Source organism: Pleurodeles waltl, chromosome 11, assembly GCF_031143425.1.
Source record: "Pleurodeles waltl isolate 20211129_DDA chromosome 11, aPleWal1.hap1.20221129, whole genome shotgun sequence".
In the NCBI taxonomy this organism is placed as follows: Eukaryota; Metazoa; Chordata; class Amphibia; order Caudata; family Salamandridae; genus Pleurodeles; species Pleurodeles waltl.
The window spans coordinates 709,938,307-710,010,395 of NC_090450.1; the positions used below are offsets into that span (position 1 = coordinate 709,938,307).

Below are 72,089 nucleotides of genomic sequence, written 5' to 3' on the forward strand. Positions count from 1 at the left end.
CAAAGGATTCTGGGTAACAAAACCTGATGAGAGCCCCACAAGTCACCCCATCCTGGAATTCCCTAGGTGTCTAGTTTTAAAATATGCACAGGTGTGGTAGGTTTCTCTAGGTGCCGGCTGAGCTACAGGGCAAAATCCACAGCTAGGCACTTTCCCAGAAACACATCAGATTTCAATGTAAAAATGTGATGTGTCCATGTTGCGTTTCCTGTCGCGAGCATTAGGCCTACTCACACAAGTGAGGTTCCATTTTTATCGGGAGACTTGGGAGAATACAGAATAGAAGAACATGTGTTATTGTCCTTTATCTTTCTCTAAATTTTTTCCTTCCAAATGTAAGACAGTGTGTAAAAAAGACGTCTATTTGAGAAATGCTCTGTAATTCCCATGCTATTATGGGGACCCGGGAATTCAGAGATGTGCAAATAACTCCTGCTTCTCAACACCTAATCTTGTGCCCATTTTGGAAATACAAATGTTTCCTTGATACCTATTTTTCACTCTTTATATTTCACCAAATGAATTGCTGTATACCCATTATACAATGAAAACCCATTGCAAGATGCAGCTCCTTTATTGGCTCTGGGTACCTAGGGTTCATGATGGACCTACAAACCCTATATATCCCCGCAACCAGAAGAGCCCAGCAGATGTAACGGTATATTGCTTTTGAAAAGTCTGTCATAGCTGGAAAAAGTTCTAGAAGAAAACGAGGACAGGAATGGTTCTTTTTTCTCCTCAATTTCAATATTTGTTTTTATTATAGCTGTTACTTTGCATAGGAAAACCTTGAAGGATCTACACAACTGACCCCTTGCTGAATTAAAAATGTATACTTTTCAGAAATGTTTAGCTGTCCGGGATCCAGCCTCGGTTTCATACCCATTTCTGACACTAACTGGAAGGATATTGAAAGCACAAATAAATATTAAAAATGGGGTATGTCCCTGTAAAATGCCAATATTGTGTTGTGAAATGTGGTTTTCTGATTCAAGTCTGCCTGTTCCTGAAAGCTGGGAAGATGGTGATTTTACCACCACAAACCCTTTGATGATGCCATTTTCAGGGAAAACACAAAAGCTTTCTTCTGCGGCCCTTTTTTCCCATTAAAAAAAATAAATGTTTTTTTACTTTTCTGGTTAATTTCGTGGTCTTCTCCAGGGGAACCCACAAACTCTGGGTACCTCTAGAATCCCTAGGGTATTGGAAAAAATGACACAAATTTGGCATGGGTAGCTTATGTGGACAAAACGTTATGAGGGCTTAAGCGCAAACTACCCCAAATAGCCCAAAAAAGACTGCACCTGAGGGGAAAACGCCTGGCAGCGAAGGGGTTAATATTATTTAATTTACTAAGCAGTCACGGACTCCCTGAGGAGGCTTTGCGGTCCCCAGGGGTCCCTGGATCACAGGTTGTGAACCACTGATTTAGGGAGCTCTCAAAATAGTACTTCTTTGTCCCATTAACTCATGTGATGATGTACACCACTAGTACCCTCCTTCTGCAGATTGCATCCAATAACAGGAACCACAATACAAGTAGACAAGAAGAAACTTTATTCCTCTCCATTGTAGAAGCATCAGCAGAGCTGCAGGTGCCAAAATGTTACGCCACTTGCAAAGCTTGAGCACAGTTATTCACGAAGATCATGGGAGGCCGGTTAACCTCAGTCATTGACCATTAGCAGCTGAGTGGAATATGTATCTTCTAGGCTTTTATGTTGTGAGGCAGCACCTTTTGAATCAGGGAAAAAAGATCTCCATCAGTAAGGATCAGATTTTACTATTACCATATCAAGGCCAATAATATCACATAACGTCAGAAGGCTTGCAATCTTCCTCATCAAGTTTCCCATGTCTATCTCACTGTAATCTAGAATTTCGGTTCAGTTGAGGTTATGTAGGACTACAATTTCTAAATACATACCCAGGCAACCTAATACTGCCTAATCTCCTCTAGCTCATCTATTAACCCCACCAAACATCTGCATGAACTTCACATATCCACCTTTCCCCAATAATGATCACACATAACTCCTTTTACTTTAACCTACCACAAAGAAACTGGAGTGAATGCATAGAGTGGTTTGCTTGAGAAGACTAATCCCAATATTCAAGAACCACTGGATTAAACACTAAACCTAGAGTTCTAACGCAGTGTGCTGTCAGCCCGACATTAAGTACTTCAACGCCTCTTCAGGAGTAGCGAGTGCAATGTAAATGCAGATACAATAGAGTAAAATAAGAATCCCACATTTTGCTTAATCATTTGTATACCGTGGTGTCCCAGAAAGAGGGCTGTTTGCCAGCTTCGGATAAGCAACATTTGGAAGGTTGTATGCACTAGCGTAAGGCACGTGTTACTCACGTTTCACACCAGACTGTGACATCGAGATTTCTGCCTCACACGCGCCAATCTCCTGTAAAAGCAAGATTCACGTCATTATTCTTGCAAGTGCACTCCTTCATTAGAAGTCAATGAGGGCAATAGAGCCTTGGGGGTGGAGAAGGGTCAGAAGAGAAGGTGCTTCAATGTCATTGAGACTTTATCCACAGCCTTTCAGATAGGAAATGGATGACTAGTAGGAAGACATACTGTGGTGCTCTACAGAAAAAACACCCCTAGCTGCCCTCCACCAAAGACTATAACCTATTTACCCCAACAATATATTTACATTAAGGGTGGTTTGTCCATATAGAATGTTCACTACTATCATATGTAAGGTAGCTTCTGCCCATTTGACATTAAGTTGCTTTTAACATAGTCATTGCAGTCACTAATTTGCAACTATATAGCACTATATTTAAAGGGTTGTGTTATGGTATGATGTAATAACTTGTAAAGCATTTCATGCCCTCCTGAAGCTGCCTCAAAGTCCAAGGAAATTTGGGGCTGGCACCTGAATGGCTGCAACAGTGAGAGTGCAGAAGAGGTGGGCTGGAAAGGAAGGTCCCAGACAAGGGTTAGGATTAGGAGAGCAGACGTGAGAGCTGAGCCATTTAAACAGAATGATCTTCAACAAAGTGCTCACACCTCACAAGACATTTGCCAACCCCGCACCAATTTAGGTGGTAGGCCACCAACACAGGCACAGTGAAAACCTTAAAACAAGCCCCTCACAGCCATGAGGGCTGTCTAACATATGGAGTAAATCCTAGAAGCCAATCAACTGCTGTTACACTTCTGGTCAGCCGGTGATTGGTGCGTTTGCCATTGTCTGGTGCTTTAGGCTTCATGGCACAGCAGTGGAAATATGTGTATATCACTATGAGGAGAACAAATCGCAGGCACAGGCGAAATCGTCTGCAAGACTCTTATCTGTAAAACACATCAGGAAGCACAGGTGTTCACTGGCACTAATGGTAATTTGTAAACGTTTCACCTGGCAGTGATGTGCGAAAAATGTAAAAAATAATGACAAAAGGAAGCATTTAAAAAAATACTGTAAGCCTTTAAAGTACATGCTATATGAGAAAATCTCCCAATAAGTGTGAAATAGTTGTACCTTTCAGTTGTTAGTGGAATAATAAATAATGCCACAGTTTGTGTATCTGTGATTTTTCAGAGACTGAAAAAAGTGTTACTTTCTTATCTGGGTATCTAAGCTTGTAGCTACAGCCTTGATTGTAATGTGCTGTATGTGCTATTATAAAAAAGTAGTGCAAGGAACTTTACGCACACAACGCCTTGACAGGGGTAGTAAGCACAATAGTTCTGCAATTCAGTTTCACTACATTGAAATACATGTGTTAAAAAGGACATAGGCCCTCATTATGACCCTGGCAGTCTGAATACCGCCAGAGCAGTGGTGGCAGTCTCACCACCGACGGGCGGGCAGTGAAGACCGCCACATTATAAGTGTGGCGGTTTGTCCTGTGTCAAACCGCTGCATCCCCGCTGGTACTGCCAGAGCGGTTGGACAGCCAGGCAGAGATCAAAATCTACAACCCGGCAGTCCACCCAATACTGCCAGTGGTATCACGAGTCCCCTTTCTGTCAGGGATTTTGTGGCAGCAGCACCGCCATGAAATTCCTGGCAGAAATGCTACCGTTGATAGTAATTTGCATTCCTGTCGCTGGTAGACGACTAACCCACCCCTCACCTACTCAAAAGCCCTCCCACCACCCTTCCCTTAAAATATTTGCACCTCCACAAACCACCAGCAACCCCCCACCCCTCTGCTCCCAGTAGTGGCCACCCTCCCCCTGCATACATGCACGCACCAACAGACACGCACACCTTGACACGCACTCACACTCACTACACCCTTATACTTACGGGCGTACACTCACAACACCCTTACGCTCACACACACACGCATCCCCCAAATCCATATACGCACAACACCCCCACTCACACACGCACTCACTACATTTACCCCATTGACACACATACGCACCCCATTCCCCACCCCCTCCTTTCCTCAACATACAGACACAACCCCCACCCCTGTCTATACCCATGCACACACACACCCTGACCCAGCATTCACATTCACCCACACACACCTCGCCATCACCATATTTACACACAGTCACACATGCATGCAAAAACACTCCCACTCCCTCCCCCCATTTATGACACGCATACACACACTCACACACATCCATTCACACTCCCCACCCCCTCCCTTTGCGGAGGACACTTACCTCTGCCGAGGTGCTCCTCCCTGAGGTGATGGAACACAGCGATTCCACCACCGGCAGCGGCCCGCCGTTACGACACCACCAGGCCGTATTACAGGTCGTAATATGGCTGGCGGAGTCCTTTTGGCAGGGCCGGCGGGGGAACCACCTCTGCGCCTCCGACTGCCAGCACGACTACTGGAGTATTTCCGCCCAAATTGTGGTGGAAATCCTTCAGTAATCGTAATATAGTGGTCTTCTGGCGTCCGTGGCTTCGGCAATCTTAGGAAAAAACTGTCAAAGTCATATTGAGGGCTATAGTCCTGAATATAACAAATACGGATAGTTCAGTGGACAAAGTGGACACAACGGACAGAATGCTGTAAAAATGACACACGTCGTGTACAGGTAGTAAGGATACATTAGTGTCACATATTACTAAGATAGTATATGGTTTTAAAAACACACAGTAGTTACTGGCCGTAATCTTTTGAATTATACTAAATTGAACTAAAGTGCTGGATGGTTGGGTGTAGACGATGTAAAACACATAATAGAAAAAAGATGAGTGATAACTAAGAGGAGGATTTTTATAACCAAACGTGAAGCCCACGATCTATAAGGTACAGAGTAACACTGGTAGTGGGCGGTTTGTGCAACAATAAACAGAAGAGAGACAGGATGAGTGAGAGTGAACGGAATCAATAGAGCACAAAGGGAAGCAAGAAAAGAAGACAGCCAACAGTGGGTCCGGTGTAAGGCAGGGGCTATCGATTTTCCCGAGGCTGTATTTTAAAATCGCTGAGCTTTCACACTTTTGCAGGTTAGACAAATAAACAAGGGACCATGCTCCTTGCCATGTGAGTGACACCGGTGGATGAAGTGGCATGTTAATGCATTTGTTTCCTGCTAACAGTGTGCTGCAATATAAAGCGGGAAAAAATCACATGGTGACTCTAACTAGGGTACCCCTGTAGTTGGCATTTCAAGGAAGCAGCATCGTTGAGTACAGTTACAGCCCACACATACTGCTGGCAGCCTTCTGGTTGAATACAGATCCGTGCCTTTGAAAGTTAAAATTAAAAAAAGGGCACCAGCCAAGAAGGTTTTCCTGAAATGCATGCCACCAGTAGTCAAATTACCCTCAAAAATTCCCATTTTATTTTCATTTTAGATCTGTATTAGTATGTAGGCCTGGGCAGAGATCTATGCAGAACACCTCGAAGTGACCAAAAAACTCCTTTACGCTACGTGGAGTTCCGCGAAGTGGCAGATTTTGTTAAATTGCGCCGTTTGCACTGATTTTTAGTACCGGGTGTTTGTCCCGTGCTGTAAAATCAGCGTAAATGGCATCATGCGCAGCTCAAGAGGGCGCTGCTTCTTTTCTGCCGCTTGACTAGATTTTCTACTTGAGCTGTAGCTTCCTCAACATGAATGGAAGGTTTCCCCGTGTGAGCGGTAGGGACCATCCGAGACAGCCCGCATTGAGAAATCTCGCTGGGAGATTGTCTGGAGTAAGATTTTCCTTGCTCGTGCCCGCAAACTTAACGTTGCAGAGTTTTTCAGAACACCACACTTTAAGCAGAGACCAGAGTGGGAAGAAATCCACAAACTCTGCGAGCAGAGTGTAGGTCACCACCCACTCCTAGTAGTATGTAAAACAGTGTATTACAGTGTATTATACGGGTACCAGGTTACATATTCCTAAATGGGGTTTTGAATAGGGCTTGAAGATTTCCAGATCAAGGTTTGTGAATTTCATTTTGGAGTACTGCAAAATGGCTTCTCTGAGCAGGTCTCCATTTGTGTTTTATTGAATGCCCCTCATACTTTGCTTGACTTATTGTAATGGAATGAAGCCAGAAGAGGAGTTTCAGCCAAAGAGATGACACTGGTAATGTTGCCTTTTCACAATTACTTATTGTTGTTTACATTTGTTGAACGCAGTGTGTGGTAAGTGAACAAAATAGTGCTCACAATGAGAATCGAAAGTCTTGGCATCAAATCTCACCACTTTTAGAACTGAAAATGCACCTACTCTGTTAGGAAGCTGATAGCTCCATTGTGTTTCCTTGTACAATATCTTACTGTCATGATGTCTTGGGGAGCAGGTTTTGATGCTTTATAAATGTCCACACACCCACTTGATATCAGGTATTGCTGGTCATCTTTAAATCACTGGCATTGGAACTTCTTATTTATTACTTTGTTTACTTTATTTAGGCATTAAAAAAGTTCCATTTATCATAGTGCAGTAACTTTAGAACGCTAGCAGGAGCGGCTCACAGGGTGGCACAGGGTCGCAGGTGGTGTGGGGGGCTTGGGAAAAAATCACTTACCTGCCCCACTCCCATGCTGCAGTGCTCCTCTCCTGTCGCTGCAGGCAGGCACAGGCTCCCAGCCTCCCCTGTGCCCAATCCTGACGCTGCTCAGAGCAGACTGGGAGCCTGTGCATGCTCTTGCCAGCCCGGCAACTGTTTTGCTGGGTTGGAGAGAGCCTACTGGGCATGTATGCTTGGCCGGCCTGAGACGGCCGACTAAACGCACATGCGCAGTGAGGGGAGCACACAGTGCACTCCCCTCATCTCATCATCCCCAATGCCGTGCCCCTTTAACAATTGAAAAGATAATAAACATGGTTTATTATCTTTTTGCTTGTTAAAGGCGATTTGCTACTGCCACTGCTGGCGGGGGGGGCGGGAGGGAATGTGACGAGCCCTAACGGAGGAGCCATGCCTGAGTGCTAGCACAGACCGGAAAAACAGAACAAGAAGATATAAAGAGTAAAAGGTTATTAACCAGACCACTAGATTCCACTCTGGTGGGCTGATCTTGCCTTCCAGAATTCTTAAGTTGTTACCCCTGTGAAAGCCCTAGGTATTCACCTTCATAAAATGTTTGGGATTTAGCAGATTTCTGAGTCCGAGATATAGCAGTGGGTGGCATAACACACCCATGCCCCTCCCAACCGCAGAATGTGGTGAGAGGCATTTGAGACTCTCGGATCTCTCATAAATTCATGGGCCGAAGACTAGGTGGAAAAGGGGGATCAGGGACCTGTGTTGGGCTCCTGATCGGTAGTTAGATTTGCGCTCTCAGGGATATCCCCTGATGGTTGAAGAAACATGTTGGGAACCAGACGTGACATTGCTGACCATTAGTTTCTGGTGAGGGTGCAGTACTGAGCCAGATTTTGTAAACATGATGGGCATTTATTCCAGCAGGCCGTGTGTATGGTGCACATACCTATCTTTTAAATTTCTATATTTGCATTTTGAATGTTGTCTGTGATTATATATAGCTGTGCAGATAGATTCTTAGTTATATAACATATGCCTGTTTCTGATAAATAATTTGTCTCTCATCTCTCAAAGTATATAAAAATGTGTTGTCTTATTCTTCACTCAAGCACTAACACTCAGTTGATTTTTGCTGGTTCTTCCATTGTTTTCCCTGCACCCTTAGGTAATTTGTCTCAACCCTGTTCCCTTCTACTTTCAATAAGGTTTTGGGTGGTCATAGTTACTGAGGCACGCTGACCTGTAGCCCCAGTAGGGGATCAACCCACCCACTTCAAGGGGGTCTTAGTATCATCCTTTTCAGTAAGACTCAGGAGAACCCCCTTCCATTCTATTATTCAAAGCTGTCCACCCTCCTGCCTATTATTCTTGATCTATACCTTTCCTTTGACCTCCACTCACTTAGAGTGTTCTGTTTGCCAGTTGCAGTTGGATGTTCGAGGTTTGCTTTCACTTTTCCATGATACTGTTAGCTGCCTCTTGGTCAATAGAAGGGTGAGCCTGGAAATCTACATGCCAGAATACATCTAATGGGCCTCCCTAATAAACCTCGCATACCTCTTTTGGAATTTCGTTCCACCCTGGTGTCTGCAATCCTTTCTTTCCTATATGAATTTATAGTTGGACTTCACTTCACTAAAATGTATGTTGCAGGTCATCTTCTATAACTTGGCATCTTGGGCATGCGCTTGATGTTGAGGAAAATATCTTGTAGAAACAGATGGGTGTCAAATAAGTGCGTTGTAAGATGCTGTATGACTTTTAATCTAGCTTTCCTGGACACTGCTTTTGGGTAGTCCAGTACTTTTTACCTCTCCACATCTGTCAAGTCCTGTCCCACGTGCTTGGATCATCTCACCTGTAGAGTAACCAACTCTGCCTTGATCATGTCCAGCAACACCTAGTATAATTGTGTTACTGCTCTTCTTCCATTCCCTAATCGCAGCACGACAGAAGCTTTGACAGCTCAAGTTCAGTATTCTGCATCTCTTCGAATAAGGCTACCGATGCAGTGAAAGCATGGAACGGCCCCGCCAGGATGACCATTTCAATCTGAGGATTTATAACATTTGCAGTCTTTTATCATTCACCAGATCTCCTAATGTCTGTGTGTCACCACCTGTCCTAACATCTATGTCTATTCTCCTGCCCATCTTCACGAAGTCTACCAGAGTACAGAGTGGTAAGTGAGGGGGGTTATGCCACCTTTGTATTTGTGTGCCTAGGGGCTCTTATCCTAGAGTGCCTGGCTACTTCCAGTAATGCAAGTCATTTTTCATGTTTATGTGTAGGTGCAAATAGTTGTGTGACCAACAAGGCATAAGGTGATATCCCAGTAATTTTGTTAGGTTCAAGCAAATCATGTCATGATAGCCCTGTGGCTATCCATTGGCACAGTGCCACCAAATAGTTCTGATCCTTGTCTGGCTACTAAGACCTCCCTCTGAGATAGGGAGTCGTAAATTAATCAAAGATGTTTGTGTCTACGCTTGTGCCTACGTAAAGTCGCTGGCATACCGTTAAGCTTCCCAAAAAGACCTGTGGAGAATGTAGATACAAGTAGAGAGTTTATTTAGCTGGTTTGATAAGGTTGTGTTTATGAAAATAGAGGCGTATCTTCACAGATTCATTTTAGTGGTGGGTATAACTGGCATAATTCTCTCTAATGTAATTATTTGTAATTACAGCAAAATTAATTGTAATGATGCATAGTTAAGTGAGAAGCATGATGCAGCATTTAGGGCTATTTTCTTAGCACACAATGCGCCCTTGCCTCCACAATGGGTCTGAAGATGTATTTTGCACTAAGAGAATAGCACTAAGTGCTACAAGACATAAACAGCAGTAGCCAGCAGCCACTCTCTCTCTTAGTTCCTTTGCTTATGCAGTTGGATCTTTGCTCCAAATAACTCAAATTACTCAGCTGGTGCAATTGCATAATTTTACATCACAAGAGTAATGCATAATTACTCCAAGTACTCTAGCATAATTAAAATTTCTCCCAGGACTCCTTAATTTTAGAATCTCTAAAGTCAAATTCTTTGGCAGACCTGTGTAAATTACGTTGCAATAGTTATGGCAATAATTGTCACTCATATTATCTGTAAAATAGCACATAATAATACTTTGTTATACAGTGAAAGTGTATATTTACTGCCTTTGTAAGTGGGGCAGGGGTCCACATTTTCACCTGAAGATAAGAGATTCTCTGATGTTTTTGTCTGATTCCTAACACACTTCCCCACGTAAGCAAAAATCGATAGGATGGTTGTTACCACAGTAGTTTTGGGAAATACGAGAATAACTTTATTGTTATCCAATCGGAAAAGTGTAAGTTGGAGCAACCATAATATATAGAAGACATCAGTTCTCAGTCCTGCATGGACTGAGGAATGGTCTTTATTCCATGAGAACAAAGTGCGATCTCTGCTGGTAGATCTATTTCGTAGGGTGCGGTCTCAGATTAGTTAATTAACAGATTCTAGGGTGGTAAAGTTATGCCATGAGCACCCATTCATCTCAAGCTCTAGATACAGTTCATTCCAGCCCAATGGTCCTCACAGTCACAAAAGTTTGATTTCCTGATCCAAGCATCTTGGGAAATGTAAACAGCTCTGAAATGGCAGATAGACCCTTAATGACAGCTGGCAGATAGACCCTTAATAACAGCTTAAAGATACCTTGCTTGGGAGGTGAGATTACCCTGGAAGCTTCAATACCAGGCCATGGTTCTGAGGCTAGGTTCATCAATTATGAGAAGCTCACCGCCCATTTACTCATGTTGTCTATCTCTGGACTTCTAGAGGTCTCAAGCATACTTCTGTGCCCTGCTGGTCCTTTCCACAGCCCTATCACTTACCCAGCAGGTGATGACTTGGTCCCAGGGCTTTAGCAGGACCTGCTTTACCACTGTTCCATAAGTTGAAAGGAAGCCGTTGCACTATGGGGGAAACATAAAGAGGTATAATGAAACTTTAGTAGAGAGACGAATGGAGGAGCCTTTAAACATGAGAAGCACAACAGGAATGTAAAAATGTAGAGCAAAACAGGGAGAGATTCAATGAATAAGTCTAACTAAAATGGACATCAGTTGGACCTCACTTCACGAGTTTCCTGGCCGAGTATGTTCATTGTAGTACGCATGCATTCCGAGTCCCTCAGTCTGACCACAAATCACTGTCTGAGTCACATATTCTCTCTCTCTCTCTCTCTCTCTCTCTCTCTCACTCTCTCTCTCTCTCTCTCTCTCTCTCTCTCTCTCTCTCTCTCTCATCTCAGAGCCCCTTTACCTGACCACACATCCTAATATCAGAACCCTTTATTCCATCCTAGAGATACCCACCTCAGAGCCTCCCACTTTGGCTACACAACATGTATCAGAGACCTTTATACTGACACCCACACACCTTTGCCAATGTCCAATACCCTGAGCATACACCCCAGGCTCAGATCTCCCTATCCTGACTACAGACTCTCTATCCTCAGAAGTTCCTTAACCAGGCCCACTCTGCTCATTTTTGGGTTCCTTCTTCTGAGCGAGCCCCTTTTTCAAACTGCACTCCCTGAGTTCAATGTGCCTCACCCTGACCAAGTCTCCAGATCATTAGTACTAGTCTCCAAAACATTTATCTGTGTTCAGACATTTTATTTCCCACTTTTAGGTTCTTGTAGGCACAAAAGTACTGTGGTATCCAAAGACTATGGCGGACATTGACTATGGGCACATTTTCTTAGTGTACCAAAATATCTGACTTTGTCAATTTTCACTATCTGTTCCACATAAAAATCAATTAATTTTCCTCATATTTCTGATGAAGACTTTGCTAATGCTAATACAAGAGCCAAAACCCACTGACATTGTTATGCACAGACTTCTCTTATGTAAATATTTTTATTAGCATTTGCAACACAAAACATACAATACATGTGGGCCAGTCAACAAGCCCCAACCCCCCACTCTCTCCACCTCCCAACATAAACTTTGTCCAGGCAGGCAGCGTAAAATTGCAAATGATAATATCTGGCATGGACATGGAGCTCCAGGCAACCGCATGGCTCTTCATTCCTCTAGAAATTCCAGACTCTCTCAAATTTGCGGGAGAAGCCTCAGGCTTTGTATACCAGCTCCTCCGCCCTCATGCACTAGTCAAAGTTTGATTCCCACTCCCGCACTTCGGGCATGGAGGGGCTACCCTATTGTTTGATTAAGTCCTGTCGGGCAACTACCAGGAATATGTTGCAGAAGAGCAGTGTGTATCGTTCCATTGTTTGCTAGCCTCACATACCAAATGTGACCAACTGGGGCATGAGGTGTAACTGTGTCACCTGCCATTTTACCTAAATTCCTATCCACCTGTGTCTGAGTGAGTCTATGGGGAGGAAACTTTGAGCTAGGAGTGAGTTAGGAGTTGTGTAGACTAGTGAAATGGCATGGTTGTGCAAAGGAGAGACCAGTAACCTATACTCAGGGGGGGATTCCTCCAGCTGGTCCTCCAGTGGGGGTTACGCTTCTTAAAGATGTGCAGCATCTGCAGGTATCTCAGGAACTGACTACTCAACAGATCATATTCGGCCTGCAGCTCTATGACGTGATTAAACTGTCCTTCCTTCCAGACATCCCTCAACTCTGAGATACCCAGCATGTTCCATTTTTGTAGCCCTCAATCTCTTAAAGGTCCTTTAGGGCCTCTGACTCCCACAACGGATGTCATCATCATTATCTTCCCTTGCCAGCCTGTGACTCGCACCTTCTCCTCCAGATATCCACCACAATACCACGATTACTGCTTGTAATGAGATCCCTTATGTCTTCCCTACCCAGTACAGGTGACAGAGATAGCCCACCAGGTCTAAGGTCCTTCTATCTGCCAGAAGGGATGGCTTGTGCCGTTAAAAAAAAAAACAATCATTCCCCACCACCAGCTGTGCCACCTAGTAGTACAGCCACAGGGTCGGGAGCGCTATGCCCCCGCCCATGTCTTCATTATCATCTTCGCTGGGGCAATCCGTGGGACCCTCGCACCCATATCAGTGTTCAAGTGACCTCATCCACGTGCCGGAAAAACCTATACGGAACAACATAAGATGTATTTTAGAGGACATAGAGGAATTTGGTCAGGTACATCATTTTGTATAATGTTGCTTTGCTTAGCCGTGGCAATGGAAGACTCTGCCATTGGCCTATGTCTTGCCTATATGCCTCCAGGATTCTTCCCAAGTTCTCCTGGAAAACCTTTTCCTGATCAGTCATTACATAAATACCTGGTTACTTGAAACCAGCTGACTCTCAGTGGACCAGAATGTGTCCGTGATGTGGAGGCACCTATCTGTCAGGGGATAAGCCACCAATTTTCTCCAGTTGATCCGAAGCCTCATGAATGCTCCAAAGACTAGCAGTGTCTCTCTCTAATCTGGGAGGAACTGGCCCAGATCAGCCAGATAAAGAGGGATGCCATCTGGGTACAGAGAGATTACATCCTCCCAATCTGGGTCTCAGCACAGGCTCCGAATTTGGCCATCGCTACACATCCATATCTAAGTGGCTCAAGGGCCACTGCAAATAGTAGTGGGACATCCCTGCCACATGCCCCTTTCTATCCATATTTTCTCCAAAAGTGTCCAATTCACTAGCACCATTGCCCTGGGGTCCCAGTAGAGCAGTGTGGCCTACTCTAGAAAATTCCTTCCAAAGCCGATTTTCTCTAGCACCGCCATTAGGTAGGATAATTTCACTGAATCAAGTGCTTTTTCTGCTCTAGTGAGAAAATCACCACTGGTTCCCCAATTCTCTCTCTCTGCAGGCCAAGCAACAGAATAGGCACCTGAGGTTGTGTCACGTCACTGTATGTGGCATGAAGCTCAACTGGTCCACTGTCACCATAGATTCTATTACCTGAAGCATGTGGCTCGAAAGAACCCAAGGCAACACCATCACTTCCATATTTAGGAGCGAGGTGGACTGATAGGATGTGCAGTCCTACTGGATTTCCCTGCATTCTATATGGGTCTCCTTCCTGCCTGGCACTCCTGAGCAATTCCCAAGTTGGGGTACAATCTGAGCATGGAGGCACCTAAAAAATTCAGGCAAATAGCTGTTAAGACCCAGTCCTTCCCACTCTTTAAGTGGGTCAGGGCCTCTGCTATCGCATTGTCTGATATCTCAGCCTCCAGTGTTTTTCAAGCCGCTAATAAACTACATTTATTATTGTTTTGTAGTAAAAGGGCGGGCCATGGGCTATGATGGGAATCAGTGTGCATGTATGTTTGGCCGGCCCGAGACACAATTGCTCGGCTGGGGAGAGCAGGCACAGGCTTCCAGTCTGCCTGGGAGCACCATAGCTGGGCCCTCCCAGCCAGTCCAAATGCTGCTGTCAGCAGTGTTCGGATTGGCTGCAGTACAGGCTCAGAGCCTGTGCCTGTAGTGCAGGAGAGTAGTGGCGCAGCGGCGGTGAAGCAGGTAAGTAATTTTTTTAATTATTTTTTAAATTAATTCCCCCCCGCCTGAATACCCCTGCCCCATTCGCCACCCCTCCCCAGCAAAGCCCCGCGAGCCGCTCCTGGTAGCTCCTGCGAGCCGCATGAGGCATGCATGCGGTATACATCCAGCAAATGTGCTGTTTTCTTCCAGGCTGTGCTTCTCGCCATACCACCATCCCTCCATCTCAGCCTGCGTATCTATTTCTGTCCTGCCCTTGTTTTGCCGATAGCGAGCCCTAGCTTCCTGCCATATCAGGTGTCTGTAGTCCTCTTAGTTCTTCTCTATCTTATTTGTCAATTCCGGTGTTGGCAAAGTTATGTACTCTGCCTCCATTTGCACTGTTTCATATCTAAATCCCAACACTCCTGCTCTCTCCACTTTTCTTCCCCCAAAGTGTGGGAGATCAGTTGCCCTCAGATTAACCTCTTATATGCTTTCTTATATATGGCTATATATGCTATAGTGTGACTACCAGATTAAATGGAAGGGTATTGTCTATGAAGTAACAACATTGTTCCATAGAGCAGTCAGGAACGCTATCAGAGCACTAAAGATAAATCTGTAACTTAGGTTTCATATTTCCTTCCAGCACCTATACTGGCTTACAGCGATGTTCAGACTTCTTTAGTTAATTACAGATTTTGTAGGTGTTTTCTTGAGTTTTATATTTATATTACATACATCTGTGAATTTATATTTAAATTTAAATTTATGTAGACCATATCAGTTCTACTCCTGAAAAGGTAAAGAAGCAAATGAAGCAGATTTAATTCATAAATAGCTTGGCTTTTCAAGATATTCAGAGGTAATATGTTTTGAGTGTGTGGAATGTTTTCACACTACATATTTCTTCCGTGAAAAGGTGTTGGATGGCTAATGAAATTACAACATTCTCAATAGGAACATTTAACATTGATGTGATCTATCTGGCCTGAGGTTTATAGTATTATCATTTACTCTTGGAAAACTCTCCTCAAAAGGTGACATTTCAAGTCAAAAAGGCATGGGGCATATGGACATCATGACTGGCACTTTGCATGTATGAGGAATAATTCCCTCATTGATTCGTCAACTCTTCACTCGCCATCAACAAGTACATTTTCTCTTGCAATACTAAAAGGGAACATAATTGCAGCAGCCCTTACCGTAGTCGAATTACCAAAGTGTTCCATGCAGAAACCTGCCAGCACTTGCCCAGTGGCTTTATTTTGCACTTTCTCAGTAAGCAGAGGTTTCACAAAGCTGATGAATGCTTGGCAAAAGATACAGGTCGGACCAACCCTTGGCGCCGGGAGATGAGGACCTGGGACAGGAGACACAAGGACCATTCCAAGTGATAATCTTGTTAACAAAGCTGCCTACAAGGTGGGTATCCTCATTGTGAGTTACCTCATGAGTATCACATTAAATACTCTCTTTTCGATACCTATCCATATCTGTCTATCCATGCTTGTATCTAGATAACTAAAGATGGGGTGTGTGTGTGTGTGTGTGTATATATATATGTGTGTGTGTGTGTGTGTGTGTGTGTGTGTATGTGCGTGTGTCTGTCTGTTTATGCCTGTCTTACTATGGCTAGCTACCTAGCAATATATAGAAAGGTATCTATATAATTATGTACCTAAACACTCTAAGTAACTATCAACTGACAGAAAGATGGATATCTTCGTAGCTAAGGATAGATAGGTAGATAGATAGATAGATAGATAGATAGATAGATAGATAGATAGATAGATAGATAGATAGATAGATAGATAGATAGATAGATAGAAGTCACCCAGTGTTGTTGGCTAATGCATCCAATTCTATCTGAAGGAGAACATCTCAAGGAGAAAGTTAGCAGTTATGTAGACCCTACAAAAATAAATCTGTAGTCTCGAAAATGTGTTCTTTCTGGCACCACTGTGTTAATCTCCACACATTCTGACTGTCCCATTAACAATAACACTCCAATATATGAGTAGTATAGTTACGTTGACTACTTGAATGTCAATCCAGTTGGAACTCTTTCCTCTAATGGCTCTTTCATCTTTAAAAAGTACATTAACCAAAATCCTTTGATATCTTCAAAGCTTTGAATTTTGGCATATCATTGGCAAACTATTATTTTGGACAATAGTCAGAAATCTCCACATCTTCAAAATTAGTGCTATTTTTTTATTTGAGAAATAGTTAGGAGTACGTTAAATATAAAAGCTTCATGAAACATTGTGAGTAAACATTGGTGAAGAGAGGCACTGAATGGTATAGCTTTTTAGAGAGAACTGAAGGCACTCGATGAAAGAGCCTTAGATTTGATCATTTTAGAAAAGAAACCATCTGAGAGGGCAAGGGAAGGTTCTCAGTGTTTTAAGGGTAGGAAGGATCCTGTTAAGGCATATAGTGCTGTGGAGTTTGAGGTGGCAGAGTAGACCAGGTAAAAGGAAGACAATGAAGAGGGCAGATTCAGTGTTTCTGATAGTCGTGATCTTATTATGGATTGTTGTTTGAGGATAAGGTGGTCTGTGGAGGAAGATGGGTGGTTGGGATGGGGGTGCGAGGAGTGAGTTCACTGTGTGGGACAAATACTTTGTGAGGATCTAAAGAGATATAATAAGGTCTTGATAGCACCTTGGCCTCATAAAGGGCAGCATTGATGGTGTCAAGTGCAGATTTGTACAATTCAGGATTATCACTAGTGAATGATTTTCTCCATAGCAGTTGCACATCATGGTACTGAGGAGCAAAATATTGGGAGACATCAATTGTGATGAGGTGGATCAGGTGAAAATGAGAAGTGGCTGTGGACATTGAGGGTGTAATGTAGTGTGATTTCTGAATTTTGTTTAGTGTTTTGAACCACATAGAAACAAAGCGTTGTCAGCCATAGACTCCTTTTTCAGAAGAACATATGAGTCGAGGTTACTAGTTCTATAGCCATTCACAGGTTCCAACTTGCTGAGGAGTCACTGGACACCAGAAAATAATGAGATCAGCAGATGTTAACTAGAGAATCAGTCTTGCAAGAACGAGGACCATCTCCAGAAGAAGCAACTAGTTCTTGATATCATGAAAACATCTTCTTTCCAGAGCAGGCATTGAACTCCAGCACCTATAGTGTTCAACCAGAGGCTCAATAGGATAACCGTCCTCTAGGGGCAGAGTTTACAAAGATTATAGGTGTGCCAAGGTGATAATCCGAGATCCCTATCAGATTGTCAACTCCCAGAAGAAGGGATCCGAGATCACTCTACCAATCAAAGATCCCTATTAAATAACACCCACACAGAATCAGAGATCAGACATCATCTGGGTTGCCCCAGATTCATAAGAAAACACTCTTCAACTTCCAAGAGAAGGAAATGGAGGCTATGGAGACATTAGTGATGTTAGTGCAAGTACCTACAACATAAACAGCAAGGGGGAAAGCCAGTTCTACTAGATCTAAGGGAACTCTGCCCTCCAGAACAGGCTTAATATTACAGGCTGACAGTGATAGACTCATAAGAACGCCCAATCCCAGGGACAGGAAGCAGATGCTAGTGTGGTAGCAAAAGGTCCATGAGAAAATGTTCTCCCTGTAGTAAATGGACAATCTCAGGATTCCAGTCTTCATAGGTGACGTGCAAGATGATGTGATAATATCAGAGCCCAAGGGTTCTGACATATCACCTCAAGGTCTAGGTTATCATAGCACCTTAGAAGTGCAGGAGGCACCCCATCCCATCGCCTTACCGTCACTTTCCTCCAACTCTTGGCCCTCACACAACTGAATCTGTGTGCAGACGTCTTTTGGGCTACCCCCATTCTTCACAGCTGCTACTAGGTCATCCTTGTTTTTCTCCTTTATGGTTGTGCAGATTTTCATGATACTGTCATCCACCTTATCACACATGGAATCAACAGCTCCTTTGATGGTGTCCTATAAAAATATAGGATGTGTTAAACACACAAATGAAATGTAATGTGGAGAGTCTAAAATACTTTCTACAAGGTAAAGAGTGAAAGAGAGAAACATACAATGAGTGATCAGAACCCGTCAATACCAAATAACATGCCATTCCATCAGTGATTCCCACCACCATTGGCTTTTTATTACGAATCTCATTATATGACTTCTTATTGTGACCTTAAAAATAATTTGTTTAGACCCTCCTTATAATTATGCAAAGTTTGGTACATATATTAGGCTGCATTACTTTGGACATTTTGTAAGTGCTTTGCTTTTTCAACAGAGAAGAGAAAAAGCACAGGCGTAGGTAATAGGTATTTGTTTGTGTTTATATCAGACAGCTCATCATAAACTCAGTTTGGACTATGAGAGCATATTTAACTTTTCGAATTGTTGTGATTGGTGGCCAAAGGTAACATGTAATTTCTAGAGATCCAGGGCATTAGCCTGGAAGGATAAAATGAATATTCGTTTGTTCTAGCAATTACTTTCCAGGGATCAGCTAATAATCCACTTAACCATGAAATTATGAAAAACAAACTTCAAATTTAAACATGGCTCATAGACCATCTTTGAGTTCTGGAATAACTTTCCCCTTTCATTCTGCTTGCCCCTCCACCTTACTCACCAAAGGTTCTGTGTAGTTACTCGGCCTCGAGTAGAATGGAGTAGAAAGGGGGTGCCCCTGGTCACTCGCTACAGAGATAAGGGTATTAGGGATGGATTGGTGTATCTGGTGAGCAACACCAAGGAGAGACTGGTAAAAGTGGAAAGTTACGATTTAGTCTAGATCTCAAGCCCAGATATTTCTGATGCCAAGGTTAGATCACTCACGTCATCAAGTTTTCCCCCAACATAATTCTTCAGGTTTGTCACAATCTGGGTGCAGCCTGAGCATTTCACAGCAGTTTTCTCTTTTCTCTTGTTTTTCTTGCCCTTCTTTCCTTTCTTGTCTTGCTTCCCTTTCTTGTTCTTCTTGTTCTTTTTCCTCTTCCCCTCCTCGGTTGCATCTTCAGGACCGCCATGTGAAGAGGCCTCGAGCTGTAGAAGTGACAGAAAGAAGACTACAAATCACTGAGACATGGATCTCGATTTAGTAGGGGTTTCTCAGGTACTTGTGCTGTGCCGCACAATTTTCTGCGGTGTAGCAGGCATTCTAAATTGTAAGTTGATCTAATAGTTTGCATCACATTTCATCACTTTCTGCCACTTTGCTCCACACACAACACATTAGTAGATAACTCCATTAGAGAAGTCAAAGGATGGGCTAAAAATAAGGAACTAGTGTGAAGGGCGTACATGCAATACAGAAGACGTTCAACCACTCCCAATGACCTGCCATGCATTTTTTATTAACTTGTACAATGTGTACTTGATGAACTGGCTGTGTCACACACATACACAATTTCCAACCTTGCCAGCCCGGAAGAACTTGCAGTAGGGCCCTTTTACCAGGACCCTGCCCCTTGCAGTCTGACCTGGTTGTAACGAATGATGCAGGCATATTTTTTTTTTTGCCAGGGATGGTCTAATTCAATCCACCCTAAGAAATCTTCAGCACTTATTGGCCTTCTCTCTGATCCCCTTTATGTATAGAGAGTGGTGAAGAGCATGTACCTCTCTAAAGAGATTCACCCAGATCAATTGTACACAATGGGCCTGATTTACAAAGCAGTTTTGGTCATAAACATATGTAGCTGAAAATTGCTGAATTTGGGCCTGCTAGATAACAGAAAGGACGTGTAAATCCATGTATTCTTCTGTAATTAACCATAACCAATAACACTAGTTTAACCACTAACCTTGAGTCTGGTGCACTATACTGCCCAGTGTAAAGCACTTCAATGCCTCATCAGGAGAGTGAGCACTATCTAACTGCAATTACAAGCACAACTGTACATTATAATTATATGCAATTACATTTCTCTGTGAGGGGTGGAAAGTGGTTGCTACAAGGCACAGTTCAACTTTTTGGATGCCCAATACTCAAAGTTTGAAAGCATTCTAAAAAAAAAAAAAGGTCAGAGATTGCCTACGTCCCATTTCAGGGTAGGAAGGGGCAGAGCACCCTCAAGTTTCATAGTGATGTAGGGAGGTTTTCTACACTGGGAAAAATAGTTTGCATCTAAGATAAAACAAAGCACGAAAATCAACACTTGCACATAGATGCTGGAACCTGTGGGAATCAGCGGCGGTCGCCGCAAATCTCAAGGGGAGGGGTGAGGGTACGGAGATGGAGGGGGGAAAATAAAAAATTAAATTAAATAAACGTACCTTACTGCTGTCTCTGTCTCCTGACGCCTCACACTCCTCTTCCCTCCATGTGGTGTCCCAGCATTTGCTGGGACACCAGCACAGGCTCCCCAGCAATCCTGGTGCTGCTTTCATGCCAACCATAGCATGAATGCAGTGCCAGGATTGGTCTCAGACAGTGCCTTGGGGTCTGTGCAGTTTCTGCAGCTCTTCCGTTAAGCACAGCCGAGCTGGAGAAACCTAAGTGCGCATTTGTGCTTGGCCGGCCTAGGACGGCTAAGTGCGCATTTGTGTTTGGCCAGCCTGAGACGGCTGGCCAAACACACATGCACACTTAGGTGCACACTCTCTCCTCCTCCTCCCTCCCACCTCCTGAGGCCCTGCCCCGTCCCTCCCTGTACTTCTGTTACAAGAAATTGACAACAGAAACCCAAAGTTTGCCCCATATTCCTATAATACCGAGTATTGTATAGGTGCTCATACATTCAAAACATGCCTGTTGTCAAGCATGTGTGTCGGCACAAGCGAGCTTGTGCCAGCAAATTAACTTTATGAGAAGATGAGAATGGAGCACACATAAAAAGTAATAACACTCTATTAACAATTATAGAATGGTCATAAGTCAATAAGTTGTGTAAGAGAACTGTGATATAAATTCCTACAAAAAGTGGTATCAGTACAAACATTGATAGTTAAAAAGTTAAAGAGGAAATTTTAATTGATAAATCAAAGTCATTTCATTTAATATGTACTAAGAAAAAATTGTTGTTTACAAAATTTGACAATACAAATGTAATTCAATATCAAATACCCTATCCATACATGAAAACAATTATTTATACCAGAATAGGACAAAAATATATTCAAATCAACAGAAGAGTAATTAGTCCCTTAGCAAATTCATACAAAGTCCAGCAAGTTGATCATAGGGACAGAAAATGTCCACTCTGGTGATATAGAAGCAGAAAGAATTGGCTTCATCCAATAGAGAAAAAAGTTATCCGGTTCATCCAGATTCAGCCGACACGTGTTTCGTCCCAAATGGGACTTTATCAAGGCTGACAAGACAAATATTAGAATATTTGTTTATACCTATTGTACTGCCAATGTCCCCAATATTAATAAAGAGTTTTTTTTTTTAATATTTTTTTTTTATATATAAAATATCTCACAATATATCGACATGATAATGAAGATATAAGTATCATAAAAATAGAGTGCACCAGGATACCACGGAGATATATCACCGATTATTAGATGTGATAAAAAACAAACAGTGACCATGCTTCTAGATATCTTCATTTAAAAACAATTTTTTTTACATAAGCCAAAGAAAAAGAAGAAAAGGAATGAAAAAGAAAAGATGAAGAAAGTGCTAGCCCAAGCTTGTGTGAGAAGAACAACAATGAACAATATAATCTCAAGAACCAGAATTTATGAAAAGTATCACAGAAAGTCGGATATTATGAATAGTTGAAATCTTCAAAGGTATACAATCCAATATATCTCTTCAGTTGTCAAAATTTACACTTGGGATTGCAGTCACAAACTAATATTATTAACTATTCATAATATCTGACTTTCTGTGATACTTTTCATAAATTCTGGTTCTTTGGAATGGAATACAACAATTATGCATGACATTATATTGTTCATTGTTGTTCTTCTCACACAAGCTTGGGCTAGCACTTTCTTCATCTTTTCTTTTTCCTTCCTTTTCTTCTTTTTCTTTGGCTTATGTAAAAAAAATTGTTTTTAAATGAAGATATCTAGAAGCATGGTCTCTGTTTGTTTTTTATCACATCTAATAATTGGTGATATATCTCCGTGGTATCCTGGTGCACTCTATTTTTATGATACTTATATCTTCATTATCATGTCGTTATATTGTGAGATATTTTATATATAAAAACAAAAAAACAAAAAAACTCTTTATTAATATTTGGGACATTGGCAGTACAATAGGTATAAACAAATATTCTAATATTTGTCTTGTCAGCCTTGATAAAGTCCCATTTGGGACGAAACACGTGTCGGCTGAATCTGGATGAACCGGATAACTTTTTTCTCTATTGGATGAAGACAATTCTTTCTGCTTCCATATCACCAGAGTGGACATTTTCTGTCCCTATGATCAATTTGCTGGACTTTGTATGAATTTGCTAAGGGACTAATTACTCTTCTGTTGATTTGAATATATTTTTGTCCTATTCTGGTATAAATAATTGTTTTCATGTATGGATAGGGTATTTGATATTGAATTACATTTGTATTGTCAAATTTTGTAAACAACAATTTTTTCTTAGTAAATATTAAATGAAATGACTTTGATTTATCAATTAAAATTTCCTCCCTGTACTTCTGGCTGAGCCAGCAGATGTAAAATAAAACGATAGTGCAACTATCGTTTTTTTTAACATCCTGGCTCTTGGCCAGGGCGGCAACACTCCTTCGCGAAGGAACCACCCCTGAGGGGAATACAAAATGTAAAAATGCCTTATAACTGTCAAAGACCTACACTTGTAAAGCTTTAACTGGTACAGCTTTTTGGAGAAGTACATCTGGGAAGTTGTGTAAATTCCCGAAAGTTATATATTAAGCCCCGTGAGTAGAAGTACATTTATGGGTGCAGATTTACAACTTTTGCATACGAATCGTGCCCGAAGTGTTCAGGAGTGAGTGGAGCGGTTCGAGTATGAGATATGAGCAGGTGTGCCTGTGTCTGCATCTTGTATGCATGTAGACAAAGTGATATATTCCGTAGCTATCTATGGCTGTCCTTTGTCTTGCTTGGAATGTGCCTTTGTAGTCTCTACATTTCCCTACAGGACATGATGTAACAGCATCCTTTGACATTAGATCCCCCTCGGGGTGAGATCATAGGTGAGCAATGGATGCCAGCATCACTAACCATATATTTTGCACCGCCCACTCTCTTACAAGGCGGGAAATCCTAAACCAGCAAATCAAAGATTTCTTTCTCTAGACTTAACGATGGCTAATGTGTCCCTGAGATGAGAGTCAATATTTCTAAATGCAATCCCCACGTACCTTGCTGCCTAGGGAGATAAAATGTATCTTATCACGGAGAATAATCTATCTAGGAGTGTTACATGTTACCTTAGTTGGTGGCTGACTTCAAAGTTTAATATTATTCAGTTTGGAGACTTGGTACTCTCTTGACCTCAGAGCAATGCACTGGGATTTTAGGCAGGAACTGCATGCAGTACAGGATCAGGAATGTTATTCCTCATTTTGGGCCCAGCAATTTGTGAAGGTCGTTAGCTGGAGTGGAGTTGTCGGCTGGAATTGATAATTCTCCTAGTTTAGTTACAGACAATCTCAGAAGGAGGCCCCATTTGCTCTCCTAAATCTGTTTACAAAATGCCTTTTCTATGCTTCATTCAAATGGATAAAACAAAATAAACACATACATGGTAGGTAAAAAGGACATGCGATATGGCCAACCTGTATTTCTATCTGCAACCTGGTCACTGAGAGATAAATAAACACTGCTCCCCCTTGTACTGACTCTAAATTAATGAATTCTCTAATTGATAAGTACTTCTTTTTTCATGAATTGTACCGCTGGATTTATAAGTCCTGTTACTTGATTGAGATGACTCTTTTCTAGGGACATAATTTTCCCATTAATTTCTGGTAATATTACTTTTTGGCAGTGCCTCATATCATTAAAGAATCAGTTGTATCTAACTTTGTCACAGTGGTGCACTATATTGCGCATTCTAAGAAACGTATTGAAAAAACAACCACTGGCAAGGGCCGAGGGTCTGGTTTTGGCTGCCGGCGTGTTGACTTTGTCAGTGCTACTTTTGCTTTGTCATGGTTTTTATAGAATTTTATTGTTCGGCATGCTACTGGGACCTCGTCAATCTAAAAAACATTCATTGGTTAAAAGCAAAATTATTGTTGGTCTCAAAAATAATTCATTGCCATGGCAGGTACTGGCATGTAAGGGAACTACTTTGTGTGTGTGTGTGTGTGTGTGTGTGTAAGTGCTCTTTGTGAAAAGGCAGAATGCTTTCACTCACGCTGTTAGCCAATAGATTCAGTCGCCTAACCCACTGCTCCATGCTATAGTAGGGCAGAAGGAAAATGAAATATGAACAACACACTAGCAAACCAGTGTACAAAGAGGGCTGGCTGAAAGTCCCTATAAGTAAGTATATTGTACATATAATATTAGTAAAATCGAAAAGTCTTAGCTAGCACCAGACCTAATGAATTGCCTTGCCCAGTGAATCAGCTATGCCACAATGTAATGTTTTGTTGCATCATATGCTAGATACATTGCTGAATGAGAAAATAAACAGAAAGCAGTTCCATTGAATATTGCCCACAGTGTACGTTAGCGCGCAGCTTCTAACAACGGTGGCAGCGGTGGCTCCTCTGCTAAGGCGGGAGGAGTGTCGCCCCACCTCCTTTATGCAGTGGAGGAAAGGGAAAAATAAAATGATAATAATGTAACATTATTATCATTTTTGTTTCCTCTGGAGACAGGTTAGGGTGGTGCGGGGCTGGGCTGGAGCAGGAGGAGGGCTAAAGGCAGAGTGGTGAGTGTACATAAGTGTGCATGATGCTTTGGCCAGCCGTGTTCGCCCGGCCAAACAGTTTTGCGCACTTTGCATTTGTCCACCCGGCTGTATAGAACAGCCGGGAGGAGAAAGTGCACACGGCCCTACTCCCTGTCTGAACGCTGAAGCAGGGCGCTCAGACCAATCATGATGCTGCTGTCATGTTGTTGACAGCAGCGCCATGATTGGAGGGGAGTCTGGAAGTCTTGTGCTTCCGGGGGTCCGAGAAGGATGGAGGGTGAGACGGAACCATCTCTCCCAACATAGATGTAAGTTTGTTTAAAAAAATATATATATTTTTTTATAACCCTCCCCACTCCGCCACTACGTTTGACAAGTGACTGCCACTGGACGGTGGCTTTCAAAAGTATATTGTTGTGGCCAAGTCGAACAGTGCTTGTTTTGTGTCTCACTGCAAAATGTGAAACAATAGCAGCATGCTTCGTTACTTGCTTACTATGCCATTTTTGCATATGGAAGAATTACATATTTTTGTCTCTGTGTCAACACTGAATACTTTATAGTAAGGCCAATCAAAAACACCTCTCCAGATCGTATTGTGCACCTCTGCCATATTTACCCGCACATACACACACATTTGGAGATTTGTTCGCCATTTGGAAATAAGCTCCCTTGACAAATAAGGGTGACAGGAGTACTTTTATATGTCTCTGAGACAATTTCCTTTTTGGTACTGCATTTCATTCATAAGCGGCACAGAGTAGCCAACACGTCAGCATCTTTAACTGACCACCATCTTAAATGAAAAGCCACAAACAACCAACCACATGACATAATGACAACACCACTATAACAAATTCTGAATGCCCATATAAAATATCAGAAGAGAGCCCCATTGTATATCTGTGCAGACTTTAATTTAGCCTTTGTGCCAAAGGAAAAACTGACGAAGCAGAGCATTTCATAGTGAGTATTATTTTGTGAACCCTTACCTCGGCAGGGGCGTTCTGCCAGAGCTCCATGCAGTAATCTTCTTTCATGCATAGTGAGGCTGTCTCTCCACTCTGGCACCAGTATTCAGAGTCTTGCAGGCATAGCTTTGGGTCGCCTAGATGGGACAGTTCCATATCAGTTTCCTCTGCCACAAAAAAGACAGGAGCACAAATAAGTGATCCACGAATGTGGACTCAGAACTAAACAGCATTATTACTGGACTAATTCATTTAATATTTACCTAACAAAGTAAGACTTGGATCATGGACTGTTTAGCAGCAATAATGATATAATTGGATAGATAGCATAGTTTTGAGACTACAGACCGGATTTAGAGTTTAGTAGTTATAGTTAGGGCCTAGTTTCCATAGAAAAAGCTATTTTTGACTTGCCTATATCTTTGGTATCATTTGATGAATCTTCATGAAATTTTCCCTAAAAAGTGCCCTCTAGGGTCTTGTTGAGCTTGGAAAGTTTTGGGATGATCCATCAAGCGGGGGATAAGAAAAAAGGGTGTTTAAAAAGTGTGTTTTTTCCATGTTAATATAGTCTTTAGACATGCTTGCAGCCCAAACCGCTGGACGCAATTACACGGAATTTGGCAGAAAGGTGGCTCTTGATCCCGAAAGCGCCTTTTTTGTTATTTGGTGTAAACCTGTTCAGTAGTTTTGAGATATTAAAGGAAATCCAAATTTGCATACATGGGCGGTGCCTAAGCACAGATCTCATTATGAGAACTGATTGGCTGTCAGCACTTCAACCAGAAGGCGATGGCAGCCATCTTGGGACCAATATACATGATAGCACCCCATTGAAATACATTGTAGTGAATGGCAGGTTTTGAGGATCACAAAAAGGAGAACGTATAAACAAATTGTAGTTACGATATAAATCATTTGTTGATTGTACAATACTAGTTTAAAAAAGTGTGGTGTGTTCTAAGGTGATTTTACCCTGCTAGGAGTTCATGAATTATCTCTGAGAGAAAACTGTTTTCTCATGATTTTCACAGAAAGGTTATGGAAGGTGCTCCAGAAGCTGAAATGAGAACATATTTTCTGTAAATTCACACTATCTTTCTCAGCCATATGAGAATGAAGTCTGACATTCTCAGCAAAACATGATCTTCCAATACAAGCAGTCTATCAGTTGATTCCCTTGTGTTCTACTGCAGCCTTCCAGAGTGTTCTAAAAAACAAATAGAGGGCTACAGTCTTACTTATGACTAAATTGTGGCACACCTGAAGCCATCTTGATTGAATCAAACTGGTAAAACTTAAAACATTAAATTTAGAAAGGAACAAAATGATGGGGTTCATTTTGTCATTGAAATTATGGGTAGTGCTGAAGAAAAAAAATGAGAACATATTTTAAGTGAGTTCTCAAATATCTTCCTTTTCTATTTCATTAAAACATTCTGACATGCAGTCTTATAGATGCACTTTCAACACCAGCAGCAGACTGCCAGTTAACTCCCAGTCTAGCAGCAGCTTGCAGTGTTCTGATGAGCAACCAGAGTGCTAACATTCTGAATTTTTGTTGAAAGTGTGCAATTTTGATGGAATCAAAGTCAAAAATGGAAAGCATTTTCTACTGAAGCTCCATAACAAATAAGTCTTCCAAGATGGCCACCAGAGAAAAAAGAGCTCAAATGTAGCACAAATATCACCCAACTGTAGCCCAAGTACAGGCCAATGGCAGAAGTGTGCAAAACACTTAGGGGGTCATTACTACCCCGGCCTGCCAATGTACCACTCCGAACGCCACGGCGGTAACAGCCGCCGGGCTGGAAATATCCATCTCAAGCCCGGCGGCCGCCATTGTGCCGCCTGTGGGATTATGACCCCGCCTACCGCTATGGTTTGCACGAAACCATGGCAGTAGGCCATATCAGTGACAGGGAATTCCTTCCCTGTCACTGATGGGGCCCCCTTCTACCTCTCTAGATACCCCTCCACCCACCCCCTACCTCTCCAACCGTCCCCTACACCCCACATCCAGACCTCCCCTTCACACACAGACACACACATGCATACACACACTCATTCACACATACCTACACGCATGCATACATCCAATCTCAGACACATCCGCACAAATATGCACGCAGACACGCATTCACATTTCACAACATACATGCACTCAAATGTCCGTACATGCACACATGCATTCAACACTCAACACACACCCGCATTCACGCACACACATACATTCTCACACACACACACACACACACACAACGCCCCCCACTCTCCTCCCCTGTCGGAGACCCGACTTACCTGGATGCAGGGGGTCCTCCGGCAGGGGACGGGACGGGGCGCTGCAGAACACTGCCAGGCCGTATTATTTGTCAAAATATGACTGGCGGCGATCTACCGGTGTGGCGCTGCTGGTAGTAGCAGCGCCACCTTACCGCCATCCACCAGAACGGCCACAGCCAGATTTCTGTCATTGTTGTGGCGGAAATCCGTCTGTGGTCATATTATGGTGGTCGGCTGGTAGCTGTGGCGACAGTCTTTTGGCAGCCCTCGTCACGACGGTAGGAGGTTTTTACCACCGATGTTGTAATGTGGGCCTTAATTTTATGTCAGGACAGGAGGCGAGGATTATGCAGTCCTTTCTTCACCTTTATTAAATACAGCAAGTTTAAAGTTCAAATGAAAAACATCGAAACATATTACAACTCCCATGAGGCCATCAACTTAGCCATGGAAAGCATAAACCAATGATAGCAGTATCCGAATGTCCATATAAATGTCCGTCGGTTCCAGTCCTTCCTCTTTCTTCACTGCTGACTCATCAGTTAAGTCCCTCGCTTCCTTAATGTTTTCTTTGCGTGTGGGGTTGCCGGGGATTGCCTTGTGTTAAGAGCGCTTAGCGTGCCTTTTTTCATGTTGTTTGATATAACATTTTCCTTCCTGCAGCGGGGCAGGCTATGGCCCGAGGGGACTTTTCAGTACCTAACGGGTCCACTAGGTGGCACACTTTCGCACCGCACTCTGTCCTGTCAGGCGCACTGCAGTCCGTCTTATCGCTTTGAGCAGCACGTATTACGACTACCAGTGCGCGATCAGAGAACGATCTGACCCTTGCCTCAGGGTCTGCAGGATCGTTTTCCCCTTCAACCCTCGCTGACACTGCTTTAGACAGTAAGTGACAAGCAAGGCCTGTTTTTTCCAAACGCCCTCAGAGGGCAAGTGACTGCTCTGCGCGACCTGTGCAAGACACCCTCTCAGGGCAACACTAAAAGGATTAGGCCCTAGATCGTGGCCCTGAAGCACCAGCGAGGGCGCTGCTCTTAATAAAAGTGGCAGGGCATGTGACAGGTGCTCTCACCCCAGTAAATACAATTAACAATCTTGTGGAGAGAACACTGCACATATCTCCAGCATAAATAGCACTGTTTAGACTATTTACATCATTTTGGCAAAATAGTCTGGAGTCCTTCAAGGACCATGCGTATGCCCCTACCCTGGCAGAAGAGGAGTGACCTCCTCGGCACCACCCGTCTGCAGGGGTCAACAGACTCTTGCAGGTGATTGCCAAGGCATTGGCACTCCTGCAGGACAGGATGGCCAAGCTCATGGACCGGATTTCGAGCACCCCAGGCATTCTGAGGGACTCAGGGGCCTGGCCCAGTGCCTCGACCAGCTCTTCCACCTCCAAGCCAGTTAAGCGTGACACGGGGCACATGGAAGGCTTCGACAAGCTAAAGGAAGCCTTCCATAAGAGTGCACAAAGGCTAAAACAAATTTACCCTGCCAGGAGGATGCAATGCCCAGAGAGCCTGGTGGCACGGCTGCCCTGGATGCGGATCCCGACCTGGGGCTGCCCCGATTCAGGGGGCGTGATTCCGATGAGGAGGGCTCATCAGATAAGGGGTGTGATTCGGGCAGACCTTGGCGCCCACCTGCAACCACCTCAGGCTATGATGAGAAGGAGCTAGAAGACACAGATATGTTTGTCCCCAAAGACATTTACCACCCTAGGTCTTTGGAGTGGGTCCCGGATTAGAAGGTGGCGGCATACGTGGCCAGAGCAATTAAGCATCTCATAGACAATGATGTGAGGGTCCGCTTGTGCGTGGAGTGCCCCAGGCCTCCTTTGGATGGCAATGTGGCAACCACTTCATCCACTGATCCAAAGCTTTGTACTTTTTCGCCAAATACATGCAATATCCCAAGACAGGGATCAATCGCTCCTGATGAGCTTGCCAGGACAAGCTCCTGGTCATCTTGGAACCCTTAACTAAAATGATCGAGCTAGCAGAATCTTCCAAGCAGTCAGGGTCACCAATGGCAATGGACATATTCGCGGGCTGGGCACAGCGGGTGGATTGCCTGCTTGGAAATGCCAATTCCATCTCCGCAGAGACACAACGTTCTCTCCTGATAAAAACTGACCCCAAGCTTGGTGAACTATCCAATTCTGAAGCTGGAGTGATTGCACAAGGCAACCTTTTCGGAGAACCCTTCATAAAGGAACTCAGGAAGTTTGTGGTGACCTTTTTGGCACTTGATAAAGCTCAATATTCTATTTAAAAGTTTTTCCAAGGGAAGGTTTTCTATGGGGCCGGAAAAGGCAGGGTTCGCTCCTCCAGCCGCTCCTTCCAAGCTGGCCCCTCCAGAGCACAGGCCCGGCGCAACAACGGCTGGAATGATGGAAAGCAGAGAGCCTTCTTCCCCAACCGAGGAGGCAGTAGAGGCATATCCTACCGGTCTGCAAGAGGAGGCGCTAATACCCCAGAAGGCTCTAGTGGTAAGCAGTAGCTTTTTTTCCCTTTGAAGTCTGGGAGGGAGACTGAAACTGTTTGCACACAATTGGAGACACATTACATCCGATCCTTGGGTGATGGAGACAGTCAGGCATTTACACATAGAATTCTATGGCACACCAATTCAGAAGGTGAGACCACACCCTATTCAGTTCAACTTACAGGATTTTCTAATGATCGAGGCAGAGGTACAGGAACTGCTATCCAAGGAAGCCATCACCCAATCAAACCTACTTCCAAGGGTTTTTTTGAGCAATCTTTTCCTCATCAAAAATAAAGACAAGGGCTTCCGTCCGGCTATAAACCTCAGGGAGTTTAAAGAGTGGTGATTTTATTGCCACTTCAAGATGGAAAGTATCCACCTCCTTCGAGAGACCTCTTACTTCAAGACGATTGGCTGGTTCGCATGCACCTCAAGGATGCTTACCTGATGGTCGCCATCTTTTCTCTGCACTGTTGCTTCCTGCAGTTCAATTTGGCCTTTGGTTGGCACCCTGGTACTTCACAAAGTTGCTGAAACCGGTCGTGGAGACCCTAAGGACTCAGGGCCTCAGGCTGATAATTTATCTCACCGAAATCCTCCTGAAGGACCAATCCCACACACAATTGCTGGTCCACCTAAGTACAACTATTACTTCAGGACCTTGGATTTGTTGTCAACAATGAGAAGTCAATGTTGACCCCGTCACTATCCACAGTTTTCCTGGGATTTCTAATGTCTCCTGTTGCATCCTGTTGAGGATGGACAACACTTCAGCGGTTCAGTATATTAACAGACTGGGAGGCACCCAGTCCAAGGCTCCGGCAGAGCTGGCCAAGGATTTCTGGCACTACTGCCTACAGAAGCAGATCTAAGTGACAGCGGAATATCTTCCGGGATCACAGAACATGGTGGCATATTGGAATTCCCGCTACATCAAGGATTCCAGCAATTGGCAATTGCATCCTTCAATTTTGCAGTCTCTGATGGATCGATGGGGACCCTAGAGCGTGGACCTTTTTGCACCCAGATTGAACATGCAGCTCCCCAGGCACTTCAGTTGGAGACCGGATCCGGAAGAGAACGCAGTGGAAGCCTTCCTGCAAGACTGGATGCTGGGTCAGGGATATGCCTTCCCTCCTTTTCTTCTGATCCACAGGGTGGCAGCTCAGTTCCAAAGACAGAGAGCTTCTCTAGTACTAGTTACCCCGATTTGTAAGTCTCAAACAAGGTACCCGACTCTGCTGGAACTTTCCTGGTTGGAACCTTTGAAGTTAACTGCTTCAGTGGGGGTCATGTGGGAACCAGCAGGATGAGCACACCCTTTAGTGACCCAGGGGCATCTCAGCCTCATGGCATGAAGGATTTCAGGGGACGATGGCAAGACATCAAGTTTTCAGAGGACAGTAGCAACCTCATCAGACAAGCTTGGGCTCTAGGTACGACTAAGAGATATACATCAGCTTGGAACCAAAGGGCCCATTGGTGTTTGGAGAGGGACGTGGATCCCTTGGGGGGACCCGTCACTCTCATAATCAATTTCCTGGTGGAACTGTACAATTCTGGATTCTGGATTGGCGAATTCCACGATCAATTCCTTCCGATCAGCCATTTCAGCAGGACACCTGCCCATCCACAACTTACCAGTAGGGGAACACCCATTAGACCTCTGGAACCCCGATATTCAGGGTTATGGGATGTGAATAGAGTTCTCTGCCTTCTTTCAGCCTGGCAGGATAATCAATTCCTATCTAGGAAAGAGATCTCAGCAAAACTAGCTATGTTGTGTCTTATCTCCTGCAAAAGGGTTTTGGATGTCTGGGTCCTGGACATTACGGCAAGGGTTTTCACCCCTGAGGGGCTATGTTTACAACTTCCAGATGGACCAAGACAAATACCAGGTCAGTATCATACCCTAGCTTTGATCCTGATCCTAAGCTGTGTGTGTTAAGATGCCTTAAAACATATGAGGAAATGACTGAGGAGATAAGGCCTCCAGGAGAGAGGCAGTAGTTGATCACAATTAAGAAACCACACAGGGTGGTTGCTTCACCAACTACTGCTAGTTAGATTATGATGGAAGGAGGCATCGATATCCAATTTTTTGGCACTCATTCACCAGAGGAGCGATGGTTTCTAAGGCCATATAGGAAGGTGGTAGACTGGAGGACATTATGAACACGGCCGACTGGTCAACTCAATCCACCTTTAAGAAATTCTATTTCAAACCTATACATGAGGCCAAGTCTCTGGTGGTAAGTAAGCTTTGAACCTGCATAATCCTCGCCTCCGGTCCTGACATAGAATGAGAAATTTCCTAGCTATCGTGAAGGAAAGTTTCAATTTTATTTAGGACACTGAGGCGAGGATTATCCATCCAAATACTTTGATAGTAATCCCTCCCTGATTTCCAGTGAGTGGAGCGGTTTGTTCAGGGCATACTAGTATAATAGAACTCAGTAACTTACAAGTATTTTATGTATTTTTTTCCATATTTATGGTATTTATTTTGATTCTTATGTTGTTATGTAGATTATTCTATTTGGTTATCAACTGTTAATCATGACAATTGTTTTACTCATAAGCATTGGTTTATGGTGAATTTGGATGTAATATTGCTTTGGGTAGTCTCATCTGGTTTAAAGCCAGAGCATTCATATCTTTCTATGTTTTAGGAGGCGATTCGGAAACAGATTGAAGTCACTTAAATTTAACTTCCTACATTGAAGAAGAAGAAGGACTGGACCCGATGGACATGGATGTGGAAATTCGGACACTGTTATGATTGGTTTATGGTTTCCATGGCTATGTTGATGGCCTCATGGGATTTGGAGTATGATGTTTTTCATTTGAACTTGCTGTATTTAATAAAAGTGAAGAAAGGACTGCAAAATCCTTGCATCCGTGTCCTTAATAGAATTTATGCTTTCCTTCATGATAGCTAGGACATTTCTCATTTCTTTGTTTTTTTTCAGATATATATAGCACAGACTTGACCCAAAGGTACTGTGGTGCTTTACATGAACATCAGTTAAATTACACAAGGACATATTCATTTTGTATTTAGACATTGGGAGAATAGGTGATTGCCCCAGAATCATGGAATGTCGAGCTGACGCTGAAACTTGAACCTGGGCCCCCAGAAGCAAAGTCTGCAGCTCTGACCATAACACCATAACCTCTCCCCTGAGTGAAACATATAATAACGTGATCAACTGGATAAAAAACCATAAATACAGCAACTAATTAAGAAAATGCTTTGTCAGTATTTGGCAACTCAGACAATATGTCCTCATTTTATTTTTTCATAATTCTATCAAAATAAGACCCTCTAATTTTTATAATTTAGAAAGGAAATGTTTTAGGAATTACAATTTTGATTACATCAAGATGACGCCAGGCGTGCCACACTTTCGTAATAAATATACGATGTTAGCAATCTAGTTGTTCATTAGAATACTGTGCTGTGGCAGAGGTCAGGGGCACGGACTCGGAGAATTGAGGGCAGAGAGGAGGGTGCAGAGGCAACAAGTTGACCATGATGGGCAGGCAGGAGGGGCAGTGGCACCACAACGCATCGTGGAGGGCAGCAGGAAGGGTGGGCAGGGGCAACAAACCAACCAACCATGCAGGCTAGGCAGGAGAGGCTGTGGCAATATAACAGATCATTGAGGGCAGAAGGGAGAGGCAATGGTAGTACAGCCCTAGATGCCAAAAGACCTGATTCAGGCAGGAGACTCACAATGTTTTTAAACCCAAAAGGACTTTATTTGATCTGTCTCCTACCTAAAATGTTCTCTTTCTCTACGTAAGTTAATAGGGAAAAGCAGGTCCCCAGGTTTCTTTTTCAAAATCTCCCTCTCACCAAGTTCAGAATGTTGGCAAGTATGGTACATTGGTTCTTGGAGGGCAGGAGGAAAGGGGTAGGCCTTGGATAACAGGGGGCAGAAGGGAGATGGGCAGGGGCACCAAACTGGCCTTGCAGGGCAGGTGTCAGGGGTTGCAGCAGCACAATACACCACACAGGGCAAGTGGGACGGCAGTGCAGCACAACAGACCATTGAAAGCAATAGGGAGGGGGGCAGGGCCGTGCATATGGACAACAGAGAACAGAGGGGAAAGAGGCAAGTGCATCAGGCAGCCCATATCGGACAGATAGGAGGGACAGCTGCAGAGTAACAGACCATGAAGGGCAGGGGTACGACAACAGACAGAGCAGGTTGGAGGGGATACAGGCCTGCACATAGAAAATGGAGGGCAGGAGGTAGGGCAGGAGCAGAAAGCTGACCATGAAGGGCAGGCAACATAGGCACTGGAAGCACAACACACCATGGAGGGCAACAGTTATACTGTAATGCTCTACACACAAACAACAGAGGGGAGGTGGCAGGGGGCAAGGGCAGCAAGTTGGCTACACAAGCGGCAGGTGGGAGGAGCTGTGGCAGCACAAAAGACTATGCATTGCAGGCGGGAGGGTTGGTGGCAGCAAGGGCCAAGGTGAGCAAGAGAGAGGGGGCGGGAGCATGCATAAAAGGGCCATGGAGGACAAAAGGGAGAGGTAGGGACTGGATACAGACAAGAGAGGGCAGGGGAAGTGGCTTCACGACAGACCACGCAGGGCAGGCAGGAGGGGCAGTTGCAGCACAACTGAGCAGGGAGGGAAGAATGGGAGTGGCAGCAGAATGAACCATGCAGGCCAGGAGGGAGGGGGTAGTGGCATGGAACTCAGACAGGCAGGGTGGAGGTGGGAGGGACCGGTCAGATGGCTGGGCAGTGGCAGCTCAACACAACACTCAGAGTAGATAGGAGGGGCAGTGGCAGACCGATGGACAATGGTGTGCAAAAAGGAGGGAGCAGGGGCATGCACACATACATCGGATGGCAGGGGGAAGGAGGATAGGGACAGCAAGCTAAGCACAGAGGCTAAGAAGGAGAGCAATAAAGAAGCATTGAATTGGGCAACTGAGGGCAGGAGGAGTGGGCAGGGATATCAAGCTAAATGGAGGGCAGTGGCAGCACATCAGACCATACAGGGCAGAAGGAAGAGGGCTGGTGCATGGACTCGGACAACAGAGGGTAGGTAGGAAGCGGATGGAGTGACAAGCTAATTGTTCAGGGCAGACGGGAAGGCCTGTGGCAGAACAACCACCACACAGGGCTGTAATGAGGGAGCAGGAGCATGGACTTGGACAATGGTTGGCACGGAGGAGGGGAGCAGAAGCAGCAAGCTTGGGTGGGGGCAGCACCCAAGGCTTTGCGTCCAGCCTCCCACCCCCACAGTGCATTACGATGGGCACCTTACTCATTGTTAAAAAAAAATCCTACAAATTCACTGAAAATAACAAACTTTACAGGGACGTTATAGTTAGAAATAGAATTTTAAAAAACACGGACAGTCACCAAAAAATCAAATGTTGCAGGGGTGTTATAGTTAGGTTCAGATTTTACATGCACAAAACCATAGAAATTCAGCTGTTATAGATAAAGTTATTTCAAGTAACTATAATTCTTTGCCTAAGGTAACTATAACTCGCACTCTTGCCATGCACTGCTAATTACCCCAGATATTACATCACTCATGACATCTTCTATGACACCATTGATAATGTCACTGTAGCATTTGCATTAACATTATTGATGAGAAAATTGTACACGGTGAGGGTGCAAGTTACAGTTACAATTACCTTAGGGCACGCTTATAGTTACTTGAAATACCTCTAACTAACAGCTGTGTTTATGGTAGTATCAGAGCACTCAACGGTAAAAACTGGCACACCAGGCTATAAAACAAGCCCACAAACAACCCAGAACCGACCAACACAGTGACATGTCGGACTTTGGGTACTTCCAGTGTGCGCCATAGGTCAATCGGACCCTGGTCCGCCCGTGTGAATTTGACTGCATTTAATTAGTCCAACTCACTATTTGAATATGATAGGACAAGTCAAAGACACACAAAGAAAATAAACTGGCAGGGCAGCTGAACTGAGGTGGAAATGTGCATCTACTTGGAGAAAATATATACAGCACTGGTGAGGCCACAGAGCGTTTTGAGTGTCATAACAAATTGAAGGTGGCAAGTGGCCATGATGTACTTTGAAAACCCTGGAAATGTATAGGAATGATATTAATAGCTTCTAGAATAAGATTCAAAAGATGTCACAGTCTTTAAATGTACAAGTTCTGGGGCAAATGAGAAGTGTTCCAAGCATCTAATCAACACAGCTATGAACATTTGAAGGGAAGAGGAGGAATTGTTAACCATATGCGGTGGAGATGGGCCTTATGCATGCTAATACCCTGTATGGTGATCTTTGGGTTCGGGTGAGACAGGTTTATGATTGTGTCAGAAGCACAAGATGGCGCTATAGAACCACTCTGCCCTCTATGTATTCTCTATGTGTTTGCATGTGGCGCGTTTTATGCGCACAAAGCAATGGAGTGCGGTACAGTATTGAGATAACACAGTACATTAGGTGATGGATTGGGAGTGTTGTCCACAGAGACAGAAAACCAGCACAATGGCTAACCTTGTCATATGGTCCAATATAGCCATTAAGGGGAACTGGTGACATGGACCCAGGGCTTAAAATGAGCCGGTTCTTCCGGATCTCGAACCCGGTAGTAATTAAAGACTGACATTGAAACGGGTCCTTATCAAGACCTATATCCATATCCTTAACTTCACTGGCAAAAATACTGATCGATTTCTGAATAATGAATGGTAAAAATGATGGAGTAATATTTGTCAGTGATTTAGTCCTGTTTATATTTTTTTGTGCAGTATATCACTCTTTGAACTGAGCTACATCTAGGTGTATATAATGGGCCACGACTGAGAGCTCGTGATTTGAGGCTTATTGCAGTGAGAGTTTCTTCCTGCGCCTGTCAGTGGGTCATAAAGGTGTTTGGAATACATGGTAATGTAATTCTTGGCCTCTGCAGAATGCATAGAGAAATGGTCACATATTTCAGTTGCAATTGTAATATTGTGCATGCGTGTGCGAAGGAGATACACAGTTGTCAAAATATTGACTAAGTGAAAATATACGGAAAATAAAAGAAAATGTAATGCTTACAGGTGAGTGGATGTGCACTTTGTGTTTGGAGAGTGCTGAAGTGAAGGAGATGTGAGAAAGTGCATTCAGAAGAGAAGAAAGAGACGAGGTGAAAGATATGCGGATGGACGAAATATGGAGACAAATATGGCGTACATGTCTAACATGAGTGAACATAATAGGAGTGACTTATACAGTCCCAAGACCACTACCCCTTCCACAGGCCTCAGTAATGTTTAATTCACACTCACAATTACAGAATTGTAACATTTTAAGTGTCAATTATTTAAAACAAAATCATTGTGTTGCTCATTTAATTTATAGTTGTCAACCGTTGGGAAAGCCAATGGCCCTAGCAGGTTTTAGGTGTATGTCAGGCTTTGTGATATATATCTGGATGCAATAACTGAAGGCTCAGAGAGGCACACTATGAGAATCATAGAACTTTTCTTTACATGTATAAGCCATGCATATAGAGACAGCCTACTTTTTAAATCCCACTTAAAACCCTGCATAAACCACATGGCCGAAGGTAGAGTGGCTTGTTTGGTTCATCAGAACCCAGAGGTTTTGCACTTAATACAACTGAGTAGATATTTGTACACACTACGCCTACTGTTGTCATCATCCTTAAGTTGCTGTTAACAATTATAAACTGAGCAGAAGAACATAGGCACCTGTTGCTTCAGAGACATCAGCTTGTAGCACCACTGAACTGGTCAATGTTTCATGTACACCACCTGTGACTCCTGAAGAAGAATCACTTCCAAGGCTCCTGAATGATCCTCACCTTGTTTGCTGCACATTTTCACGTTGGCACAAAACGTTGCTGGGTCCAGGTGCCCCTCGAAAGCGTCTATAATCGCATCCTTGAATTTCCTAATCACCCATTTGCAGGGAAACCTAAGAAGAAATGTTACCGATTGGCACACTCTGTCCAGTGCACTTCTGATCTCACCCTGCAGCAGATGCGAGAGAGTGAACAAAAATATGGGTTTAATCACATGCATGTGTTTATTTGTGAAATATAAATGTTATTTATTGCACACTGAGGCGGAGGGGGTCTACGGTTGAGTGAAGGGAGACAGACATTGGGTTGGACGGCTCAAGAGACTGGCGCTGGGATAGAAATCCAGTCACCTCTAGTACTGGACTGCTCCTGGAATTGATGCAGGTGAGCGGAGCCTGTCTTCTTAGATTGTATGAACCCAGGGGTTAGGGTACAGAGCCTATGCCCATAGCCTATAGAGCTGTATGGCTGACAGGATCGGATCACAAATATTGCGCCAGTCACCTTGAGAGCTGGGCACACACACAGGGGACCCGTGCTGTTTTAACGATTTTTGGGGCCCTGGTTAAGACATATTTTGCGGCCCTCACAAAAACTGTTGAAATGTGTCTTTCTAAAGACCCCAAAAATCCTTTTACGATGCTGCACGAATACAAAACTAGTCACCCCCTGGACTACATAACTCTGGTAATTGAATACCTTCTGCCACTCCAACAGCGCGATTTTTAAGGGAACTTCACACACAGCCTCAGGCTGTAATACTCACATCGCTCTGATCATCAGCTACATTATTTTTCAAAAACTTGAATACGAATTTGCAGGCCTTGCACTTGAGTCCCCAGCCACCACGCAGCTTTTTAAATCGGTCTTTCCTCCTCCACTCCTTGTTCTCCCCAAAGGGATTCTTCAGACTTCCAGCAGTCTCTCCAGCGCCAGAGCCAATCAGCGCCTGGGGCAGAAAGAAATAATGATAAAAGTGAGAAAGAGTTCGTTCTACATACCCAATACTGAGGGGGAGGGGAGTTCATTTCACAACCCACCAGGCGAACCAGCCTACATTAAAACTGGGAGATGTGCTGCTACTGAAAGCCCTTTAGGGCTGGGATAGAGTAGAGTCAGTCACATGACCATAGGGCGCCTCTCAAAGGCTGGGCAAGCAGGAACAGTCGTGTATATGCTGAGCTGTTTTTTGGGACATAATCAGTTATATCATGTCACGTTGGTGTCAATCGGAGACCTCCAGGACTGGGATCAAGTCAGGCATATGTCATGCCTGTGGCTTTAATAGGCTGGTAATAGAGAGAAGAGGCAGTGGCATCCCAAGGCTGTATTTTTTGGAGGCTAGATGGGTGGGGGTAGAGTCAGTCACAAGTCAGATAGGTACCTCTGAAATACTGACAAAGCAGTGGAAAAGCCAATTGAAACCCATGCCAGACAGCACTTCTAAGTGGCTAGTCGATTTGGAGAAAAGGGGGAAATATTGTGGTGGAAATTTCTAATAAACACTTCAAAACAGTGTTTTCACTGTCCCAAAATTCATCTCAAGATGCTTTCTCACCTGCAGAACCCCTAGGCCACGCCCCAGCTTCTACAATGCCATTCACAAATCCATCACCCCACTTGCCATCGACTCCAAGCACTGCATCTTCCTCAGTGACCTCAACTTCCACCACAATGACTTCAAAGATACAAACATCGCCAATCTTCTGGAAAGCATGAGCAACATTGGTCTCACTCACCTGGTCACAAACTCCACACAGCACAGGACACATGCTTGACCCAATCTTCACTGCTAGCAACAGAGTCAAGTACAGTCATGTCACCAAACTCATCTGTACTGAACACGCCACCATCCACTTCACCATCGCAGGATCCCCTTACACTACCACCAAGCGCCCAAGCTCCTCCCAGCACAGCTGGAACAGAGAGTGAGAGAGACCCAATGGATGCATACCTTCAACAACACCCATTCCATCCTGCAACCAACCTGGAATAGGTCCTCAAGGACTTCTTTGCCTGGATCACTAGCTGTGCCGACAGAGTTACCCCTATCAAGCTCACAAAGACCAAGCCAGCTGGTATACCTGAACTCAGGACAAATAAACAAAGCTGCAAGTGCCTAGAAAGATGATACCACACCAGCTAAGCTCTCCCAGACCAAGCCGCCTTCAAGTCAACATTCACCAAATACCATCAATGCCTGAAAGACACGAAAAGATGTACCCTGGCGGATCACACCAAACCTAGCTCCAACCACAGCAAGGAACTCTTCAACATTGTCAGAGAGTTGTCCTGCCCGTCAGCCACCAAGAACACAACCTCGCCTTAATAGGAACGCTGCAACACCTGGGGGACTACTGCCACAACAAGATAGCCACCATTTATAAAAACTTTGAACCCCCAACACACCAACCTTTACAGCCACCTCACTCGAATGGACTCCACTCACATCCATCCGCTCACCACATGGCAACAGTTCACCACACACAAAACAGCCTTCATGAACCCCATCTACTCTGGAGCACCCACTGACCCCTGCCCCACCACCTCTTGAACTTTGGGAGCAAGGAAATCAGTGGCGAATTTACCTCCATTCTCAATCACACAGCCACCTTCCATGACCAATGGAAACACCAGATGTCAGACCCTCTCTACAAAAAACCCTCCTTTGACCTGAGTGAACTCAAGAACTACCGCCCCATCTCTCTTCTCCCCTTCCCTGCCAAAGTCCTCAAGAAAGCCATCAATAATCAACTCACTGGACACGGAGAGTAACAACATGCTGGACACCTCCCAAACCGGTTTTCACGCCAACCACAGCTTTGAGACTGCCTTGATCTCTGCTATCTGTGACATCAGTATCCTCCTCAACCTGGGCGAGACCACAGCTCTGATCCCTCAACTTCTCAGCAGCGTTCAACACTCTAAACCACCACAACTTTATTAAGAGACTCCGCCACATCGGGATCCAGGGAGATGCACTGAAATGGATTATTACAACACAAAGGAGAGAGTAACGGGAGTGGATCAGCCCCACACTAGCTCCAGATTAGACTAGAAAGTCAAACAACCACTGAAGGTGTGGGGTGTAAGGCTAGAAGAGGCTAGACTGTTAAGCCCGTTTCCAGAGGCGCTGGTTAAGCACGTAATTACTAAGTGGTTAGAAGAGTATAAGGTGGATGTGGTTTATACTGTGTCTAAAAGAGGGAGTTCCCTTTACGGACTAGGTGGTCTCACCCACATTATAGTGTCATGCTTCATCATTTGACCACCTAGCCCCACCCAGGTAAGATGATACTACCTGGGCGGACTCAACCTCGTTGTTAAAAGAACTACAGAGGGAGTGCTGGAATTAGAATCTGACTGGATATCTACAGGGATCCGGATGGAGTATAGATAAAATTACCTTACAAGTCACCTAATAAGTTCAGGAATAAATTTAATGTAGGTGTATGTAGGTAAGGCTAAAATCTATGTGAGGGACTCAGTTGAGATTAATGGCTCACGGAGTCTAAAAATCAGAGACCAACATATTTCTGCCCACACTAAGAGCTGGAAGGTCGGGGGCATTTGTCAGGGTCATGGATCCCCTAAGGGTGTAAGCATCAAAACATGCTTGACTTGTAAAGTGAAATAATAGAGGGCTTACCTGGAAAATTTGTTCTCTGTGGGTAGGCCTATTAGGAGGGTAAAAACAGTGGTGAGAATAAAGTGCCACTACAAACAACACAGCACACTGGGTGACAAAAAACACTGTGAATGTCACTCGCAAAAACACATGCACCAAGGAAAGCGGCAGGGGAGGACTTACCCTGCATATCAAGGCAGATAGCCTCTGGTCTGAGAGCAAACAGAGGGAGGGTTTCCCTTATTGTCACACTCTGTTAGGAGAATAGACAGAATTGCTAAAAAAAGCAAAAACTGAAAGAAGACGTTGGTATGAGCTAATAGGCACATGGAAATAATAAGCACAAGCCCATACTGACAGGACCAGGCGTGAAATGTAAAATGAGGTATGAGTCAATAGACTCGTATCAACTGGGAGAAAGATAGCCCCCAGAGGGAAAAAGAGTGTTTCAAAAACACTTACCACTCCAAAGGAAGTACCCAGTGGTTCTACCTGTTGTCCGTGTCCCAGCCGCTCGAGTGAGGAGCAAGACGAGCGCTGGGAATTTAAAGGCCGGTGGGAAGCCAATTAGGCAATGATTGAAAATCAAGATCAGCATTAGAAGTGCGCCGTGACTCGGGGCTACTAATTGAACCTCCGGAGGACAGAACTCAAGCGCTTACCAATGACGCAATGCGTCTGAAGGCACAGGCGTCCGGGAAGAGGATTCCCCAGCCGTCCGAAGAGGTCTACGGGTATGGTTGCCTAGCAACCACCAAACATTTCACAGGGGGGGAAGCGCTGCTTGTCAGCGACTCGTCCCGCTCCCTGTGCATGCCGTAGTAGGCAAAGTAAAAGAAAGGAAAAAAGAAAGAAGATGAGAGAAAGAACGAAAAGGAACAAAAGAGAAAGACGAGGAGAGAGGGAGGGGGAGGGGGAAAAAGGGAAGGGGAGATAGAAGGAAGGGAGGGGGAAAAGAAGGGGCTTGAAGAAAAAAGGGGGGGCTGGAGAGCAAGGGGGTAGAAGAGGAAGGTGGGAAAAAGATGGAGAAGAAGAAAAAGGAAGGGAAAGGAAAAACACAAGGCGTCTGCAGAGGCCTTGGAAAATGCCGCACGAATACAAGGCTGCGGATAATGAACTGGGCAAAGGAAAGTCGGAGGCACGTTGTTATCTTAGTGTAGACCATTGGATATTGTCATTTAATCCAATGGTGTCAGTATGTAGCCTCCACACCCATCTTTGTTCATAAAACAGTAACTTCTGCTTCAAGTTCGGCGTTGAGTGATTTAGCTGATCAATGATGACCCAATCTATGTTGTCGGGATTATGGTTGTTGGTGATATAATGTTCGGTCAATCGAGTGGCATCTCTTTTACATCTGATTGTGCTTCTGTGTTCGCAGATGTGAGTGCCTACCCTTCTGGTGGTCATTCCAATATACTTGAATCCACATGGACACTTTACCATGTAAATAACATTCTTGCTATTACAATTGGTAAAATCCCTCAGCTCCCACGGTGTCTGCAGACCCAATTCCACCTTAGAGGTCTTTTTGGTGAACTGCCATACACTGCAGTTCCCACAGGGGACATGGCCTCTGGGCGGTTGTAGACCCCAGAAGGTTCCTTGTCTCTTGTTGAGGGGCTTATCCCTTGGTTGGGTATGGACGATTATGTCCCGGATACTCTTGGCTCTTTTGAAACCATTGAGGGGAGGTTGGAAGTGAAGGCCTCCAGAGGTTAAGATATTCCAATCCTCTTTAATTCTCTTTTTGTTCTTGTTAGATGCAGGATTAAAAGTTGTCACACAAATTATGGTGTCTTTATTGTTGGTCCTGATAGAAGGTTGCAACAGTGTATCTCTATTGCTCGAGTGAGCTCGTTTTTTGTCTCGTCTCAAGAGGTATGTGGGATATCCTTTAGCCCGTAATTTGTCAGTGAGCTTTTTGGCATGTTTGTTATATTCAGTCAGTTCTGTACAATTGCGTAGCAAGTGCAAGAATTGGCCCACTGGTAGGTTTTCCTTCAGGGAGTGAGGGTGACAACTTTGGAATTGCAACATATTGTTCCTGTCAGTTGGTTTGTGGTACACTTCAGTTTTGAGGTAGCCATTTTTTTCTTTAATGAGGAGGTCAATGAAAGAAATGTCCGGGTCACCCATGATGGATGTAAATTTGTGGAAAGAATTTAAGGCGTTGAGCCATGCCACAAAAGTAGTCGCTTCCTCCTTGGTGCCCTTCCAAATGAGGAGGATGTCATCGATGTATCGTTTCCATACCTTAATGTTATCAAAGTATGGATTTTCTTCAGTCAGTACAGTCTCTCTCTCGAAATGGTCCACATATAAACAGGCTAGACTCGGGGCAAATGTGCTACCCATCGAGGTACCTTGTATCTGCAGATAGAAATTCTTATTGAACTCAAAGAAATTTCTAGTGAGTGCTAAATGTGCGAGGTCCAGGGCAAATTCTTGAGGTATTATGGAGTCCCAAGTACTGTTGTTCAAGAGGTTGCTGATGACTTCAAGAGTTGCTTCCTGTGGGATATTAGTGTATAGGGACTCAACGTCTAGAGTTATCAGGTGTTTGTGATCTTTGTCGAACTCAAGGCAATCTAGTAATATCAGGACATCTTTCGTGTCTTTTAGATATGTTGGGATACGTCGCACAAAAGGTTGCAGGAACCAGTCGCAAAACTGTGAGAGAGGTTCCAAAACTGATCCGATCCCAGATACTATGGGTCTCCCTGGTGGTAGATGTTTGTTCTTATGTATCTTGGGTAGAATATAAAAGTAAGGTGTTTGAGGATTCACTTGGTTCAGGAAGGCGGCCTCGTGCTTAGTAATCCATCCGTTGTCTAGGCTTTTATTTGTTAAGAAGGCTATTTCGTCTTTGATTTCTGGTGTATGGTCTCTATACAATTTCTTGTAGTGATGGGTATTCCCTAGTAAACATAGACACTCCTCCTCATACATGACCGTTGGCAGTATCACTATGGCACCTCCTTTGTCTGCTGGTTTTACGATTCTAGAGGTATCATCATTGAGGTCATTTAAGGCTGCAATTTCCTGCATACTTATATTATGAAATATCTCAGTGTGATCCTCTCGTAGATTATCTATTTTTTGGTTTACCAACTTCTCAAAGGCCAACACTTCCGGTGGCATTTGTTGGCACGAGGGAGTAAATCTAGATTTAGGATGCAGTCCTGTATTAATATCCTGTCCTGTGTTAGATTCAGGATGGTTTAGAAAGAAGGTTTTCAGTCTTATCTTTCGTAAGAATTCAGCTAGTTCTATTCTCAGCTTGAAGATATCAAGCTTTGGTGTAGGGACAAAACCCAGCTCTTTCTCCAAGCTTTCAACTCATTATCCTTTAATATATTTTTGCTCAGGTTGATAATGGTAGTTGGTTTGCTTGTTAGGTCTTGCTCGTGCTGGGAGTCTTGTTGTATGATTGTTCCTCTCTTAGGTTCCAGCTTACTCCTTTTTTCCTTCCCCTTGCTCTTCCAGTGCCTCTCCCCAAAAAAGGAGCATTTGGGTAAGCCCAGGGCACCAGTGGTACCGGGTAAATCGGGGGTTAAAATTGGTTGGGAGGCCCATAAAGGGACGGCCATCCCGAAGGTGGCACATTTACTTGTGGAGCTTGGGGGCCTGCATATGGGGGTATCCATCTATTTCTGGGGGTACCCCTTCTTCCACGTCTTGGGCGTGAGGACTGTCTGGAGTTCATCTCTGAGTCTGAGCTCGAAAATCATCCTGAGGAGGTGTCTGATGGTAGGGGAGATTTAACAACATAATCATCCTTTGAGTACGGGTGTACCTTTTCTAGTGAAAATTTCTGTAAATCTTTCTAAAATTTTGCAATTGTGCGTTAAATGACAATATCCAATGGTCTACACTAAGATAACAATGTGCCTCCGACTCTCCTTTGCCCAGTTCATTATCTGCAGCCTTGTATTAGTGCAGCATTTTCCAAGGCCTCAGCAGACGCCTTGTGTTTTTCCTTTCCCTTCCTTTTTCTTCTTCTCCATCTTTCTCCTACCTTCCTCTTCTACCCCCTTGCTCTCCAGCCCCCCTCTTTTCTTCACCCCCCTTCTTTCCCCCCTCCCTTCCTTCTATCTCCCCTTCCCTTTTTTCCCCTCCCGCCTCTCCTCATCTTTCTCTTTTGATCCTTTTCTTTCTTTCTTTCTCTCATCTTCGTTCTTTTTTCCTTTCTTTTACTTTGCCTACTACGGCATGCACAGGGAGCGGGACGAGTCGCTGACAAGCAGCGCTTCCCACCCCGTGAAATGTTTGGTGGTTGCTAGGCAACCACACCTGTAGACCTCTTCGGATGGCTGGGGAATCCTTTCCCAGACGCCTGTGGCCCTTAGACGCATCACGTCATTGGTGTTTTGTGGTTACTAGGCAACCATACCTGTAGACTTCAGACAGCTGGGAAATCCTCTTCCCAGACGCCCGTGCCTTCAGATGCATTGCGTCATTGGTAAGTGCTTGAGTTCCCTCCTCGGGAGGCTCGATTAATAGCCCAGAGTCACAGCGCACTTCTAATGTCCATCGGGCACCAGCTGATCTTGATTTTCAATCATTGCCTAATTGGCTTCCCTCCAGCCTTTAAATTCCCAGCGCTCGTCTTGCTCCTCACTCAAGCGGCTGGGACACGGACAACAGGTACAGCCCCTGGGTATTTCTTTTGGAGTGGTAAGTGTTTTTGAAACACTCTTTTTCCCTCTGGGGGCTATCTTTCTCCCACCTGATATGAATCTATTGACTCATACCTCATTTTACATTTTACGCCTGGTCCTGTCAGTATTTGCTTGTACTTATTATTTCCATGTGCCTATTAGCTCATACCAACGTCTTCTTTCAGTTTTTGTTTTTATTAGCAATATTGTCCATTCTCCTAACAGAGTGTGACAATAAGGAAAACCCTCCCTCCGTTTCCTCCAAGACCAGAGGTTATCCGCCTTGATATGTAGGGTAAGTCCTCCCCTGCCGCTTTCCTTTGTGCATGTGTTTTTGCGAATGACGTTGACAGTGTTTTTTGTCACCCAGTGTGCTGTGTTGTTTGTAGTGACACTTAATTCTCACTGCTGTTTTTACCCTCCTAATAGGCCTACCAACAGAGAACAAATTGTTCAGGTAGGCCCTCTATTATTTCACTTTACCATTCAAGCATGCTTTCATGCTTACACCCCTCCATGACCCTGAGGAATGACCCAGAACTTCCAGCTCTTAGTGTGGGCAGAAACATGTTGGTCCCTGATTTTTAGACTCCGTGAGCCATTAATCTCAACTGAGTCCCTCACTTAGATTTTAGCCTCACCTACATACGCCTACATTAAATTTATTCCTGACCTTATTAGGTGACTTGTAAGGTAATTTTATCTATACTCCATCCGGATCCCTGTAGATATCCAGTCAGATTCTAATTTCAGCACTCCCTCAGTAGTTCTTTTAACAACGAGGTTGAGTCCGCCCAGGTAGTATCATCTTACCTGGGTGGGGCTAGGTGGTCAAGTGATGAAGCATGACACTATAATGTGTGTGAGACCACCTAGTCCGTGAAGGGAACTCCCTCTTTTAGACACAGCATAAACAACATCCACCTTATACTCTTCACTTAGTAATTACGCGCTTAACCAGCGCCTCTGGAAACAGACTTAACAGTCGAGCCTCTTCCAGCCCTGAAATGGATCACATCCTTCCTCAAAGGTCAAACCAAGAAAATCCACCTACCGTCCTTCATTTCGGAATCCAAGAGCATCATCAGTGACGTCCCTCAAGGCTCAGACCTCAGTCCCACCCTGTTCAACATGTAGATGACGCCCCTGGCCAACATTGTCAGAACCCATGGCCTCTACATCAACACCAGTAAAGCTGTCACTCAAGTCCTAGTCACCCACCGGCTCGGCGACAGCAATGCATTCTATGCAGGACTCACCAACCAACTCCTAAAGAAACTCCAGACGATACAGAACTCAGTTGCCAGACTCATCCTCGACCTCTCCAGATGAACCCACCTCATACTCCTCCTCAGGAACCTCCACTGGCTCCCCATCCAGAAAAGATGTCAATTCAAGATGCTGATACACCCTCCATGACCAAGGACGAGCATACATCAACCACCACCTGAATTTCCACCAACCCTCCAGACACCTCACTCCTCCTCCCTTGCCCTCACTCACACTCCCTCATCCAGTGGAGCCACAGTGGAAGATGTTCCTTCTGCTACCTCGCTGCCATGTCCTCGAACGACCTTCGCCTGCACCTCTGAACAACATCCTTTCTCTCCTGAATTCAGAAAGGAGCTCAAGATCTGGTTTTTCGACTGACATGAGCAAGAACACAGCACCTGGATACTCTCACTGGTGATTAGCCACGCTGTTCAAATTGGTGTTGATTGATTGACTGATTGATTGATTCATCCAGAGTGTGTGTGACCTAGCAGCTTCGTGGCAGGGCTGAACTTGTCTGAGTACAATTGGTCTCTTTTATATATGGAACAAGTAAGATAAAAGGTCATAAAAATGCTGCCACAAGGTTGATTGTCGCTATAAGCAGAATTACCTCACAGAACTACCTCAAAGAGACAAAACTCTGAAATAGAAAATACCACTTCAATAATTCTTGGATGGTTACATTCCATTTTGGAGAAATGCTAAGCTTGTAAAACCAAGTCCATAAAATACAAATGTGTGAGATCATGCCCCTTTGTGTGTGGTCACCTCTATGTTTTGAGGACTGATGATCTTGGCTTTTTAGCTCACACAACATTAACTCTGTTCACTAAGGAACTGCTGTTCATTTTCCAGAGTATGTGCTCTAACACTTAAAACATGGTAACATTGCGCAATTTATAAGGTAAAAACTTTGAGCCAGCTGACCTGATTGGCTCCATCACAGTCGGCCTGAGTGCCCCTTGGAACCAGTCAACTGTGAACAGTGATTTCTGATGGGCACTTTACTTTTTTGTGCTGTTTGTCTTAAAAATATTTTAAAATTCATATATACTGCCCCCAAAAGAGTATTTAAGTGGTTTTTATGTTTTTATTTTATTTTTCGTAATCCCCAGAAATTGGTTGTGAGATTTGCATTGTGTTGTGTTTAGACTTTTTGACTGATTTAGTGTTGCAAAATTCTTGCACAATTTTCAGAATTAAACCTGTTTGTTCTCTGTCACAGCTACAATGGTTGAGGACACCTTTAAAGTATTGAAACTGTGTTTGACCTGACTGGAGTTTTGGGACGTTTCACTTGGGAACGACTCACATCCTCCTCAACTAATAACTAATTTTTTTACAAGACAATTTCCATGGATAAACCATTTTCATGAAAAATTACTAAGTACAGGGAAAAACGACACAGTGTGAAATCCCAGGTTAGGTATACAAACAAATGACTAAACCTATTGTAATCCATAAAATAATATGTATTGTAGCACCAATTAACACAAATAAATAAAATACAAGGTCCTATGTAAGGTACTCACCATTGATGTAGTGTGTTTCAATGTCCACTGCTTTGGAGCCCAGAGAAAGGAGTTTCAGTGAAATGGTAAGTAAATTAAAACAACTAAGCAGATGAAAGAGGTGCAAAGTGGAGGTGAAAGGAGCAACACCAAACTCCATGAGTGCCCCACAATAAAACAAGAAACAAACAGTTAAAAACGCATGGGAAAGGGAAGTTTAAAGCTGGGCAGGGAACAGTAAAAATTATTTTATTTACCTGCATTTGAATTTGGAGTCAATAACTCATTGCGATCCTAAATAGAATGCCAAATATTACATATAGAACTATAGATGGGTAACAGTGACTAACCCAAGGGTTCTGAGTGATATCAAATAAACAACAACAACAAAGATACTTGTTTTTATTTGCTTGATAACTCTCAATCTCTTTTTAGTTTTACACATTTTTAATTTGAGAATATATTTGTCATTTTTGTTAAAATCAAGTATAATTTTCATGCTACTTCTCCCAGTGACATTGTTGTTCATGGTGACCGTTGTTATTTACTGGTTAGTGTAAAAAACAAAAAAAGTAAGTGAACACCCAATAAAGGATGTCTTAAAAAAAAGTATTATTATAATTGAATTATCAATTGGTATTAGCGTTTGCTGAAACAAGTTGTAATCAATATAGCAATGTTAATGCACTTCATCAAAGCAGCTGGTGGGGGAGGACTGTCAAGAAGCACCCATTCTGTACCTTTACCATCAAGAAGCCTGCCGCAAGCTTTAGAGGCTCATTTCGGGCTCCTTTTATATATGAAATATTTGTCCATCTAAGACCAACATGCAGTAGACATGCCACGTCACAAATTTCAAAGTTGCACTAAGTCTCATATTTATACCTGCTTTGCAACTAATTTGCGTACTTCTTTTTAACGCAAATTCAGAGCAAAACTAACTCCATATTTATATTTTGATGTTAGACCGTCTAACGTCAAAATAATGGAGTTTGCACAATTTTTTAGATGCATGAACCTACCTTGTGTCAATGAGATGCAAGGTATGAGTTTCCATCTAAAAAGTGGTACTGACCCCATAGCCCCCATGCTAAAATGACGCATGGGTGGGAGGAGGGGATAAATAATGGTGCAAAGCTTGCTCTGCACCATTATTTAACGCCTGGGCCAGACCAGCCAGGCGTTAGGGGACCTGTGGACCCATTTCCATGGTTAAACACCATGGAATGGGTCAACAGGTGCCCTCCTCAAGCCCCAAGAACACCCCCAACCACACCAGAGGGACACCGGCGGATGGGGGACCCCATCCCAGGTAAGTAGGATAAGTATAGGTAAGTATTTTTATTTTTAAATTAAAGTGCCATCGGGGGCCCAACTTGGGGTCCCCTGTGCTAGCCATTGGGGTGGTGGGCATGAATCCTGTCTTATCTAAGACAGGAGTCATGTGGCATGGATGGTTTTGCGTCAGAAAATGACGGTAGGCTGGTTAGAGGCATTTTGTTTGCCTCTATCCAGCCTAACGCCATTTTTTTGTGCAAAGCCCTCTTCTCCCATGCAGCCACCCCCACCCAGCTAACTGCATTTGTTTTACGCTAGCCCACCCTTTGCACCTGCTTGCGCCATTCCATAAATATGGCGCCCACTGGCGCTCAGCAATGGAGCAAGCCAGTGCTAAACTTTTTGATGCAAAACTGCGTTAGTGCAGTTTTGCATCAAAAAGTATAAATATGCCCCTAAATGTGGGAGAAATCCTTCCACTTGCTAGGAGAACAACAGTCATAAAATCTAAAATCAGCCAGTCTCAGTCTTCAGGATAATGAGTAAGAACTTTTTAGAAGCTGGCAGGTGGACAAGAGGGGCAGAGCTAGAATGAAGAAGGCAAAATTGGGCTTGCTCTCTAAATTAATAACCTGTTGGGTCATATTTTGGACACTACAAAGAAGAGCATCTGGATAACTTGTCTAATAAGTTGTTTTTCTGCAATATTAAGATGCTTCTATATTGTTCTTCAATAAAACAATAATAATAAAGTGAGTTTATGACAGTCGTTACCATTTACATCGAAACAGCGGCCTTGCAGTGTGCCACTCAGCCACTTATTTTGCAAGTGATTGCACAACCCAAGAGTTAAATGGGTAGGGACTTGAGAGAGTTTAATAAGAAGTTGTTTCTTTTTTTTTTCAACAATGTTGAATTTAACAGAAAATTACACTTTTCAGATTACATTGAAACTCACATGGCTTTTGGATGTTCTGCAGTTAGGCCGCTGGACATTTTGGAATTAATGAAGAAAAAGCTTAGGAACTGATTTAGATCTCAGCAGATGGAATACTTCGTCACAAATGTGATGGATATCCCGTCCACCATATTACAATCTCCATGGGATATAATGAGATCATGATACAGCAGATGGGATATCCAGCATGTTTGTTACAGAGTATTCCTCTCCGCCAAGGTCTAAATCAGGCCCTTAGTCTAAGACATCAGGTGAAACAGTCATGAGTAGAAGTTGGTTATGCTCCTGAGTAGGACCATGGTGCTGGAAATGTGCAGGAGAATGGAATGCTGCCCTGTAGCACTTGCTAGAATGCTATTTAATGTTACATTGATTTCTCATGTGTGGAAGGGCTTTCCTGGCAATAGGTACATGTTACATAAAAGTCAAGCCTGATTGTATGCTAACATGAGAGCAGTGACTCCTTACTGTCTGTGCGTCAGGCTAGGAGTCTAGCAAATTATTTTTTTAATGGTAATGTTAACTGTGTGCAAGATCACCATTTTATTTTCAGGCATTATTTTCATAGCTGATGCCGAAGTACTGCTGTCCAGCTGCAGACTCAATGGCTTTCTGAGGTACGAGGGGATACTTTCAGGACTTAATAAATAGTAATGGGATTCTAATAATCATTCTGCCAGTGGAATAACCATAAGCCTGATAATATGTATGTAAATATTAGGTAGGGGACTAGACTAATCTAATGAAGATAGCATGAATGCTCAATGTTTGAAGTATTTCTCATATTCATCCTATTTCGTATTATGACTGCTGAAATGATCATGATAATTACTGTCATTCTTAATCATAACAGTTTTGTTTGAATAGTGCATTATAAATTACCTTGAATTGTGAAATCTCTCCAACTGTGTGTTTCTATTGTCTCCGGGGGCCAGAATAGTAATCCATATCCATATACAATATTCCCCATGTAGATGAAAGTTATTCTCAGGCTGTTTCACTCCTAACATTTCATATCTATATGAGAGTAACTTGTAGTGGTGAGGCAAAAAATACACCTATCTATGCTCAGTTTCTGTGAAGAGCATATGCTATGTATTATTCCTCTTGTGGCTTAGGAACTCCACCTGGGTACCTCCGCCCCTCCCCCTTTTCACTGAGAAGTGGAGCTCACGACAAAGTTCCATCCACAACAATTTCATCACTATTGGATTTTAAGAATATTAACATCCAAGTTCCGGAGCACTCTGTCTCATTGAGTTGTGTGGATGTGGTTAATGTGCTGATTGTGTGCAAATGTGTGTTTTAATTGTCAGGGTTTAGTGTGGTTTTCTGCTGTCAGTTCCTGGACTGCTGCAAAGAAGAGTTTGTTGCAATTATGGTTATGATGGTGCTGCCTAAGCTGGATGAGGTTACCTTTGCCAGTGCCAGATTCCAGCTGCCCGAAGCATAGGCCACTATGTGCCTGTTTTCCTACAGTGCTCTACAGTAAGTCACCATGATGAGAGGATCACTGCTGTGTATAATTATTTTGTATTATTTTACAAAATCTGACCTGTAGCTCAAGCCTTCTCCAGGCCAAACCTAAATATCAGAAAAGATCCCTGTTCCATTTCTCTGCGTCCTTTTTAAGACAAAACAAGTATAATATCTAGGAGATAATCATTTTTCTAAAGACTTACCTCGGCAGGGGCGTTCTGTAAGAGCTCCATGCAGTACTCTTCTTTCATGCATAATGAGGCTGTCTGTTCACTCTGGCACCAGTATTCAGGGCCTTTCAGACACAGCTCAGAGATCTCCAGGTGAACCTGCTCCACATCACTCACCGCTGCACCAAAACCCAGACAAGAATACTAGTAAGTGATCCACAGATGTGGTTTGGAGATAAGCAGGAGACATTACAACCAAACTCAATTTTTATTTGTCCCAGACAAGAAACCTCGAGAAACTCCAAAAGCGTTTGATCCAAAATGTTGACTTAATAAATATGATTACATATTAAATCTCAGAGGCTATTCCAAGAGACCTTAAAAGTTCCAAAGAAAAACATTGTCCATTTCTGAATTTATTGGGGAGGTTATGTGGTGCATGGTCAAAACTGGACCCATCTGTATGAATTCCAAAAATTGGGTTTCTTATTCGATAAATTTTTGCCTAACAATCTGTAGAAAAAATGCTAACCTTTTTCTTACCAAATTTGCCAACCGGTCAGTTTACTTTAAACAGGGTTACCTTACTATAGTGGTAAATGTTGTGTTTTCATTACATACACGCTGTAAGGGTGAAAGGCTCTGATCTGTGCCATCCTTGCATTTATTTCATTTGCCCATGAAGTTTCCTATGTCTTTATGCTTTTTGGCAGCAGTTTGTGGGGTCCCTGAAATATCTGAATCTCCAGAAATCCAAATTAGCATTCCTAGAGAACACATCCTTGGTTCACTTTAATTTTCCATTGATCTCTCTACTTTGTGTTCTCAAACACTTAGGGCTTGATTAGGACCTTTAGGGAGAAAATTTCTCCCAAATGTGACGGATATTCCGTCCACCGTATCACAAGTTCCATAGAATATAATGGAACTTGTAATATCCTCCACGTTTGTGATGGAGTAATTCCCTCTGTCAAGGTCGTAATCAGGCCCATAGTCCCTTGTTAACCCAGTCTGTGCAAGACCAGGCTGGAGGCTTAGAAAAAACATGACCCTTGTGTTTATGGTTCTTGTGTGTTTGAGGTGTTTCACAAACATTAAGAGTACATGTTTTACAATGCTAATTATGACGTGGGTGTATGGCCTATGCTTTGCAAATGCTATAATTTCACACATCACTCAGGTTACTCATATCTATTTGCATACAAGTCTTTTTGCAAGATTATCAATTGCAAGGGGATTGACACTGCCCACAGAGGACAACCTCCTACACTTCATCTTTCTATTAAGGTTCTTTGTTTCCATGGCTTTGAGGAGAGAATACTCAAGCAACTGTTGCAATCTGAAGGAGAGTAGGAGATACAATGCCGAATGTATAGAGAATAGATTTGTTTCAGACTAGGAGCCTGTGCACATTTGTCCAGCATGCTGCATGGAGTGACCAGCACAAAAACCAATACACAGACATTGACATGCACTGACCACCAGCAATCTCTCTCTCTATATATTCCAACAATTGGCAACCGAGCCTGCAAACTCTTAAATGACAGGTGCTTCCGGCGTGCATGTGGTCTGCACAAATAGATGAACCAACAACAAAGTCCCTCCACCAGGCACAAACGGAGCACTCCTCGGGCTTGAAAATTGCATTTATTTTGCTCTCTAAGATGGATCAGTTCCACTCAGCATGACGTCTTTCGGCTACCAAGCCTTTTTCAAATGTTCTCCGTGAAACCATTCTCTCACGTGCATGTATTTTAATTGTTGACTTGACTCCTCCTATATATTTATATATATATATATATATATATATATATTTTTTGCATCCAATAGAGGTTTGTGTATAAATAAGCACACAAGCACCACCTGAGAAGACTCATTCAGCCCTCATTAAATCATAATCCTTTTGTGCTGTGTGAATGAGACCAGGCAGCCCTGGTGCAAAGAGAGGGCCGGTGTGAATGTCACCCTTCACAGCAATGAGTGTGCTCACCTGACCCACTCTCAAAACAGGGACATGTACTTATTTTTGCAAAAAGTATGATGCTGAGATAGTCCTTGAAAAACCAGGACTGTCCGGGCTAATCCAGGATGTCTGGTCATCCTAATACTGCACTGAAGAGACTTGCTCTACAGAGACTCATACATGCCACAAGATACAATTCAGGCAGGAGACTCCCGATTTGTGAAGCCAAAAATGGCTTAATTTTAAGTGTCTCCCTCCTAAAAACTCCTCTGCTTCAATGTAGGTCAGTGGAGATAATCAATGCCCAGTTGCTCATTATGGGGGTCATTCTGACCCCGGCGGTCATGGACCGCCGGGGCCAGGTTTGGAGGGAGCACCGCCAAAAGGCTGGCGGTGCTCCACAGGGTATTCTGACTGCGGCGGTTCAGCCGCGGCCAGAAAGGGAAAACCGGCGGTCTCCCGACGGTTTTCCGCTGCCCTGTAGAATCCTCCATGGCGGCGCAGCTCGCTGCGCCGCCATGGGGATTCTGACACCTCATACCGCCATCCTGTTCCTAGCGGCAGAGCCGCCAGGAACAGGATGGCGGTATGGGGTGTCGTGGGGCCCCTGGGGGCCCCTGCAGTGCCCATGCCAATGGCATGGGCACTGCAGGGGCCCCCGTAAGAGGGCCCCACTTTGTATTTCAGTGTCTGCTTTGCAGACACTGAAATACGCGACGGGTGCCACTGCACCCGTCGCACCTTCCCACTCCGCCGGCTCAATTCTGAGCCGCCGTCCTCGTGGGAAGGCCGTTTTGCACTGGGCTGGCGGGCGGCCTTTTGGCGGTCGCCCGCCAGCCCAGTGCAAAACCCAAAATACCCTCAGCGGTCTTTCGACCGCGGAGCGGTATTTTGGAGGGGGGAACTCTGGCGGGCGGCCTCCGCCGCCCGCCAGGGTGAGAATCACCCCCTATGACCTCAATGAGGGCAGGATCCTGGGGGACTGACTTGGTCTGTTGATTTCTGGAAAATGCTCCCTCCCTCCACAATGGGACGGATCTAAAGCTAAAGTTGTATTTTTGCCACGCTGCCTATAGGTGCTACAGAATGTAATCTGATAGATCATACCTTCCACATTTGTGCAGTTGGATAAGATGCTGGGGACACTGGTGTGTGCAGGTGGACAGAGCTGGGTAAAACTGGGCACACTGAAACTTCCTTGGAGAAATGGCAGCATTGGGCTACCTAATTTCTTCTGATAGTATGCGGGCAAGCAACTGCACTGTGGTGCAATGGCTCAGTGAGAAACCGACTTGGGGAAAAACATTTGCTGGTAGGCAAACACGACCCCTATACCCATCTAGATATATTCATGCATTTTAACACAAAGCGTGTCCTCAACATGAGGCTACAGTTTGCACTAAAACATAGCAAGCAAAACAGAATTACCTCCAACAACAGGCACTTGAGTTCTGGTGTTCAGGTTGTTCCTGCGCTCCGGGGTATAACTTTTGCTGCATAAAGAGGGATCAATATGTGACTGCTGTCACGGTGTAAGTTTGCGAATTTCGTGTAACAGGCATAGTGTGAAATTCTCGAAATTACATTAATTAAACTGGCATAATTTAAATTTCCCCCTGAAAAATATGTACATCTTAAAGAAAGCGTTCCCCTGATAAGACCATCTCTTCACAGTTGAAACCTGCCCCAGAATGGTAGTAACTAATGTCATGAGAACATTCACGTGACAGGAATATATCCTCATATTCAGGGGCACGAACCCCACCTATCCCCACAGTCCGCCTAACCAAGCAGAGGTGCATTCCCATCTCTTACCTGTGGCAGTGTGTAGCATCAGCGGCAAGATGAGGAGAGCTGTCATTGGTCCAGCCATTCTCCACTCTTCTGGCCCACAGTACAAGAGGCTTCTCGGGCTGTCTGGTTCGATCTGACTGTGGTGGTTTCGGATACGGAGGCTCAAGCCCCTTCACTCCCTACTCTCTTTGAATTATTTAGTCAGAATTCTGTTTCCTTGTTGATCTGTCACACATTGTCAGACGCAGAGATGCTCAGCCCTTTAATAGCTCAGCTCTGAGAGGGGCAGATCTTCTTCTCACCAATCAGTTACTTTTCACACATGTTCAGCCGTTAGAATGGGGAACCTCAAACCACGGTCCTCGCCCTTCTAAGCACTTCTACCATCATCGTTTCTGCAGTGTACAATCTGTCAGCAATATAGCTCAAGAGATGAATGTACTTGCAGAGGAGAGAGAAGTGAAATTTGCCGGATGCTGAGTACCGTCTGCTTTAGCTATTCATGATTAATGTCTATGTCATATGCTCACAGGTTACATTGAATGTGCTCAGTACAAAGAGAATCACAGGAATGAATGCACCAGTCTGAGGTGAGTATGTGTGTGAATGCTTGTGTGCGTGCAGTGTTAGATGAGTGCTGCTTAGGTCATTGTGTTATCTGTAGGGCACCTGTTTTGATCCCATGGGGCGAGCTCAGTATTTTAATTAGGTCCAGGCGGAAAGTGGAATTTGGCAACTCTGCATTTCTCTTGTGATGCCACGTTCTGGCCAAATTTCGCCACTCACTGTGTGGTGGAATTTTTTCTCTCATGAGTCTTTCCTGGTGAGCGCGAGTGAGATTTGGCATCCCTTGGTGGGATTTCTAGACGCCTGAAGGACTTACTATGAGATTTTGTGGGTGGTTGCAGTCAGAGGGCTGCTTCTCGAGAAGATTCTCTACTTGAGCGGCAGCAAAATCAACTTGATTGGCTGCATGCTTTTGCGCTCCATCTGGTGTCTCTCCAGCTGATTTTTTTAACATTAGCACGAAACGTGATAATGGCGCTAAATCACAGCATGAGCAGCGCGAGTGTTGATTTCCACCCATTGGTGGAAGGCCACTGAATCTCACAGTTTTTATGTAACTCTACAGAATTCCATGGTGTGAAATTCCAACAGTTCCTCACATCCCTAGTTTAATGTAACAGCTATCTGCCGGTCTACAAATCTTCGGCTACTGAATTCCTTATTAGGAGTGGCCATGAAATTCTGATTTCATGAGGAGTTAACAGACCCATCCAGTTCACAGGTTTTGGTGTTTCACAAGGAGATTTTGGCTGACTTATGTCTGTTGTTTCACTGCCCAGGAATTAATGGAAAGATAATTCCATGGCAGGAAAATATTAGGGACTTTAACAGGCTGCTCCCATTGGGGGCCTGAATATGATAGCTCCATTGGTTAATTACCTGATGCAGACATTTGTATCTAAAGAGCAGCTTGCATATTTGAAATATCCTCAAGCTTCTGTTGCAGAGATGTGTGTGCATGCTGCAGGGTACAAGCATGAATCGTGGTGAGATAGTTTGGTAATTTGTAACAATTGTTGATTTAATAGTTTACACCTAAACTAACTGACTCAGCTCATTGAAAAATAGTATGTAGTAAACGATCTACATAGTAACAAAGTGACTTGCAAATAGATTTTATAAAAGATGCCTACAGCCTATAGTTCTAATGGATTTACGTACAGGCCCACACAGGACATTCTAGAAAAATAAAATGTACTCGTTTTCCAGTGACAATGTCTATTTCTGTATCATACGTCTTCAGTTCTTTCAGATGCACTATTTTGATGTGCAACTTTTTCACAGCCACTGTGAAAGTGGTATTTTGAGTAACCTGTTAGTACCTGTTCTGTTAGAAGCAAGTAACATGTTTCAATCACCTGATTCCTCATCAGCCGTTCACCCTCTTTAAGCCAATGAAATTAGTAAAGTCAAGTTTGATAATACCTATTTATAAGATAGTAAGACAATTTTTGTCCAGTCTACATATTATTATTCTTAATTATTTTTTTGTCTAAAATACTGGGCAGTTGCAGTCCTGTTGGCAAAAAGACGCACCACGATGATTATAATCACAAATGTACATTAAAAAAAAGATTTTCGGGGGGCATGGCCAGGCAACATGTACTGAGCCGAAGCTCTGCAGGCCTCCCGTGTGATTCGTCGTAATCCGAAGCCCCTGCAGCTGCCACCAGGGCATGGGCCTGTGCTCTGCTCTAGTGGGAACCCCGTGCTCTCACTGACGGGTTCGAACGACCTGTGGCAGCAGCCCTGAGGTGATATCTGGATGCAAAGAGCCCGACAGCAAGAGGCCTGTGCAAAGATGGCGGCCAACCACGGGCTCTGCCGGATGCCGGGCCAATAGCTCCTGGAGGCAGGGCCGACTGGGGTCCCGCTGCCTTCTGGGCCAGAATGTGAGGGATGATAACCCCCATACCACAAGGGGAAGTGTTGGGGTCGAGGAAGAGAGCGACCGCCACCCATATACCTGTGAGACCAGTGCCTGCCTGTGCGGCACTGCCCTCTTTGAGCACCTGGTGAACCCCCGAGGGGCAGAGGTGGGGCCGTGATTGTAAGGGGGAAGAGACCAAGCCACAAGGAACCCTGCTGGAGTGTGTTCCCTGCCCTTGCACCCCCACCCAGCCTGCAGAGTTTGGCGCCTGTGGCCCTGAGGTGCTGATTCAGTGGTGAGGGAGTTGGAGCAGTGGGCTGAGGGAGTCATGTGGAGTTTGGGACGCCCCCCCCCCCCCCCTTTAAATGTGCTACCAATGGTAATCACCTGATTGGATGGAGTGCTGGGAGAGCCCCCCCCCCCCCAAACTGAGCTGATGTTTGGGCCTGAACTTTGATTTTTCTGGAGCGAATGTATGATGGAACAACGAATGCTGGAACCACGCATGCCTGAACAACACGTTCGGAACAACGACCGCGTTGTTACCATGAACGCCTTAACCACGCATGCCTTTACAATGATTTTTCATTGTAAAAGCATACGTAGTAAAGGCATTCGTGGGAACAGCATGCGTGGTTCTAGCATGCCACCCACCCCTGCCCTAAGGCCCAGAAGTACCCCAAACCTAAAACTACCCCGACCCCCTCACCCCTAAAAACAAAACTACCCCAGATACCTCCCACCCACCCTGAGCCCTAAAACCTCCCAGACCTCCCCCACCCACCCTAAAAACAACTGACTCCCCCACTCCGCCCCAAAAAACAAACTAACCTGAAACCCCACCCCCAAAAACAAAACTACCCCAACCCCCACCCTCAAACAAAACTACCTCAACACCCATCTCTACAAACAGAACTATCCGATCCCCCCACCCTGCCCCTAAAAACAAAACTACCCCAACCCCACCCCAAAAGCAAAAGTATCCCAACCCTCACCCCTAAAAACAGAACCACCCCGACCACTGCCCCTAAAAACAAAACGACCCTGATCCCCAACCCCATCCCTAAATACAAAACTATCCCGATCCCCCAGCACCCCAAAAAAACTACCCCGAACCCCCACCAGTAAAAACAGATCTACCCCAATCCTCCCACCCTGCCCCTAAAAAAACAAACTACACCGACCCCCTCACCCCGCCCCAAAAATCAAAACTACACCGACCCCGCAGTCCTGCCCCTAAAAACAAAACTACCCCCATGCCCCACCCCCAAAACCAAAACTACACCAACCCTGCACTCTAGCCCCTAAAAACAGAAGTACCCTGATCATCCCACCCTGCCCATAAAAACCAAACTACCCCGACCCTCTTACCCTCATCCCTAAAAACAAAACTAGGCCGACCTCCAAAAACAAAATTACCCAACCCTGCACACTCACCCCTAAAAACATACCTACCCCAATCCCCCACCTCTGCCCCTAAAAACCAAACTACCCCAATCCCCCCACCCCTCCCCAAAAACAAAACTACCCTTACCCCCAACCCCCAAAAACAAAACTACCCCGACCCCTCACCCTTCCCTAAAAACCAAACTACCCTGCCCCCCACTCCTGCCCCTACAAACAGAACTACCCCGATACCCTGCCCCTAAGAACCAAACTATCCCGATCCCTCCACCCCTAACAAACAAACTACCCCAATTTCCCCACCTCTGCCCCTAAAAATCAAACTACCCCAATCCCCCCGCCCCTGCCCCTAAAAACAGAACTACCCCGACCCCCACCCCTCCCCCAAAAACAAAACTACCCTTACCCCCAACCCCAAACCCCAAAAACAAAACCACCCCGACCCCTCACCCTTCCCTAAAAACCAAACTACCCTGCCCCCCACTCCTGCCCCTACAAACAGAACTACCCCGATACCCTGCCCCTAAGAACCAAACTACCATGATCCCCCACCCCTAAAAACAAAACTACCCCGATCCCCTGCCCCGAAACACCAACCCATCCCCGATTCCCCACCCCTAACAACCAAACTACCCCGATACCCCCACCCCGCCCCTAAAAAACAAACTACCTGATCCCCACCCCTACAGACAAAACTACCCGACCCCCCATCCACTCCCCTAAAAACAAAACTACCTGACAAAAAAACCACCCTAAAAACCGAACTGCCCTGATTCCCCCACCCCCCCTTAAAAAAATCTACCCCGATCCCCCAACCCCGCCCCTAAAAACAGAACTTCTCCGACCCCCCCTCTCCCGCCCCTAGCACTTAATCCACCCCACCCCTAAAAACTACCCCCAAACCCTGCCCCAACCCCACTTACCTGATCGCATCCTCTCCCGATCCACTCTGCCTTTTTCTCTGTCTTAACCACGCATATGCGTTGTTCAGCATCATGGAACTCTGGCCATTGTGGGGGTTGACTCTCGGTCAGACGTTTTGGACAGTAGTGGCAAAGATGATGCCTAGTCACATGCCGCTACTCCTTGACATGCTTGTGCATTGCAAACCATGAGTGGGCCTTTTGTGATCAGTGCACCATTTCAGTTTGTACTTCACCAAATATGCCCACCTCAGTATCTGATAGGTGACCTTGGGATGTACCAGCAATGGCTTTAAACACTAGCATTTGAAGTTTATAAAAATCAATATTTTTAACGCAAAGACAAGTAAGTGCCTTGATGGTTATAGTGTGAAGTCGAGGTATTTCTGAGGAGACTTTATTTTGCTCGAAAGGCAAAGTTTATGACTTTTTCTAGTGGTGCAATGACATGAAGAGGAAAGCTTGCTGAAAAAATACAGAAATAATCCAGTTGCTGATAATCAATGAATTCATTATCTGCTCTTTGGCTGTGCAGAAGGTGCTATTCGAACAAATCCTGGTTTTATTTAGGATTTCATATTCTCCTGCAGTGGCAGTGGTGTGTTGAAAGATTCTAACCACACCCAGGGGTTGAAAAGGTATCTTACAGATGCGACAAAAGTCTGTGTATTCAGTGGGACTTTGATGCAGCTTGTGGCAGGATTTGTCGTAGAGAAGGAAGAAGTATAGGACCCTTGCCTTACAAAAGTTCAGCACGAAGGAGTGTATCCAATCCAATTATGAATGTCAGTTAAACAGTGAGATTTTGGTAATGGTAGATGAAGTGAGAAAGTGGAGAAAGAGAATATTTGGATGTTATGTGCTTAAAGTGGTAAGAAAACCCAAAAGAAAGTAGTGTAAAGTCATATAAAGCAGATATAGCGAGGACCAAGGACAGAGCATTCCAGGACACCTACATGTAATGGAATGGGGGTGATCTGCCAGTCAAGACAGAAGATCTGTCAGAGAGGTAAGAGGAAAACTAACTTAAAATGTAATTTTCTGTGCTAAGGTTCCTTAGGGCTGTTGAATAAAGTAGGTTGGTCAACAATGTTGGAAGTTGAATCTACATCAAGGTTTATGAGGATCTGTGAAGGTGTGTGAGATATGGTTGGTGATGTAGGTAGGTACACATACGAGGGCTCTTTAAGAGGGGTGCATAGAGCAGACACCTCACTAGAAGGAGTTGAGCAAGTTGTATAAATCAATATAAACGGTCTGGTGGTTGGAGGATTTTGTTGTGTTTCTTCTCTAATGATAGAAGCAGCACAGATTTAAAGTATGTGGTACTGGTACCTGATAAGAGCGAATGAGTAAATTAGGAGTTCAGGTCAAGAAATACCTTGGTGGGTGAACCAAGATATTTAATGGTTTGAGGACTAAAAGAGTCAGATGAGAAACAAAATAGTTTAGTAGATTTGAGTATTGCCATTAGCTCTATTGGTGAGGTAGAGGTAAAATCTAGAAGCATTGAAGAGTGCAATTGGTGAGTCAAAGGAATGCAAGAGGAGGTAATAGGCCAGTTAGTGCATTGAGGGTTAGTACAGTTTGGTGCTTTTTGAAGAACAGAAGGGTACAGACTCTTTTAAGGAGAGAGAGTATAGAGATATAGTTGTCTGAGCAAGAAGAACGTTAATTGTGTGCATCAGTCATTGTGGGTGTAGGTGAACAGAGGTTATGAAGTTTTGAAAGTAGATTGATTTCACATTATTGGAGGATGTCTGTAGTGTTTTTCATGACTTATTTGAATGCATAAACATTTGTATGGTCTTATTTTTGCACAATTTATAAATAAGTGAGTGTATCAGAATTTTGGAGGAATAAATGCATAATATAATCCTTGGTTGTGGCCAATGTGTGCATAAGACAGAGTTGAAAGTATGTTGTTGGGTCTGCTTCAAGTTTGCAAATGACGTATGCAGTTGTAAGGGTGTGAAGTGGTTGGGGATTTGCCCTAAGAATGCTATGAGGGAGGTGGAAGAGTGTTATTTTTAGGGCAAGGAGAAAGTATGAATGAATGGGTTGGTAGAAGGGGGCTGATATGTTAATAATTGCATCATCAAAAGGCGAGGATTCGATGGTGGTTAAGGTGGCCACCTCACTCCAGGTTATTGCTGAAACTACCTCTATGCCTGAAATTATCACCATCAATGTTTTGATTCTCTGTGGGTGTTTTGAAGTATTAAGTAGTCTGTTGTTGGAGCGTAGCTGCCTAAAGAGAGTGTACTCTAGTTGTTTGCTAGGGTCCAGCTTTCAGACTCCCACAATGATGAGTAGAATATTTGGAATTATCTATTTCAGAACATAGTCAAGGTCTTTAAAGAGGAAAGATGCAGCACTTGGAGATAGAGGGTCAGTACCATGGCCTTGAAGGGAGTGATTATTATTGCTAAATGATATTCAAAGGCAGATAATGGAGTGAAGGGTGTCTGGACAGAGGCAGCCATAAGTGATTTATGTCAGAGAAGGCCAGCTCTTCTGTGAGATGTATGAGAAAATGGCACCAGGATGTAGATCTTCAGGATTGACAGAGTCTTTGGGATCAATCCAGACTCAGCTTAGGTTAAGAAGTAGCAGGGGAGATTCCAGAGTATTCACTGATGTGGGAAATCGTATTTATTGCAGTCAGAACAGAAATTCCGAAAAGAACAAGTATTGGCAAAGCAATAGGCTTTGCTTATGTGAGAGTTATTGGCTATGCAAATGTCTTTTAGCCACATTGCACAGCAATATGGCTGTTGTCCAGCATGACAAAAAGATAGTGGCAAAACATAGAATAGATTGTCATAGAGTAGAGTGACATAAAGGAGAGCGGCGCAGAGGAGAGTGAAGTTGAGTGGCATAGCGTTTAGTGGCATAAGGTAGAGTGGCTTAGGGTAGAGTGGAGTGGCACATAGAGAAGAGTGGAGCTTAATAGAGTGGTTTGCAGTGGCAGAGATTGGAATGGCATAGAGTGGCATTGTGTGGAGTGGCGTGGACTGGCATAAAGCAAAGTGATGTGGCACAGAGAGGAGTAGAGTGGTGTAGAGTATATTGGTATAGAATGGGGTGCTGCAGAGTGGCATAGAGTAGAATGGGGTAGAGTAGAGTGGCGTATAGTAGAGTGGAGTGATGTAGAGTACAGTGGAGTTGATGGTGCAGAGTGATGTGGAGGAGACTAGAGTGGTGTAGAGTAGAGTGGGTAAGAGTGACATTGTGTGTAGTGGAGTGGCATACAATGAAGAGGCATGGAGAGGTATAGAGTGGCATAGAGTGGGGTAAAGTTAATTGGAGTGGCGTGGAGTGGTGTAGAATGGAGTGGCACAGAATAGAGTTGTGTTGTATGGAGTGCCATAGAGTGGAGTGACGTACAGCAGAGTGGGGTGGAGTGGTGTAGAGTGGCATATAGTAGAATGAAGTGGCATAGAGTAGTATAGAGTGATATAGAGTGGTGTGGAGTGGAGTGGCGTAGAGTAGTACAGTTGTGGGTTTAATTAACTAAGGCATCAATAGAAATGGCAGACAGGGTGAAAGCAACATAAATAAGAAGCTGTATGCCTGTGTTAAAAGAAGAAAAGCAGATTGCACATCCAGGAATAATAACAAAATGCTTAAAAAAAACAAAGGGGCATATTTACAAGCCCCGTGGCGCAGTGCAGCGCAACAAGTGACCTTGCTGCGTTGCCCTGTGCCACATATAAAGAGCCAAAAATACTGTATCTACAAGATACAGTGCATTGCTGTCCTTTCCCCGTGCGCTGGAACACAAATTACTGCCTAGTGCCAACGCAGGCACCTTTGCACCATGGTGCAAGGGTGTCTGTGTTGTCAGCAGGATTGTTTTTGTCCAGGAAGGGGTACTTTCCTGCACAAAAACAATCCTGGGAGGCACTTTCCTTTTTCTGTGTGTGCTGCAAAATGCAGCACACATAGAAAGAGGAAACAATCAGGAGAAATAAAGATATTTCTCCTTGTTGCATCTGCCCTGGGGAGGCGTACAGTTTTGACGCATTACCAGGTTTACAGTTTCTTGTAAATCTGAGAATGCGTCAAAACCCGTGGGTGTTGCTTGGGCACACCCACAGCAACACCCATGATACAGCTCCCTGACGCAGTGTAAGGCAACACAGTGACTTGACAGTGTGGAGCAAAGTCAGTGTGGAGCAAATCACAGTGGAGAAAGATCAGTGTGAAATAAGTCACTGCGGAGCAAAGTTACAGTACGGAGCAAATCAGAGGGTGGACGAAGGCACAGTATGGAGCAAAGTCACAGTGTGAAATCAGTAGCAGCTGGGAGCAAAGATACAATGTGCATCAAACCAACAGGTGGCCAAAAGTCACAGTATGGAGTACAATATTGTAAGGAGTTCTAGAGTTTTTGATACATATTGCAGACAGCAGCTGCAGAATTCCGGAGGTCTGCCCTATGCATACGTGGTCTGTCTGATTAATACACACATATAAGGCTGATCTCATGCTGCAATTTCCAACTAAGGTGTGATTCCTTTTTGCACCATGGCATAGTTATGTTGACACGCATTTTCAGTGTCTTTCACACCCAGAGTGTTGTCCCAGACCTCACCAGCTCAGTTTGCACGGAGAAATTAGATCTAAATGAATTGAAACCCTTTTGAACAAGCTTGAGATGCAAAATTGTTTCTTTTGAGACAAGGAATCTGATAGTAGCTGAATAATATAATTTTCCTTGCTATATTAATACTATCAAAGAATAATAGGGAGTGCTCTGAGGTTTCCATATCTGTGTTGCAAAGGCAACAGGGGCTTAGTTCCCTGCAGGCCTCCGTGCTTTGGCCCTCCAGCCTTTTCTGTGAAAAAGGTACTGGTGTTCAATGAAAACCATAAGAGCTACTATTTGTATTAGTATTGTAATAATGGCCACATCAGAAAACATAACATTAGTGGCCACCATATTCAAGATTAATAGCAGTGATTTCCTATGTGCATCAGCCATGGTTGCCAATAACAATGTATAGAAGACTTTGTCAATCGGGAATGCCTCTACATGAGTAAAACAGTCATAGCACCAATGCCCCTGTCACCAGGGTAATAATATTTGTAATAATTCTCCACAGATCCACATAATTTATCTTTCAAATATTAGTTTTAGATATATTTTGGAAATTCAGCAATTTTCCTCAAAACATAAGTTATGAGTTGTGACAATACACAGATTTCTGTCTGGAATATTCCCTCTCAGTTTTGGTATGCATATATTATTTCAACCAAGCAAATGCTGGCTGCACGCAGTAGAGCTACATACAGCTCTCTGGAGAGCTACCAGTAGCTCACAAGATACTCGTTATAGTTGCCTGGTGAGATGATCAAATTTGAACATTATATTTAGATACCTTAACTCATGGCCATTGCCTTTGCTGAGCATGGGCACCGACTCATCAACCCATTGTCTTTAGGCAATTCATTTAAGTAGACATACTATCCATGTCCTCCCTAAATGGGTTGGAAGACCAACTTAAGGTCTTTCTTCTGACCAATAGTTGTCCCAAATAAGTTCTTATAGTCCTGAGAAAAGCAAAACTTCACATGCACATTGAGAAACTCCTAGAGATCCCTCCATTTCCTATCTGATGCCCTCTTCCCATCCTTCCCATCCCTACACACCAGTACTTTGACATCTGCTGAGCTCTAAAACAACACCCATAACAAAATACTCATACCCTGGGCATCAAGTACTGAAAAAACTGGAGTTTTTTAAAATCACCTCTGCCCTGCACTATTTATCTGTTAAACTGTATCAAGACAGTCAAGGATATTTTTAGCATGCTCCTGTACCCTGATGTACACAGTATTGAGACAGGTACAGCACTCTTACAGTGCATTCACCACCCTGGCCTGCAACATTGACTGCTACATTTATCAGTGCTCACACCTCTCCAAACCTCTGGCAAGCACCTTTTTTCTGGCTTGCAATATGTGCTGAAATTAGGGAGACCACACGTCTGTAAATTTCATGGACCACCCCTTTTTTCGGTCTCAAGTCCCTTGCCCCTCGTCATCCCTTTCAAGGACTCCTCCTGCCCGTAATTGTGGGAACTGCAGTGAGCAGTGGCAGGTCTGGGACCTGAAGGGGGGTTGGGAGCTCTAGACATGGTTAACACGTGTCTAGAGATATACAGCAATGTCTGCACCAACTTTGGTGAAAAACTACAGATATCTTTCAAGTAAGCACTAACTGTGAACTGCATTTACCAGGATGCAAAGGGGCGAGCTGTGCTGGGATGTGAGGCAGTGTACTCCCAACCCCACTTCCTGTTTAAAAGGCTCCTTTGAGCCTGGGAGCTGACGAGCTTTGGAGATGCACCTGTGTGCCTGTGAGTGATACTTGACCTGAGAGGATTTTGGCAGCATTTCCAGCAATCCCGGATGAATTTTCTTTGTTCTATACTCTCTACTGATGAAAGGCTAAACCCAGAAACAGGAGTCTAGAGATATACAGCAATGTCTGCACCAACTTTGGTGAAAAACTATAGATATCTTTCAAGTAAGCGCTAACTGTGAACTTCAGGTCTGGGACCTGTCAAACATTTCAAAACCCATGCAGCGCCCCCTGCTGAACGGAGGTTAAGGAACTGTGTCAGCCTCATCTGCAGCAGTTCCCTACAAGAAGCCTCAGTGTTCTGCTGTAGGAGGCACAGCTTTTCAACTGCAGGACCTCTGACCTTGAGTGCAGTGGGGGCGAGGGTCAGAGCCGAAGCTAAAAAGACAAAGATATACAATAAATACAACGAATGCACCTTAAACGAATCGTAAACATAAGTTAATGTATCTGAAATGCACTTTTATGGTAACAAAGCTTAGTTGGTTACCGCATTCACTTCAGACGTGTGTCTAACCGGAAAGTCGCTTATTTTAATCCTGTTTGGTGCGATGAGGAATAAGGACTTTAATATGGTGCTATGAAGTCACAGCACGTGACAGAAAGCACTGTGAATATGTAAATCGGTAATTAAAAAAATCAGAATTAGACACAGCATAAGACAGCCAGCTCTAGTTTAAAACCAGCATTGGCAAAGCCAATAGGTCTTGCCTTTCGAACCTATTGGTATTGCCATTGCATTTTGGCGATGCTGCATAGCGTCGGGCTTTTATTCTGACACTGTACAGCGTTGTCAAAATAAATAAGTTAAAAAATGCATGATGACACAACTACTGCAGGCGTCCTTGGTGATGCGCGTGCATGCGTCAGAATCAGTGCGTGCACCAGAGGAAAAATGTGGGCGCGATTTACTTTCATTTTTATTTACTGATCCAGGATGGAGGATGCCACTTGGATAAGTAAATATAAAATGATGGTTTCTTTTCTGTGAAAGTGCAATTTTCTTTTTAAAATAAAGAATTGCAGGATTGATGTGACAGAGGTGTGAATGGGGGCGAGAGTGAGGGTGAGCAGAGGGGAAGCGTTGGGTGAAAGAGAGAGCAATACAGGAAGCGGAGGGACAAGTACGCATGGAGCAAAGAACTCAGAGCACAGGGAGATATGGGACAGAAGAGCAAGGAGCGTGAGCATCGGGCGGGAAAACGACCCACAACACCTAAAAGTGATAGAACCATAGGGAGCAGAGAAGAAGCAGGCAGGGTGGGTACAACATGTAGCACAAGGGTGGTCGGGGAGAAGTACACGGGACAGAAGCACGGAACCTGGATGGACACTTAGGGAGAGGAGAGGAGAGGTGGTGTGAACTGGAAAACACGTTCACTCTCACGGAGTGCATAACTAAAAGGGAAAAACGTTCACCTTTCGAGTAGCTCTTGAAATAAAGAAGCCAGCCAATGATAGATATGGTAAACAGGCTACGTTCCAGGGGTGGGACTAAAACAAGAGGGGCATGCCTCGCCAAGGAAAGCCATTGAATAAAAGACAAGCCGATGCAAGTGATAGTAAAGCTAACAAATAGTGAGCAATGGAAGGGCTGTAGACCCCTGTGCTGTCTTGTAGGCTTGACCTAAAATGTAATGCATGCAGTATACAAGAGGTTCACCAGATGCTTTTAGATTTGCTGATTAACTACTTGCACATTTATACATTTCTTTCAGGAAACAGACAGAGTGCTTGTTTCTGCTATAGCTGTATGGCACTCCTCTCTCTTCACAGTATAGGAGACCTTAACTTTCCCTTTCACCCGGAGGCAACTCAAAATCAGCATTAACTATTTAAAGGCTGTTGTTTAACAGAAGTATGGGAACTGTTTTGCCAAAATTAAGAAAGCCAGAGAAGGTTGTTCCCAGTAGGTTCTGTCCAGTTCCACCTCTGTGCAGGGCACTCAAGAAGGGTTCAGCACAAATGTCCGCAACATGTAGATTGTCCTCTCAGCTCCTTTAGCAAGGTATAGTATTGAGACTGAGATCTTTGATGCAAGTTACAAACTGAGGCCTCACATAATATCTTAATTCACTCCCTTTTTATTCTCTTCTTCTCACATCGTTCCTTTTCTCTGTCTCCCCCTCCTGCCTCCTAACCTTGCCAATCATCTCTCCCTCTCTCACTTCCACATGTTTTCTCTCTGGCCCCTCTATCTCACCTTTTACCCTTTACCTTCTGTTTTTATCCTTCTTGTCACCGTCAGCATCTTTCTGTATTTCCTTTTCCCCCTGTAACCTGCCTCATCTTCCTCTGTGATACTCTTTTCTCTCCTTCACATTCCTTTCTTTCACTCTCATCAGACTGATATTCATTTTCTTCCAACTTTTCTCACTGTTCACTATTAGCGTTCCAATCTTCTGTCTCTCCCTCTAAGCACATAGCTCTCTCCTCCTTCCTCGGTACAATTCTCTCTCCATTTTACACTCTCTTCCTCCTCCCTATCACCTTTCTTTCCCCTCTGTTTCCCAAACTTTTCAGTGCCCTTTCTGCACTTTTGTTTGCGTTCTCTCTCTCTCCTAGGGTACTCTCCAATCCCACCTCTAGGTGGTAGTAGTAGCATGCACAGCCACTGGTGATGCTAAGGTACTGTTAGGACCCTCTTGACCATTAGCACCTCCCTTTGCAATGTCCTCTGCTCACGTCTGATTTTGAACATACCCACTTGTTGCCAGGAAAATCAACGCCCTCCTTTGAGTAAATACTGATTTTGAGCCTTGTACCCGGGGAGAATTGGTGGAATTGTGTGTGTGTGGCGGGGGGCGGTGGGGAGCTGTCTCCAAAGACACTCTCTAGTGCACACTCACGTCTGCACTCACACACAAAACGCTGATGCAGTAGTAGTGGGTATAAGTATGTGTGTGGCAGCTGTAAATGTTGCACTGTATGCTGAGCACACACACATACACAATGCTGTCTGGCGAAAAGTTATAGCTGATTTGGAAAGGTTTCTTACCTAAGAGTGGACCCACTATAATCCATGAGGATTCCCCTGCTTCGGCCCAAAAGCATTCAGGCTTGTACCCAAGCGACCACCTCATTACTATTGAACTCTTCCCCTTCATCTTCATGGTCCCTTGAAGTTCTTCTGATGGTTTGGATCGTGTTTGGTGCACCAAAACCTGAATCTTGTGAACTTTGTCTAAATGAGAGCAAAGCACTCACATACAATTTTAGCCCAACGCTTCTTTGTGGCAGGTAATATCTGCGAATGAAAGCTACGGCTTTTGTCCTCCCTTGTAAGTTATAACTGAATATATGGCCAGCGCACTAGTTAGTGCCTGATTCATATGTTGGGGCAACAAACTTTTTGGTTTGTTTTAATCAGACGCTTTCAGGAAAGACCGGTGAAGCGGGCAAAAGCGTTGACAAATTAAATTATTCCTGACAAACCTCTATCATCTTGAGCTCTTTATCTTAGATGTTATTTGTGGCAGAAGCTTGGTGATGG

General features: G+C 44.1%; 1 protein-coding gene across 1 annotated transcript; it reads right to left on the reverse strand.

Annotated features, from left to right (window-relative positions):
• Positions 1-1,540: 1,540 nt before the first annotated feature.
• On the reverse strand, positions 1,541-57,681 carry LOC138266668 (pulmonary surfactant-associated protein B-like). Its single transcript, XM_069215473.1, has 11 exons — positions 57,481-57,681; positions 53,736-53,881; positions 39,506-39,688; positions 38,740-38,908; positions 26,137-26,282; positions 19,170-19,376; positions 18,119-18,305; positions 15,550-15,707; positions 10,787-10,867; positions 2,369-2,420; positions 1,541-1,735 (listed from the first exon to the last, which is right to left on the reverse strand). Exons 1-11 carry the CDS (start codon positions 57,536-57,538, stop codon positions 1,668-1,670), a joined length of 1,455 nt encoding a protein of 484 aa, XP_069071574.1. The 5' UTR covers positions 57,539-57,681; the 3' UTR covers positions 1,541-1,667.
• Positions 57,682-72,089: the final 14,408 nt, after the last annotated feature.

Coding starts and splice junctions, on each gene's coding strand:
- LOC138266668 (XM_069215473.1), bottom strand. CDS start 57,538: ATGGCTGGACCAATGACAGCTCTCCTCATCTTGCCGCTGATGCTACAC. Junction 53,882..57,480: donor GATGCTACACACTGCCACAG/GTAAGAGATGGG, acceptor GTTTTGGTGCAG/CGGTGAGTGATGTGGAGCAG. Junction 10,868..15,549: donor ACTTTGGTAATTCGACTACG/GTAAGGGCTGCT, acceptor TTTCCCCCATAG/TGCAACGGCTTCCTTTCAAC.